Consider the following 72,089-nt stretch of genomic DNA (forward strand, 5'->3'; position numbering starts at 1 on the left):
AGACTCAAATCAACAGAATTAGAAATGAAAAAGGAGAAGTAACAACTGACTCTGCAGAAATACAAAGGATCATGAGACATTACTACAAATAACTCTATGCCAATAAAATGGACAACCTGAAAGAAATGGACACATTCTTAGAAAAGCACAACCTTCTGAGACGGAACCAGGAAGAAATAGAAAACGTAAACAGACCAATCACAAGCACTGAAATTGAAACTGTGATTAAAAATCTTCCAACAAACAAAAGCCCAGGACCAGATGGCTTCACGGGTGAATTCCATCAAAGATGTAGAGAAGAGCTAACACCTATCCTTCTCAAACTCTTCCAAAATATAGCACAGGGAGGAACACTTCCAAACTCACTCTACGAGGCCACCATCACTCTGATACCAAAAGCAGACAAAGTGGTCACAAAAAAAGAAAACTACAGGCCAATATCACTGATGAACATAGATGCAAAAATCCTCAACAAAGTACTAGCAAACAGAATCCAACAGCACATTAAAAGGATCATACACCATGATCAAGTGGGGTTTATCCCAGGAATGCAAGGATTCTTCAATACATGCAAATCAATCAATGTGATACACTGTATTAATAAATTGAAGGATAAAAACCATATGATAATCTCAATAGATGCAGAAAAAGCTTTCAACAAAATTCAACACCGATTTATGCTAAAAACCCTCCAGAAAGTAGGCAGAGAGGGAACTTACCTCAATATAATAAAGGCCATATATGACAAACCCAGAGCCAACATCATTCTTAATGGTGAAAAACTGAAACCAATTCCTCTAAGATCAGGAATAAGACAAAGCTGCCCACCACTATTATTCAACAAAGTTTTGGATGCTTTAGCCACAGGAATCAGAGACAAAAAAGAAATAAAAGGAATCCAAATCCGAAAAGAAGAAGTAAAATTGTCACTGTTTGCAGATGACATGATACTATACGTAGAGAATCTTAAAGATGCTACCAGAAAACTACTAAAGCTAATCAATGAATTTGGTAAAGTAGCAGAATACAAAATTAATCCACAGAAATCTATTGCATTCTTATACACTAATGATGAAAAATCTGAAAGAGAAATTAAGGAAAAACTCCAATTTACCATTACAACAAAAAGAATAAAATACCTAGGAAAACCTACCTAAGGAGACAAAAGAACTGTATGCAGAAAACTATAAGACACTGATGAAAGAAATAAAAAATGACATAAACAGTTGGAGACATCTACCATGGTCTTGGGTTGGAAGACTCAATATTGTGAAAATGACTATGCTACCCAAAGCAATCTACAGATTCAATGCAATCCCTATCAAATTACCAATGGCATTTTTCATGGAACTAGAACAAAAAATTTCACAATTTGTATGGAAACACAAAGAATCCCTAATAGCCAAAGCAATCTTGAGAAAGAAAAATGGAGCTGGAGGAATCAGGCTCCCTGACTTCAGAAAATACTGCAAAGCTACAGTAATCAAGACAGTACGGTACTGGCACAAAAACAGAAATACAGATCAATGGAACAGGATAGAAAGCCCAGAGATAAACCCACGCACCCATGGTTAACTAATCTATGACAAAGGAGGCAAGAATATACAATGGAGAAAAGACAGCCTCTCAATAAGTGGTGCTGGAAAATTGGACAGCCATATGTAAAAGAATGAAATTAGAACACTCCCTAACACCAAACACAAACATAAACTCAAAATGGATTAAAGACCTAAGTGTAAGGCCAGACACTATAAAACTCTTAGAGGAAAACATAGGCAGAACACTCTATGACATATATCACAGCAAGATCCTTTTTGACCCACCTCCTAGAGAAATGGAAATAAACACAAAAATAAACAAATGGGATCTAATGAAACTTAAAAGCTTTTGCCCAGCAAAGGAAACCATAAACGAGATGAAAAGACAACCCTCAGAATGGGAGAAAATATCTTCAAATGAAGCAACTGGCAAAGGATTAATCTCCAAAATATACAAGCAGCTCATGCAGCTCAATATCATAAAAACAAACAGTTGATTCAAAAAATGGGCAGAAGACCTAAATAGACATTTCTCCAAAGAAGACATACAGACTGCCAACAAACACATGAAAGGATGCTCAACATCACTAATCATTAGAGAAATGCAAATGAAAAGTACAATGAGGTATCACCTCACACCGGTCAGAATGGCCATCATCAAAAAATCTACAAACAGGGCTTCCCTGGTGGCGCAGTGGTTGAGAGTCCACCTGCCGATGTAGGGGACACGGGTTCGTGCCCCGGTCCGGGAAGATCCCACATGCCACGGAGCGGCTGGGCCCATGAGCCATGGCCACTGAGCCTGTGTGTCTGGAGCCTGTGCTCGGAAGCGGGAGAGGCCACAACAGTGAGAGGCCCGCATACCGCAAAAAAAAAAAAAAAAAAAAAAAAAAAAATCTACAAACAATAAATGCTGGAGAGGGTGTGGAGAAAAGGGAACCCACTTGCACTGTTGGTGGGAATGTAAATTGATACAGCCACTATGGAGAACAGTATGGAGGTTCCTTAAAAAGCTAAAAATAGAACTACCATACAACCCAGCAATCCCACTCACTACTGGGCATATACCCTGAGAAAACCATAATTCAAAAAGAGTCATGTACCACAATGTTCATTGCAGCTCTATTTACAAAAGCCAGGACATGGAAGCAACCTAAGTGTCCATCAACAGATGAATGGATAAAGAAGATGTGGCACATATATACAATGGAATATTACTCAGACATAAAAAGAAACTTGTAGTGAGGTAGATGGACCTAGAGTCTGTCATACAGAGTGAAGTAAGTCAGAAAGAGAACAACAAATACCGTATTTTAACACATATATATGGAATCTAAAAAAGAAAAAGAAAGGTTCTGAAGAACCTAGGGGCAGGACAGGAATAAAGACGCAGACGTAGAGAATGGACTTGAGGACATGGTGGGGGGAAGGGTAAGCTGGGACGAACTGAGAGAGTGGCATTGACATATATAAACTACCAAATGAAAAATAGATAGCTAGTGGGAAGCAGCCACATAGCACAGGGAGATCAGCTCGGTGCTTTGTGACCACCTAGAGGGGTTGGATAGGGAAGGTGGGAGGGAGACTCAAGAAGAAGGGGATATGGGGATATATGTATACGTATAGCTGATTCACTTTGTTATACAGCAGAAACTAACACAACATTGTAAAGCAATTATAGTCCAATAAAGATGTTTTTAAAAAGTAAAATAAAGACAATGGCAAAAAAAAGTTCCCCTGGGAACTACTTACATCCCTTCCCTGTCTTGTTTTTATCCGTTGTATTTGTCGCCTAATTAAATATGCAAGCATTTACTATCTTTCTATCTCTCTACTCTGTCTTGAATATAAATTCTATGAGGACATGACTTGTTTGATGTATACGTACACACACAGAGAGACATGGAGCTAGCACCTAGGACAGTAATACTTAGCAATAATGAGCATGAATAAACATCTATTGAATGAATGAATGAAAAGATATAATTTGTAAGGAAAGGCAAGATCATCCTTGTGTATCTTTCTCTCTTCATTTAATACCACATCAGGAGAATGTTCTCACATTGTTCGATATTCTTCAAAATTAAAATTTTCAGTGTTTGTGATCCGTTCCATCATACAGATGTAGGTAATTAACCATTTCCCTACTTTGGAGAATTTGGATTGCTTCACACTCACAAGTTATTCTGCAAACAGTACGCACCCATTCATTTACTATGTATTGATTGAGTGTTGAATATATGCTATGTGCTGTGCTTTGTCTTGAGGCTGCGAGAGCAGCTAGGATCCGGTCCTTAGGCAGGTGGAAGAGAAGAGTGTGGTTTACGTGTGGTGAGAACCAGGAATGTGCACTGGAAACAGCTGTTCAGGGATTTATTACACCCACAGGTCACTGAGCTCTGTTCACTCTTCTGTATTTCTTCTCTTTACTCTTTAGATGGAATCATTTCTGTTTACCTACCTTCAAGTTCATGAACCTTTATTCTGCTGACTCCAACCTGCTGGTAAGACCATCCAGGGAAGTTTTTATTTCAGATGCTGTACTTTTCAGTCCTCAGAGTTGTGTTGTTTTATATACTCTCTTGCCAATTGGATCAAACCTAGCTACTGCTGTAATGAAAACCTGAATACATTACTGATTACTTGGCCGGTAGGCATGAAAAGCAGAAGAAAAGAGTGAAATTGGTCAGACACTCCCCATCTTCCACTGAATAATAAAAAAGAGGAGGATAAGATGGAGATAAATGTAAAGACGGTACTGTGCTGCTGGGTCACGGGACTGTTTCACTCTGCAGAGCGTCCTATCTGATATGGAAGGCTGGCAGAAACCATAATGAAATCTAGCTAAAAAATGGGATTGCAATCTATGGATTAAGTGGAGGTCACTGCCTGGTAAATCACCATAGCTCGATTGATCAACAATAAGACTTTCATCAATAAGTTTCAATCCAGTGCAGGAATCTCGTCCGGGGGCTATTCTGATAATGGGCCTAAAAGGCAATGCTTCTTGTTTTAATGAAACTGACAGAATCTCTCAAAAACAACTTATGACATATTTGTATGTATTTTATAATAAACAATAGACTAAGGAAGAGAATACATTGATAAGGGCTTAGCTTGCACTTTGGATGTTCAGTACAAATATTTCTAGACTCTACAGTTGCAATGCAAAGCATGATCAGAAGACATAAAATGTACAGAAACCTGCATATGTAAAAGCAAAAAAGAGTGTTACTTCCAGTAAAGCACTGACTTAAGAATAATATTAAATCAGCTACTCTTTTTCACTCTGAGTGAGATTTTTTCTGAGATTTCCTTCTCCTATGAGATGTTCTCTGAGATTTCCATTCAAAACTAGTTTTCTAATCCAAAAAGTTCTTGCTTATTCTTATAACAATAATCAAGACCCCACGCTGAAGGCTTCAGGATTGACTTTTACCTCAAAGCCAAAACAGAATGAAGCTTCCTCCCTGTGTATCCCACAGACCCACAATAGCCCTTCAGGGCAGGCTGGTAAATTGAGGAGTAGTCATGAGGGCCAGACCTTCTCAGTTCCAGGTTAGACTATTGTCACATATTTTCTCCTTCCAGATAATTCGACACAAAACTATCTCAACATTCCTTGCCTGTGTCCATGGATCCCAAGCCTCTTAAATGGTATCTGTATCTTTATTAAGATAAAACGAAAAGAGTATGGGTGGTTTTGAAGACACGGGAAGGAACACGCTTATTCTGTTTCCAAGGGGCTAATACTAATTGGCCATCAAATCTCCCCCAAAGAATAAAAATGCCTTTGAGGATGTGAATGTGTTAGAATTCCCTCAAAAGAAAGACGGGTGAGAGCGACATTTCCCTTTTCTATTGTTTAAAGAACAGAATATGTTTCTTTTTATCCTAATATAAAAGTTAATGCAATAGCATAATAAAAAGCAGAGATGGAATTTCTTCTGTAAGGGAATTTCAAAGAGATACAATCTCCTTTTGAAAAGCTGGAATGACTTCTAAGTGAAATCTGCTCGATACATACATAGGGTGAGCTGGTTGTTGCCCACACCCGGCACAAGTTATCGTTCACCTGACAGCTACGTGATTTGTCCATATTGGAGAGTATGCTGTGGATCTGTGAGATCGCTCTTGCCAGTATGAGAACTATGAGAAAAATTCGTCTTTAAGAGTTTTCGTTTTACTACTTAAAAAAGAACATGCCAGTTCAGTCCCCCTTCTTCTACGTTCAGGGCTCCATAAATTAATTCCAGTCTTTTTTCGAGGTGAAAGAAATTTCTCTGATAAAAAGTCATTGATGTTTTCACATTTTTCATCATCTTTTTTAAAAACTGTACCACAACATTTTATAAAGCCTAATTTAATGGAATGTCATGTTCTTTGTTTTACAGTGTGGATCTGAGAACAGCCCGGCTTTTTTTGATAATGAAAAGCAGAGTTTTAAACATGGAAAAAAATAAGAAAAAAGCACTATGTTATGGAATATTAGTGTTATGGTATATTGATGCAATTATTTTTAAAAAGAAAAATAAAGTGATCAGGGTTTTTCAAACGAAGAATATATGGATTCATTTAAGGAAAAACCATTTTTATGGATGCCCAGCATTTTATATTATTTTTATTACGATGACACTTGAATAGGCATTAACATAAGCCAAAGTATTGACCCTTTATAATAGCTCTTATGCAACAAATAATGGAAAGAAATATGCATAATAAGTACAGATAAAATGAAACCATTGAGATCCTTATTTACAGCGTCAACTTAATGAACGGATGATGTTATTTTGCTGAGATTTGTCTGTCTCTTAAAGATGATGTTATCCTAGGTGACAAGGGCCTGTTCCTGTGGCTCTGCACACCCCCAGGTCCACATGCTCTGTGAAAAGCTGCTTTTCTCACAACCGTTTACTCCCTGAGCCTGGAATCCTCCGGCTCTCAGCTGGTGTGAATGCATCACTTAGTCACAGACCGCCTTTGTTCTTTCTCTCTAACTTTGAGCAATTACACGCCTACTCCTCTCCACCATGAACACAGTGCAGACTTGGTGCCGAAATCACGTGGCTTGGTTGGTTCTAAGCTGGCTGTCTAGTCGATCCAGAAAGTGAAGGCAGCATTTTAAAATTCTACTAGAGAGGGAATTCTCTGGCGGTCCCATAGTTAGCACTAGGCGCTCTCACTGCCGGGGCCCTGGGTTCGATCCCTGGTCGGGGAAACAAGATCCCGCAAGCCAAAAAAATAAAATAAAATAAATATAAAATAAAACAAAATGCTGCTAGAGAATACTTCTGCAGACCCCAGCTGGATTGTCACCGATGCCCTTGCTAGCCCCTGGCTGAGGAATAAACGGTTTAAACACGTATCGTTGTGAAATCAGTTTTTCATCTTTCTCCTTGGTTCTTCCTTCTTTGCAACAAGTTCTTCTCATTTGTGGCCTAGAAAACTGCTAGTCACCCTGCAGTACCACCCGCCTCACGAATGTCACTCTTCTGCAAAGTCTGTAACAGCATAGGTGTGTGTACACACACACACCACAGGTGAGGTCAACCTTCATAGTCTGCACGTCCACAGCCCTTTGTACCAGGCCCTGGGACAGCACTTCTCATTCCTGACCATCCCTGTTTCTATCTCCCCCAGCCCCTCAGTCTGTCCATAAACTCAAGAAGAAGGAGCCCCGTTTCTCCATCTTCATCTTACTAGAGCCAGGAGTTGACAGGCCCTCAGGAAATGCTGAATGAATGAACTGTCATGGGATGGTTAATTTTATGCATCAATTTAGCTAACGGAAGCCCAGATAGATGGTCAGACATCATTTCTGGGTGTGTCTGGGAGGGTATTTCTGGAAGAGATTAGCATTTGAATCTGTAGACTGAGTAAAGAAGATCCACCCCACCGGTGTGGGTGGTCATCATCTAATCCGCTGAGGGATCGAATAGAACAAAAAGGCAGAGGAAAGGCAAATTCTTGTTTTCTTCTTGAGTTGGTACATCCATCTTCTGCCCTAGAACATGGGAACTCCTGGTTCTCTGGCCTTCAGACTCCGGGACTTACAACAGTGGCCACTGCAATTCTCAGGCCTTTGCACTCCGACTGAGTTGCAACAACAGCTCTTCTGGTTCTCGAGCCTGCAGCTGGCAGATCACATGACTTCCCTGCCTCCATAATCACATGACGCCTATTCTCCTAATAAATCTCCTCTTATACATCTGTATATCCTACTGGTCTCTTTCTCTGGAGAACCCTAACACACATCAGAATACACACCTGCTTGTAAAACTCGAAATGCAGCCAGTAAATAATCAAAAGTCAAAGGAACCAGGGGATGCATGCTGTGTATTTGTGGTCCCTCCCCATCCCTGCATAGACCGGGAAGATGTGGTCTACAACCATGGCAGGGGATGTGGAAATATTTTCTTCTGTTTTCAACAGATGTTTCAGGGTGGTTATTGCAGTCATGCACTTTGCTGTCGGGCAGAAGCTCACACCACGCAACTCCAATAAATCACTTGTAAACTGTAGCTTGGGAGCAGGAAAGCTTGCCTTGCAGTTGTTTTGCCTCCAGGCCTGGGGTGAAGATGGGGTGTGCTGGTTCCCTGAGGGGAGCAGGCGGCACAGCTGCTCCACATCCGCTGCCTCGGGACGGCCTGCTGAGACCTCCAACCCTGGGGAGGGGGGCCTGAAAGGAAACAGGGGGCGGGCTGATTGCTCCCGGGCTCCAGGGTGGCTTCAAGTCTGAGCGCTAATGCCCAGGGAGACCTGCCTGGGAACCACAGAAGAACAAGAAGGTAACATGGCCACATTTTTAGTTTCAGAAACGTTGACTGACATTTGTTGAATGAATATATGGCATTCGTGGAGAAGACGTCTCTAAGCAGGGTGATGGTGGGGAGGCGTTCTAGGACAAGAGGCCTGCAGAACACCCAGTCCAGCCTGGTGCCCCAAGTCACCTCTAGTCCATCAGTAGACGCGATGGTTACACCTGGTCTCCTCAGCCTGCCAGGTCAACCGGCAAGTCTGGGCTGGAATCAGTCACAGGTTCATAGATACAGTATCTTTGTGTTATTGATTTAGAACTTAATATGGTTAAATAACATGGTCTATGGGATGCTAATTCTTTGAACTTTGGTGGGACAAGCTTTGTTGGGCTTAATAAATGGTCAGTTTTTGGAAATGCCCCATGTGTTTTTGAAAGAATGGGTACTCTCCAGCTGCTGGGTGCAACGTTTTACGGATGCCCATGGGACCCAGACCTTGAATTACGTTGTTTCAATCTTGTCTGCCCTTGCTGAGTGTCATCTTTCCCTTCTATCAATTACTAGGAGCGGTATGTTAAAACACGGGTTGGTTTGTGATTTGGACGATCTCTCTTAGTGATTCTGTCCATTTTCATCTTATACTTTTTGAAGCTATGTATTAGGTCACATAAGGCTAAAATTGTCATATTTCCCTGGTAAAATTCATCATTTTATCAATAGATGTTGACTCTATTTCTAGTAAAGTTTGTGTCTTAGCCTTTATTTGCTCTAAAATTAATATAGTTATAATAGCTTTCCTTGGGTATTTGCCTTTTTCTGTCCCTGTATTTCCCAACTTTCTTTAACTTAAATTCTGAAAACAATATTTTTACCTCTCTCTCTAAAAACATAAAGGACTTTTGAATGCCTTAACTCTGACCATCCCTTCCCAATTTATATGCTATTGTTTTCATTAATGTGTGAATATCCTGCTTTTCCTTCATCCATAGATTACACGCTATTATTAGTGTTTCTACCGTCGGTGTCCGGACTTACCATGGGCTTACTCTTGTTTCACAAACTGTTTCCTCATGAATCTCAGACCCTTCTTCTGGAACTCTTCTCCTTCCTAAAGCATATCCCTTAGAAGTTCCTTCCAAAGAGTCTGTCTGTTGTGAATTCTCTCCATTTTTGTTAACCTGAGGAATATTTATTTCACCCGCATTTTTGGAAGATAGACATTCTGAGCATAGAATTTTAGATTGTTAGTTGTTTTCTCAAAACATTTCAAAGATATTCTTCTACTGTCTTCCGGGTTCTCTTGCTGTTGAAATGTCAGTGCTCAGACTGTTCTCCATCATCAGGGGACCTGTTTTTTCTCTGCTTTTAAGTGTTCTCTTTGTGTTTGGTGTCCCTCAATTCACTACGTTGCTTCTAGAGTGATTTTCTTTTTATTTATTCTTCTTTGTGTTCATGAGTTTCTTAATCTGAACATTAGAGCCTTTCAACAGTTATGGAAAATTCTCTCTATTTATCTTTTCGAATATTGTCTCTTTCCCATTTTCTCCACCTCTGTCTTTTTATCTTTCATAACTTCCATCTCTTTCACATTTTACATTCTATGTAAATTATTCAGATTTACTTTCTAATTGACTTCGTCTCTCTTCAGCTATATTTAATCTGTTGTTTACCCCATCTATTGAGTTTCTGATTTTAGCTATATCTTTCATATTTTGCAGTTTTATTGGTTCTGTTTTATATCTACTTTTTCATTTCATTGATAGTTTCTTGTTATAATACTTTCAAAATCTTTTATTTCTTGAAATAGATAAAAGAAGTGTATTTTAGGGACTTCCCTGGCTGTCCAGTGGTTAAGACTCCTCACTTCCAATGCAGGGGGCACAGGTTTGACCCCTGGTCAGGGAACTAAGATCCCGCATGCCATGTGGCATGGCCAAAAAAGTAAAAATAAATAAAAATAAAAAATAAGGAAGTGTATTTTATATTCTAGCCTCTGATAAGGATGACATCATCTTTGTGGGTCACATTCTGCAATTTGTAGTTTCCTCTGACTCTCACTCTTGGTGGCTTGTTTCTTTGTGTGAATTGGCTATTTGATAGTGAATTCTATAGCCCATAGGATTTTATTTGTTGAGGCCCAAGTTTAAAGTTTATTCCGCCAAATTTGCATCCTTTAGGTGCCTGGGGAATTGACCCACTTGCGGCTTCTTTAAACTAAATTTTCAGCTCCTTTTCCCAAATACAAAGAGTGGTAGAGCGTGAATCCCAGTCCCAACCTTCTGTGAATATGGGCTTTATGTTATGAATTCTTTGAGGATTCTTTTCCTTTATTCAGATCCACCCAGAGTAAGACCATCGCTTTCAGCAGGGCAAGTTGTTTTGTTTTTCCCCCAAATTTTGCCTACTGAAGAGGCACACTTTAGGGGATCTGGATTTATTTAAGGGATCTCTGCTTTGACTCCCAGCCAGGCTCAAGCCCCCAGGTTTGTGCTCTGTCCCTGAATCAAGTGGCTTATTAAATCCAGGCTGTAAGTCACAAGGGATGGGCAGATACACCCAGGAAAGTACCATCTCCAGAGACTAGACTATTTCTCCAGATTCATGCTTGTTTCAAGCTCTGACAATTTCTTCTCCTTCTCCACTAACCCAGTCATGCATATTAAAAGCAGTTTTCTCTTTATACTCTATCCAAAGTTTTGGGCATTCCATAGTGGGGATTTCTCCAGTCGTGGTAGGGAACAGAAGAATCACTGCTTCTGCATTTCAATATTTTTTAAAAGTGTACTGCTAGGTAGAGGTTAGCACCGTAAACTATTTTTCCATTCTGAAGTTTTCTCCTTCTTTGGTTTCTGTGACAATATTCTCTTGCCTTCTTTTTCTGTCTCTTCAAGAAAGATCACTCTGTATTCAGTTCATCAAGCAAGCTAGAAACCTGGGAGCCATCCTCAACTTCTCCTCGCCCTGCATATACAGTTGGAGCTGAAATCAAACTGCACTTTCCTCCTTATCTACCTGTCCCCACACCTCCTCCATCTCACCTGTTGCTAGATGTGTTTCAACGGCTTCTGAGCCATCCTCACACCTCCAGCTTTTCATCCCCTATGGTCTTCAGGTGAAGTATTTCTGCATCCTTCCTCTTGCAGACAGTGGCTTCAATATATTGCCTGCATATCAGGCTGGTAGAGGGTGGCTCCTCCCCGTGTACAGACAGGGGAGTCCCTGATCCTTGTGGGCCAGCCTCAGGGGTGCTGGATGGCACTGAGCCACTGCTCCACAGGAGGTGATGGCCAGAATGATGGTCCTTTGTCTCACACACTAGTTCATTTCTAACAACCCTGAATTTGACAAATATACTCCCGCCTGTTCAACCATAAAATTGAGAAAAATTCATTTCACTCAGTGATGCCTTCCTCTTGTTCCTTTCTGACAAGACCCTGGCTGTACAGCCCTGCCTCGAAGCCTGAGAAGACTCCTGAAGGGGGCGTGGCCAGTTTCAGGGCTATAAGCTAGAAAGATTGGAGAGGCTGAATGGATTTCAGGAATTGACAGCACCTCCAAGTAAAATAATAACTTGCCAAGGGAAGGATTTTAAAGAGTCGTACTGTTTCATACATCACTCTTACCCTCAGTTAATGCTGATTAAGTGTTGAAGGGGTTTGTTAGGCTGTAGCCATATTGTGAAATCTGCCTGATAAACACAAGCCACCTGCAGGGGGTGCATTAGAATAGCTTGCCCTGCCACTGTCCTTTTATGTCAATTTGGACACTTAGTTAAACCTCATTTTCTTCTCTTGGATAATGTGGAATCGATGCCTCTTTCAAAGAGCAGCTGTGAGTATTAAATGAGGTGACACTGGTAAGCAATGGTGGAGGCCGTGGAGCTCTGGCATATAGTAGGTACTCAGACAAAACAACTTCCTCTCATTTCCCTCTGCCTTCCTTCTATGAACACTATCTAATAGGTGTTTCCTAAAAGCACCTATTCAATGCCTAAATATCTAATATAGAATTCCAAACTGGAGAAAACCATGTCTTAATGGCATCTCATTCATGCCGATGTCTGGATTTCCCAGTCACATGTCCCACTTTTTAATTTTCTATTCTAGCATCGGGTAGATGCAGGTCATGAAGGAAATTCTGGAAGGGAATGCATTCACTGTTCCTGGAGTAATCTGGCAAGGCCTGTAATACCATATGTGTTTGTATGTGTGTGTGTGTGCATGCACGTGATGTGTGTTCATGCCTGTGTGTGTGTATGCCTGTCTGTGCACATGTGAGTGTGTGTGCCTGTGTGTGTTGTGTGTGCATGCCCACATGTGTGTGCATGTGTGCATGTACACGTGTGAGTGTGTATGCACATGTGAGTGTGTGTGCGTGCATTCTCACTGATGTTTGTTCTCTGGTCTTTCCTCCCTCACCCCTCCCTGCTCCCTCCTGCACAGCCCCTGGCCCCATCAATCACAGAGATGGCACCTCGTAAACCTGCCGGCCTCTCCCAACTCACTGGATTGTCGTGCAGATTTACGGAGTGACTCTGGGTGACCAGCGACAGCTGCTTTGCAGGCAGCAGATGTTTACACGAGAGCCAGAGTGGCAGCCTGGCAGCAGTCTGCGCCAGCATTCGGGGCTGTGCCATTATGTGGAACAAACTCTTCGTTCCAGGAAGGCAGGGAGGCAGGATGCTTTGTGCTTCACCTCCTTGGTCCTGTGGCTCTTGTACTTTGTCTGCAGAATTATTGGTAAAAATTAACCAAAAGAGGAGAGATTGGTTCAAGATGGCAGAGTAGAAGGACGTGCGCTCACTCCCTCTTGCAAGACCACTGGAATCACAAGTTACTGCTGAACAGTCATCGACAGGAAGACACTGGAACTCACCAAAAGAGATGCCCCACATCCAAAGACAAAGGAGAAGGCACAATGAGATGGTAGGAGGGGAGCAATCAAAATAAATCAAATCCCATAACTGCTGGGTGAATGATGCACAAACTGGAAAACAATTACACCGCAGAAGTCCACCCACTGGAATGAAGGTTCTGAGCCTCCCGTCAGGTTTCCCAACCTGGGGGTCTGGAAACCGGAGGAGGAATTCTGAGAGAATCAGACTTTGAAGGCTAGAGGAACTTGACTGCAGGACTTTAACAGGACTGGAGGAAACAGAGACTCCACTCTTGGATGGCACACACAAAGTGGTATGTACCTCAGGACACAGGGGGAAGGAGAGTGACCCCATAGGAGACTGAACCAGACCTACCTGCTAGTGTTGGTGGGTCTCCTGCAGAGGCAGGGAGTGGCTCTGGCTCACCAAGGAGCAAGGACACTGGCAGAAGAAGTTCTGGGAAGTACTCCTTGGTGTGAGACTTCCTGAAGTCCACCAATAGCCCCATCAAAGAGCCAGGTAGGCTCCAGTGTTGGGTCACCTCAGGCCAAACAACCAACGGGAGGGAACTCAACCCCACCCATCAGCAGACAAGCAGATTAAAGTTTTACTGAGCTCTGCCCACCAGAGCAACACCCAGCTCTACCCACCACCAGTCCCTCCCATCAGGAAATTTGCAGAAGCCTCTTAGATAGCCTCATCCACCAGAGGGCAGACAGCAGAATCAAGAAGAACTAAAAGCCTGCAGCCTGTGGAATGAAAAGCACAATCACAGAAAGAAAGACAAAATGAAAAGGCAGAGGACTAGGTACCAGAAGAAGGAACAAGATAAAACCCCAGAAAAACAACTAAATGAAGTGGAGATAGGCAACCTTCCAGAAAAAGAATTCAGAATAATGATAGTGAAGATGATCCAGGACCTCAGAAAAAGAATGGAGGCAAAGATCAAGAAGATGTAAGAAATGTTTAACAAAGACCTAGAAGAATTAAAGAACAAACAAACAGAGATGAACAATACAATAACTGAGATGAAGACTACACTAGAAAGAATCAATAGCAGAATAACTGAGGCAGAAGAACAGGCAAGTGACCTGGAAGACAGAATGGTGGAATTCACTCCTGTGGAACAGAATAAAGAAAAAAGAATGAAAAGAAATTAAGACAGCCTAAGAGACCTCTGGGACAACATTAAATGCACCAACATTTGTATTATAGGGGTCCCAGAAGAAGAAGAGAGAGAGAAAGGACCTGAGAAAATATTAGAAGAGATTATATTTGAAAACTTCCCTAATATGGGAAAGGAAATAACCACCCAAGACCAGGAAGCACAGAGAGTTCCAGGCAGGATAAACCCAAAGGGAAACATCCTGAGACACATAATAATCAAATTGACAAAAATTAAAGACAAAGAAAAATTATTAAAAGCCACAAAGGAAAAAAGACAAATAACATACAAGGGAACTCACATAAGGTTAACAGCTGATTTCTCAGCAGAAACCCTACAAGCCAGAAGGGAGTGGTATGATATATTTAAAGTGATGAAAGGGGAGAAACTACAACCAATATTACTCTACCTGGCAAGGGTCTCATTCAGATTCAATGGAGAAATTAAAAGCTTTACAGACAAGCAAAAGCTAAGAGAATTCAGCACCACCAAACCAGCTTTACGACAAATGCTAAAGGAACTTCTCTAAGTGGGAAACATAAGAGAAGGAAAGGGCCCACAAAAACAAACCCAAAACAATTAAGAAAATGGTAATAGAAACATACATATCGATAATTATCTTAAATGTGAATGGATTAAATGCTCCAACCAAAAGATACAGGCTCACTGAATGGATACAAAAACAAGACCCATATATATGTGGTCTACAAGAGACCCACTTCAGACTTAGGGACACATACAGACTGAAAGTGAGGGGATGGAAAAAGATACTCCATGCAAATGGAAATCAAAAGAAAGCTGGAGTAGCAATTCTCGTATCAGATAAAGTAGATTTTAAGATAAAGAATGTTACAACAGACAAGGAAGGACAACACACAATGATCAAGGGATCAATCCAAGAGGAAGATATAACAATTATAAATATATATGCACCCAACATAGGAGCACCTCAATACATAAGGAAAGGGGCAGAGGGGAAGATGGCGGAAGAGTAAAACGCGGAGATCACCTTCCTCCCCACAGATACACCAGAAATACATCTACACGTGGATCAACTCCTACAGAACACCTACTGAATGCTGGCAGAAGACCTCAGACCTCCCAAAAGGCATAAGGAAAATGCTAACAGCTATAAAACAGGAAATCAACAGCAACACAGTAGTAGTGGGGGACTATAACACCTCACTTACGCCAATGGACAGATCATCCAGACAGAAAATTAAAAAGGAAACACAAGTTTTTAATACAAAATAGACCAGATAGATTTAATTGATATTTATAGGACATTCCATCCGAAAACAGCAGATTACATCTTCTTCTCAAGTGCACACGGAATATTCTCCAGGATAGATCACATCTTGGGTCACAAATCAAGCCTCGGTAAATTAAAGAAAACTGAAATCATATCAAACATTTTTTCTGACCACAATGCTATGAGATTAGAAATCAATTACAGGGGAAACAATGTAAAAAAACACTAACACTGGGAGGCTAAACAATGCATTACTAAATAACCAAGAGATCACTAAAGAAATCAAAGAGGAAATCAAAAAATACCTAGAGACAAATGACAAAGAAAACAAGACAATCCAAAACCTATGGGATGCAGCAAAAGCAGTTCTAAGAGGGAAGTTTATAACAATACAATCCTACCTCAAAAAACAAGGAAAATCTCTAATAAACAATCTAACCTTACACCTAAAGGAAGTAGAGAAAGAAGAACAAAGCCCAAAGTTAGTAGAAGGAAAGAAATTATAAAGATCAGAGCAGAAATAAATGAAATAGAAACAAAGAAAATGATAGCAAAGATCAATAAAACTAAAAGTTGGTTCTTTGAGAAGATAAACAAAATTGATAAACCTTTAGCCAGACTCATCAAGAAAAAGAGGGAGAGGACTCAAATCAATAAAATTAGAAATGAAAAAGGACAAGTTACAATGGACACTGCAGAAATACAAAGCATTCTAAAAGACTACTACAAACAACTCTATGCCAATAAAATGGACAACCTGGAGGAAATGGACAAATTCTTAGAAAGGTATGACTTTCCAAGACTGAACCAGGAAGAAATAGAAAATATGAACAGACCAATCACAAGTAATGAAATTGAAACTGTGATTAAAAATCTTCCAACAAACAAAAGTCCAGGACCAGATGGCTTCACAGGTGAATTTTATCAAACATTTAGAGAAGAGCTAACACTCATCCTTCTCAAACTCTTCCAAAAAATTACAGAGGAAAGAATACTCCCAAACTCATTCGAGGAGGCCACCATCACCCTGATACCAAAACCGGGCAAAGATACTACAAAAAAAGAATATCACTGATGAATAGAGATGCAAAAATCCTCAACAGAATACTAACAAACTGAATCCAACAACACATTAAAAGGATCATACACCATGATCAAGTGGGATTTATCCCAGGCATGCAAGGATTCTTCAATATGTGCAAATCAATCAATGTGATACACCATATTAACAAATTGAAGAATAAAAACCATATGGTCATCTCAATAGATGCAGAAAAAGCTTCTGACAAAGTTCAACACCCATTTATGATAAAAAAAAAACTCTCCAGAAAGTAGGTATAGAGGGAAACTACCCCAACATGATAAAGGCCATATATGACAAGCTCACAGCAAACATCATTCTAATGGTGAAAAACTGAAAGCATTTCCTCTAAGATCAGGAAAAAGACAAGGATGTCCACTCTCACCACTATTATTCAACATAGTTTTGGAAGTCCTAGCCATGGCAATCAGAGAAGAAAAAGAAATAAAAGGGGATTTCTATGGTGATGCAATGGTTGAGAATCCGCCTACCAATGCAGGAGACATGGGTTCGAGCCCTTGTCCAGGAAGATTCCATATGCTTCAGAGCAACAAACCCCATGCACAACAACTAGTAAACCTGCACTCTAAAGCCCGCATGCCACAACTATTGAAGCCTGCACACCTAGAGCCCATGCTCTGCAACAAGAGAAACCACCACAGTGAGAAGCCAACACCACAATGAAGAGTAGCCCCTGCTCACCACAACTAGAGAAAGCCCACGCACAGCAATGAAGAACCAATGCAGCCAAAAATAAATAAATAAATAGAAATAAAAGGAATACAAATTGGAAGAGAAGAAGTAAAACTGTCACTGTTTGCAGATGACATGATACTCTACATACATAGTCCTAAAGATGCCACCAGAAAACTACTAGAGCTAATCAATGAATTTGGTAAAGTTGCAGGATACAAAATTAATGCACAGAAATCCCTTGCATTCCTATACACTAACAATGAAAGATCAGAAAGAGAAATTAAGGACACGGTCGCATTCACCATTGCAACAACAACAAAAAAATACCTAGGAATAAACCTACCTAAGGAGGTAAAAGACCTGTACTCAGAAAACTGTAAGTCACTGATAAAAGAAATCAAAAATGACACAAACAGATGGAGAGAACTACCATGGTCTTGGATTGGAAGAATCAATATTGTGAAAATGACTCTACTACCCAAAGCAATCTACAGATTCAGTGCAATCCCTATCAAACTACCAATGGCATTTTTTACAGAACTAGAACAAAAAATCTTAAAATATGTATGGAGACACAAAAGACCCTGAATAGTCAAAGCAATCTTGAGAGAAATAAATGGAGCTGGAGGAATCAGACTCCCTGACTTCAGACTATACTACAAAGCTACAGTAATCAAGACAATATGGTACTGGCACAAAAACAGAAATACAGTTCAATGGAACAGGATAGAAAGCCCAGAGATAAATCCACACACCCATGGTTAACTAATCTATGACAAAGGAGGCAAGGATATACAATGGAGAAAAGACAGCCTCTCAATAAGTGGTGCTGGGAAAACTGGACAGCTACATGTAAAAGAATGAAATTAGAACAATCCCTAACACCATACACAAAAATAAACTCAAAATGGATTAAAGACCAAAATGTAAGGCCAGACACTATAAAACTCTTAGAGGAAAACATAGGCAGGACACTCTTTGACATAAATCATAGCAAGATCTTTTTTGACCCACCTCCTAGAGTAATGGAAATAAAAGCAAAAATAAACAAATGGGACCTAATGAAATTTAAAAGCTTTTGCACAGAAAAGGAAAGTACAAACAAGACCAAAGACAGCCCTCAGAATGGGAGAAAATATTTGCAAACGAATCAACAAAGGATTAATCTCCAAAATATATAAACAGCTCATGCAGCTTAATATTAAAAAAACAAACAACCCAATCCAAAAATGGGCAGAAGACCTAAATAGACATTTCTCCAAAGAAGACATACAGATGGCAAGAAGCACATGAAAAGCTGCTCAACATCACTAATTATTAGAGAAATGCAAATGAAAACTACAATGAGGTATCACCTCACACCGGTTAGAATGGGCATCATCAGAAAATCTACAAACAACAAATGCTGGAGAGGGTGGGGAGAAAAGAGAACCCTCTTGCACTTTTGGTGGGAATGTAAATTGATACAGCCACTATGGAGAGTGTTTTAGTTCCTTAAAAAACTAAAAATAGAATTACTATATGACCCAGCAATCCCACTACTGGGCATATACCCAGAGAAAACCATAATTCATAAAAACACATGCACCCTAATGTTCATTGCAGCACTATTTACTATAGCCAAATCATGGAAGCAACCTAAATGCCCATCAACAGACAATTGGATTAAGAAGATATGGTACATACATACAATGGAATATTATTCAGCCAAAGAAAGGAACGAAATTCGGTCATTTGTAGACACGTGGGTGGATCTAGAGACTGTCATACAGAGTGAAGTATGTCAGAAAGAGAAAAACAAATATCGTGTATTAATGCATATATGTGGAATCTAGAAAAATGGTACAGATGAACCAGTTTGCAGGGCAGAAACTGAGACACAGACGTAGAGACCAAACGTATGGACACCAAGGGGGGAAAGCAGTGGGGGGTCATGGTGGTGGGATGAATTGGGGGATTGGGATTGACATATATACACTAATATGTATAAAATGGATAACTAATAAGGACCTGCTGTATAAAAATAAAATTAAATTAAATTCAAAAAAAAAAAGAGAAAGAATTAACCGAAAGACAGTCGATGGAAGTGGTATATATTTAAGAGGTAAAAAGCACGACAGTCACGCTTGGAGAGGTCATGAACGGAAGCCAGGACGGCATCATGGGATATCACCCCCAGAACCTGGGTTACCCTCTGGGTACAACGTTACCCAGCTCCAGACCTCCTGGGGCTGCACGGTCCCTGCTCCTGCCCTTGGCCGTTCCATCCTTGGCCTCCAGGTTCCTCCTGACCCTGATGCTCCCAGGATGCTGCCCCACCAGCATTTCTGGTGTTGGGGGATCCTCAAACCACCTGTGCAGGACAGAGCCTGGATTACCATCCCTGTCTGCAGACGGAGAGACTGAGGCACAGGGAGAAGGAAATAGACCTGTAAAGGGGAAGGATCAGGATGGAATCTTGCTTTTTGGCTCGTGGCTTAGCACCCTTTGCCCCACTCTGCTGTGGCTCAGAGATACCTGCGGAAGATGAACAACTTCACACATTGATTTACCACCCGCCTTGTCCCGCAGACCCCACCAGCCAACCAAGCAGAGCAGAACCTGGTTGAGACCTCCCGTGGCCTCGCAGCATGGCCTTCGGGGAGCTCTCAGGGGACAGTGGCAGTATCAGAAGTCCCGAGGAGGGTGCCTGCCAGCTCCATGGTGTAGGTCATGCCCTGGACGCCCATCCGTTTGCCCATCGGGGCTCAGCTCCCTGCTTCTGGGGTCAGAGAGGGTCCTGACCTCCTGCACCTGCGCGGCTCCAAGCTCAGTTCCTTTGCGGCTGGTGCACAGTCTGCTGCTCGTGGAGCTGCAACAGGAAAGCCAGCAGGAGAAGGCGGAGGTCCCATGTGTGCACCAGGCCCTCACCCTGGGGTGGGGGGCGCACAAGCTGCCTCTGCCGGCGTGCAGACCCCTCCAAAGACAGGCTACTCCTGACCTGGGAGCCCAGGGTCCAGTGGGGGACACGCAGGGGACACGTGGGGGACACGTACTATATAAGCACAGTGGCTGTTGTGCGCTGTGGCGGGAGGGCAGTGCACTGTGGGGGGGGACAAGCAGGGACCTCAGCCAATTGTTGGGGGTGAGGGAGGTTCCAGAAGGAGCGACAGCCAACCTGAGATCTGAGGGCCGGGGAGAGCTGCCCACAGAAGAAGGAGCAGAGCCAGGAGAGTGTTGGCTCGGATGTGGGCACAGGAGCCAGGGCCATGTTGGGGGAAGTGAGGCTGGGAGCAGGGCCAAGCGGGGGCGGTGGGGGAGGAGGCCGCCCCCGCCAGGGGTACGGGAAGGGGTGGGGGAGCAGGGAGGGCCTATCTCGTGTTCAGAAGAATCATCGGGGCACAGTGAGGGGCATGGATTGGAGGGCAGGACAGGGCTTCAGGCCAGCAAGGACACTGCTGGGACACTGCAGGCAAGATGGGCCAGCTCAGAGGCGAGTGAGCAGTTCGAGGGAAATTTAGGAGGGGGGCTCAACAGACGTGGAGGGGGGCTTGGAGTGGGAGAGGCACAGGCTCCCACACACCTGGCCACAGCAATGGTGGAAGGGATATCCCAAAGACAGGGTCTGCAGAGTCTGAGCCCCAGGCCCTGACCCCACGGGTGCGTCTCAGCCCACTCAGCACAAGCGTGGCGGTCATGAGCATGGGCCCCGGCGACTGGCTGCAGGGTCTCCATCCTATGGCCAGCACAGGTCACCTACAATCCCTGTGACTCAGTTTGACCGTTTGTACAGTGAGGACCAGTCCCTCCCTCCTCAGGATGCTGTATCACGTGAGGACGCATAACAGCTCTGGACCAGCCCTGGGACCTGAGAAGCTCCCCTTGTCTTGGCTCATTTAGAATGTTGGAAGCAGGCGTGCTCCCCTTCCTTCCCCCTGAGAAAGATCACCGCGGAACTGGACCCTCATCCAGTGAGTCCCTCGACTGCAGCTGTAGGATCTGAACGCAGGGACCAGTGTGTTTTGGCTCCTGTCTCCCCCTCAGGGCTGGTGCACAGCCTGTTCCCAGGGCTGCCGTCTGAGAGCTCTTGCTGGGACCCCTGACCCTGCCTTAGCCAAGCTCAGCCGGGACTGCAATGAGACGAGCGTCCGAGGAGGAGGCGGTCCTTGAGCAGAGTCCTAAGGAGGCCGAGGCTCGTGGCGGAGCAGGTGTTGAGTGCAGCAGCCCCCATGGTGGTGGGGATGGCAGGCAGCGCAGGGAGAGCCCCAGGGGAGTGCCAAGCACTGGGGAAGCAGCTGAGTTCAGGTGGGCTCAGGGTCTGTGCAGGGAGGGTGGAGGGTGGGCAGTGCCCAGCGGTGGGCCTCAGAGGCCAGGCGCCAGGGAGCCACACAGCACCACTGAGTGGGGCATGGAGTGAGCACCCTGCACTCAGGGAAGCTCTGGGGGCAGGGAGGCCACGGGGCTATTTCCCTGTCACAGCGCGAGGAGGCCCACAGGGCCCACAGTGGGCGGTGGCAGAAGGGGACAGGAGATCAAGTGTGAGGAATGGGCAGAAGGAGAAAGGCCGAGGCCTTGCAGCGGACGGGGCTGTGAGTGGCGGCTCAGGGCCCAAGCGGCTCGAAGCTCAGGGCCCTGGGAGCTGGGAGCGGGCCGTAGGCTGCGGATCCATGGACACCCGGCTGGAGGGAAGGACGAGGCTGGCAACGGCCCTTGGTTCCCCTGTCAGGACCTTCTGGAAATGCACCGGCCAGCTGCACACGGGGTTGTGCTGGTCTCTGAAATCCTTTGACATCCCCAGAAAAAGCACTTTGTAATCACAAGGTGGTTTTGTCAGTGTTTTCAGTTTTGAGTTCACCAGTCTATGAACTTCTTCTAGAAGTCCAGGACAAGTGGATGCCCACCAAAGTCGTGGGTGCCCACCAAAGTCCTCTCGAACAAGCAGCACCGATGGCTTTCCTCACACTCACGTCGAAGGGGGGCTCTTATCAGTACGTGCAGGACTCTCCTGCCTGCTCCTTGTTTTATCCCTTGATGTCCACTGTTGCCCTATGGCCCCCAACCCGCCAGCGGCCACCTGCACATTGCATTAGCCGGTGTCACTCTCCTCCGGCCTATTAATCAGTCTTAAATACAGGACTTAACACCACACCAAGCCATTTATCTGTGAGGCCCCGGCTTCGGGCTCCCCCGTTTCCCCCTTGGCCGTTGAGGAAATCGTTAACACGTACCAGCACGCGGCCCAGCTCAGTCTTCTGCTTTGCACGTTAGTCAGAGAGCCCGGGCCCAGTGTCTGCTCCCCCAACGCCCACCTTCCCACTGCAGACATGGAGGGACCCACTCACACACCTGAGGCTTCGAAGGCGCGTCTTTCTTGGTCATCAGCAACTGTCTGGCAGCGCGGCCCGGTGCCCTCCTCCATCCCCACTCACGTCCGTGCCTTGGAAGACACCTCTGAGGCCCATCCAAAGAGCTGGCAGCTGCGTCTGCACGAGCAATTAACCCACTGACCGGTGCGCACCCACTGAACGTCCCCAGAGGGGTCTCCATTTGGTCCTGTCCCCAATTTCAGATGACAATCGGAAGCCCCAGGGGAATAAGGGCAAGTGTCACAGCTCTCAGCCGGTCTCCCGACCCCACATGCAGACATCGCCACAGCAGCCTCCCTGGGCGTGGGCTGTGGCTTGTCCCCTCCTGGGCAGTAGGTGGGGCTTCTCAGCTCTCCCGTAGGGTTCAGCCCCAGGCTCCATTTGATTCTACTCCAGCTGCATCTCCCCAGTAAGAACTGCGCAGCTCAGCACCCCTCGGATCACGAGAGATCGTGCCAGCTTGCCCTTTAAGTCGCTGTGTTTCCGGGTGGCTTGGGTCACAGGAATAGATACCCGGGGCTGTGCCAGCAACTGTAGCCACGTCGCGAGGATCCTGGGAGCCTCGTGTAGATGAGGCCAGGCTGAGCCGGACCTCGCTCTGGCCTGGCTCTGCCACCGGCCAGCTGCGTGACCCTGAATGAGTCACTTTTCCCAAGTCCCAGTGTCCTCATCTGTCCAGTGGGAATTTCCACTCCTTCTGTATTGTTTCTGCCTGACTATGGTCATTTGTTTATATCAGCTGATAGAACCCAGGTTAGTGACGTAATTCTGAGTTTGGCTAATTTTGCTGTGTCCTGTGGCCTCATCTGTATTCTCAGCCCAGTTGTGATTATGGGTTTCTGGAATTCCTCCTTTCTGGGCTCCTGGTACCAGCATCTGGTACAAAAGGTGCTCAGATCTTGTGATGGTCAAAGATTCCCTTCCTTTTGCTTCCAGTTCCTCCAGAAGGATGCTCTTCTGGTTGGGCAGAACTCTCATTTCAGTCCCCTTCGCTGGAGAGGCAGCAGCAAGAGAGAGAGAGAGAGACATCCATGGAAGAGGGTCCAGAGACAGAGGTCTCTTCCTGGCTCTGTCCTCAGTGCTCAGAGGAACTTGATCTATAAAGTGAGGGGCTGCAGGGAGTCTGAGGACCTGAGATGCTCCACACACCCATTAGTTCATCCACTCAGCAAATATTTATCAAACACTGACTGCCTTTGTGCCAAGTCCTCTGCTGGAAGCTGAGGATTCAGTGGTGGGAAAGAAAGACGCCATCCCCGCCCACCTGGAGCCTTACAGTCTAGAGGGAGACCAGCATTAAATAACTTCTTACACGTGTAATCAGTCTACAAAGGGGTGGGGGAAGGAACTAAGGGAGCAATAAGAGATTGTCCTGACCCAGTAGGAAGGGTGCTGACCCAAGAACACAAGGTGATCTATAGAACGGGCAAGTCTGGGCGCATTCTACCGAATAGGGTAGGAAAGGCAATCCAGGGAAAAGAAGCGGCATACGCAAAGGTCCTGAGGTCTGGAGTGACTGGAGAATGAGAGAAAGAGAGACGCAGGTGAGGTGGACAGGAAGAGTCACCCCACTTAGGATCTGGTGTGGCCAAGCAGCCGATTTGGGATTTTATTCCGAGACCAACTTGAAGCCCTGGAGGTTATTCCCAGACGAGGTTAGATAAACACATTATCCTAGACAAGGTGTGGACTGGATTAAGAGGAGGTAAGAGTCTAGAGCAGTTCAGAGGCCTTGGCAAAGGTCCAGGAGAGAGGATCAGTGTGCAAGTAAAAGAAAGAGATGGAGGGACTTCCCTAGTGGCACAGTGGTTAAGAATATGCCTGCCAATGCAGGGGACAGGGGTTCGATCCCTGGTCCAGGAAGATCCCACATGCCGTGGAGCAACTAAGCCCAAGCACCACAACTACTGAGCCCGGCTGCCACAACTACTGAAGCCCGTGCACCTAGAACCCGTGCTCTGCAACAAGAGAAGCCACTGCAATGAGAAGCATGTACACTGCAAAGAACAGTAGCCCCCACTCACTGCAACTAAAAAGAAAGCCCACGTGCAGCAATGAAGACCCAACGCAGCCAAAAATAAATAAATAAATAATTTGTATTTTTTAAAAAAGAAAGAGATGGAGCAGTGAGACCAGAGCTTTCAGCTCCGCCATCCACCTGCTCACCATATAGTTTTGAGCAGATCTCACTCGTTATGGTCCCTTTCTTGGTAGCACGGCAATAACCACCATACCACTGAGCTCACTGGGGCGCTGGCTTAAGGCAGACAGAGTGAGGATGCTGTCAAGGTTCGCCCTGACGAGGATAGACCGTGAGGGACCAGAGAGAGGGATGAAGGGGGCAGTGGCAGGGAAGGTGCCCAGGCTTCGGCTGGGTTAGCTAGGCGGCGGTACCAACAGTCTCCGAGATGCAGACTAGAGGGGTTGGGACTTGAGCTCAGTTACAGGCGTGTCGAGTCCACACCACTTGTGAGGTCCCCAGGCGGGGATGAAGTTTCGACCAGCCCGGGCAGGAACCCCTGATGATGGATGGAGAGGGTGGTCACTGCTATGCTACCAGCATCCCCTGCACAGGAACCTGCACTTTCCACGAACGCAACACCTGCTAAGCCCCTGGAAGATTCATCCGCTGCTGAAAGCAGGACACACGTTCACAGAAGACAGTAACACTGGTGTGCTCACACACGGGAAGTCTCAGCGGAATCCTGCTTCCCCGGGAGACTTGAGAACCGTGGACCTCTCTGCCGACTAACGCACAGCAGGGATGCGGGGGTCTTTTCTCAGTGCAGGGAAGATGGCATCTCTGTAGAAGATCAACTCTGTTTTTGTTTCATTTATTCTATGTGTTAATGGGTAGAATATGGTGTATGAGATAAAAGAAAAAAGAAGTAGACCTCCATGTCCCTTCCTGTGAAAAAGAAAATAGGTCTTTCCTTTTTCATCCATCAGATGAGGTGCTGTAACCAGAGTCCGTGGGGCTCACAGAGATGACCTGGTTACATGAGAGCTCAGAGCTCTGCCCGACCTTCCTCCTCCAGGTCCACCTGTAGGAGGTGGTGCCACCCGGCCCGCTTTCCACCTGCTTCAGGAGGACACCTGCCCTGTCGTCCATTTCAATGAAGCTTTTCCAAATGGAGTGCTGAGCTGCAAACAGGGAGACCCGGGCCCCACCCCAAGTTCCCCTGGAACCCACTGCTTGGCCTTGGACCCACCCAGTCTCTGCATCTCAGCTCCACGGAGTAGGGGGGTGGGGGTGGGGGTCGATGGCTGTGGATTCAACGGAAAGTGAAGGGAGGTCCAGGAGGAGGGTTGGAAGGTGGGGCCTTATGTAATCTTGGATGTCACACAGAGTTATGAACTTTTATTTATTTGTCTCTAATTCTTTCGTATTTTTTAAATAACCTTTTAATTAAAGAATAACATAGATACAAAAAGGCAGACACATTATAGGAGTGCCCTTTACTGGATCACAGAGCAAACACAGCCATGTTACTGGCACACAGAACAAAAAGCAGACAGACACAGCAGGGACCCAGGAGCCCCGCTGCGCCTCTCGCAGCCCCCCACCCAGGGTGGCAACATAATCCTGACCTCTGACCCCACAGCTGGATTTTCATATATATGTGTATACGTGTATATTTAATATTTGTATTTAACGTACTATAAAATTCACCCTTTGGAGCATACAAGTCCATGTGTTTTGACACGTGCAGAGAGTCAGGTACCCCTGTGAGTCAAGGTAGAACAGTTCCATCACTCCAAAAATGTCCTCCCCTACCCCTAACTGCCGCTAACCACTAAATTGTTCTCTGCCCTCTAGCTTTGCCATTTCTAGAAGGTGGAATGAAGAGAATCACACAGTATGTAGCCTTCTGGGTCTGGCTTCTTTCCCCCAGCATAATGCGTTTGAGATGCACCCATGTTGTCACATGAGTCAATATTTCATTCCTTTTTATAGCTGAGCGGTTTCCGTTGTTTGGATGGATCATAGCTCGTTCATCCGCTCACCAGCTGAAGGATGTTTCGGTTGTATCTAGTTCTTGGCTGTCATGATTAAAGCTGCTATGTCCATTCACATACAGGGTTTTGTGTGCTCATCGATTTACCTGTCTCTTGGGTGAATATCTTGGAGTGAGACAGCAGGATCACAGGGCAAGTGTATATCTCACTTCGCGAGAAGTTGCCACCGTTTTCCGAAGTGGCCGTGCCTTTTGCATTCCCACCAGCGGCGTACGAGTGTTCGGTTGCTTCACATCCCTGCCCACACTTTATATGGTTGGTCTTTTTAATTTTTGCCATTCCAGTGCAGGGACCCAGGCAGAGCTTATAGTGGGGCCGGACTGTCCACACGCACGTGCTCAAGGCCCTCAGGGTGCAAGACAGACCTTGGCAGGCAGGGCCAGAGGCAGATCTGGCCTGCCAGGTCATGAAGAAGGCGTATTTGTCAGGAGGAGATGCAGGTGAGGGGACGGGACATATTCTATGTAGTAGTTAATTCACTTGATTTAATGAACTGTGGTTTGAGGGCTTCTGTTGAACACTTGCCCTAGTTCCCCAAAACAATGGGGACAGGCCTGATTTTTATTTCAGGGAGAGGTTAATGCAGACGTGGTTGGTTTAGGGAAGACAGAAATCTAGGAAAGAGGGAGAGAACGTTCCAAGGCTGCTTTGGCTTCGTTCCGCTTATTCTGAAATGTTTAGAAACTTCCCGTCCCACTCCCCACCCCCACCCCGGGGGGATCCATCATCCCAAGTCACTTCCTGTTGGTGACCCTTTCTTCTCCAGCCCATCCAGGGGCTCTTGGGGGACACACAGAGCAGACTCTCACCCCTGCTTTCTAGAAAGCCCATCCTTGCCCCAGGGACTTTAAACACACTCTTGGAACCAGAGTGAATAAAAATTTAGCGTTCACAAACGTGAAATTTGGCTGCAAGACTCTGTGCTCCAATCCCATCGTTCTGGGTCTCATCACCATGAGGAGATTAAAGCAAGAATACACGAGCCTTCCCCAGCTCCAAGCTCCTTAGCTTGAACTTGACTGGGATTGGCTGATAAGACCATACATGTAATGTCCCCCACAATACACACTGCCCAGCATGACCTGGTATGTTCTAGAAGTTCCTGTAGGCAGTGCAGCTCACCTCATATATTCAAAAGAAGACAGTCCTGCAGAAAGGAAGAAATGGCAGGTGTCGCTTACTTAGATTTTGAACAATGATTCCTTTCACAGTTCTCGAGCTGTCCTCCAAATCACCCCTGCCGTCACTGAGAAACCGACACTTCCAGTAAATCTCCAACAAAAACGGCCGGGACTACAAAACAAGAGGTCTGATTTTCAGTTACCTCTGACTGCCAAGTGACACTTGAGCAGGTCTTATCTGCAGCGGGTGAGGCCAGGAGTGGGTCCTGCTCTCAGGCCGGGGCTCCCCTTCCTGAGAGGGCCCCCTGGATGAAAGGGGCTGGGGAGATGCCACTTGACGAGCACGGGGTGTTCTGCAGTCACACACAGCATTTCAGTTGTGCTTCCGATTTTTCAACTCCAATGATAAGGCAAAGTAACACAGGTCAGGAGGACGGCCTGCTCTTCCAAATGCCGCCATATGGGGTAACTCCAGAGAGCTGCCCACACACCTGCTGTTTCCTCTTATTCCACGCTGCTCCAGTCATCTTCTTTATGAAAAGAATGAAAAAATATACAGGAAGAAAGAACACCTTGAGAAGTTCGGAGAAATAGAGACCTGAAAGGTCTTGTCTTTAAGCCTAAAGCAATCAGAAGAAAAGAAATTATAACAGCTAGAGCAGAAAGCAGTAAAATTAAAAACAGAAAAATCAATAGAGAAAAATCAACAGAACCAGAAATCTGATTCTTTAAAAAGACCAATAAATTTGATAACCCTCTAGCCAGGCTAACCGAGAAAACAGAGACACAACTTAGTAATATTAGAAATGAAAGAAGGATCATCTCTCTGATCTCATGCACATTAAAAGGATAATAAAGGAATATTATGGACAACTCTGTGCTCACAAACTTGATACCTGGAATGAAGGGGATCACTTACCTGAAAGACACAAACTACCCAAACTGACAAGATATAGATAATCTGATAAGACCTATAACTATTTTTTAAAAGAATCAATCAATAATAATCTTCCAAAAAACACCACCAGACCCAGATGGTTTCACTGGTGAATTCTAACAAATATGTAAGGAAAAAATATTGTCAATTCTCTACAAAATCTTCCAGAAAATAGAAGCAGAGGGAACACTTCCTAATTCAGCCTATGAGGTCAATATTACCCTCATCCAAAAGCAGATAAAGAATTACAAGAGAAGAAAACAACTACAGAGCAATATCTCTTGTGCATAGATACAAAAATCCTTAACCAAATATTGGCAAATCAAACCCCACAATGTGTAAAAAGAATTACACACCACAGCCAAGTGGGATTTACTCCTTGTATACAAACTGGTTCCATATTTCAAAAGTCAACTCATGTCATATACCACGTCAATAGGCAAAAGAAGAATGATCATAACGTCACATCAATTAATTAAGAAAAAGAACTTTAGGCAAAATCAACATCCATTTGTGTAAAAGCTCTTAGTAGACTAGAAATATAAGGGAATGTCCTCAACTTGATAAAGAACATCTACAAAAACCCAACATCGAATACAACACTTAATGATGAGAAAGTGGGGGCTTTACCCCAGGACTGGGAACAAGGCAAGGGTGTCCCCTCTCACCACTCCTAGGCAACATTGTATTCAAGTCCTAGATAGTGCAGTAAGACAATAAATAGAAATAAAAAGTATACAGATTGAGAAGGAAGAAATAAAATTTTATCCACAGATGACATGATTACCTATGTCAAGTATCCCAAAATATCAACAAAAACAACCTTCCGGAAGTGATTATACGGAGGTCACAGGATACAAGGTTAATATATAAAAGTCAATTGTTTTCCTATACACCAGCAGTGAACAAGTGGAATTTGAAATTAATGTAATGTAAATTACCACATACATTTTTGTATAAAAATGAAATACTTAAGTATCAATGTAACAAAACATGTATAAGATCTATATGGGGGAAACTACAAAACTCTGATAAAAAAAATCAAAGAAGATCCAAATAAATGGAGAGATACTCCATGTTCATGAATTGGAAGACTCAATATTGTTAAAACATCAATTCTTATCAACTTGATCTATAGATTCAATGCAATCGCAATCAAATTCCCAGCAAGTTATTTTGTGGATATTAGCAAACTGATTCTAAAGTTTATACAAAAGACCCAGAATAGCCAACACAGTACTGAAGAAGAGGAACAGAGTTGGAGGACTGACATTACCTGTCCTCAAGATTTACTATAAAGCTACAGTAAACAAGACAGTGTGGTGCTGTTAAAAGAATATACAAATAGATCAGTGGAATAGAATAGAGAGCCCAGAAATAGACCCACACAAATATAGTCAACTGATCCTTGACAAAGAAGTAAAGGCAATTCAACAGAGAAAGCATATTCTTTTCAACAAATAGTTCTGGAACAACTGGATACCTATATGACCAAAATATGTATAGATACAGATATGTATACATATGCATGCATATATGTATATATATACATATATACACACACACAAACATATATATATGCAGAGAGAGAAAAAGACAGACCTAACACATTTTACAAAAGTTAACTCAAAATGGATCAAAGAGGTATATGTAAAGTGCAAAGCTACAAAATCTTTAGAATGTTACATAGGAGAATAACCTAGGTGATCTAGGGTTTGGTGATGAGTTTTTTATATATACCACCAAAATCACAATTCATAATCGAAAAATTGATGTTAGGCTTTATTAAAATTTAAAGGCTTCTGCTTTGCCAAACATACTGTTAATAGAATGAAAAGGTAAACAACAGACTGGGAGGAAAATATTTGCAAAACACATATCTGATGAAGGACTTGTATCCATAATATACAAGAATGCTTAAAACTCAAAAATAAGAAAACAAAAAACTCAATTTGAAAGAAGACAAAAATACCTGAACAGACCCCTCATGAAATAAGATGTACAAATGGAAAATCAGCATATAAATAGATGTTCACATCATCTGTCATTAGGGAATTTTAAATTAAAATGGTGATGAGGTACTATGACGCACCTGTTAGAATGGCTAAAATCCAAAAATCTGACAATTCCAAATGCTGATCAGAATACAGAGCAACAGGAACTTACTTTCCTTATTGGTGAGAATGAAAAATGGTACAGCCACCTTGGAAGACAGTTTAGTAGTTTCTCACAAAGCTAAACATAGACTTACCATATGATCCAACAATTGTGCTCCTTGGTATTTACACAATTGAATTGAAAACTTATGTCCACACAAAAACTAAATACAAATGTTTATAGAAACTTTATTTATAATTGCCAAAAACTGGAATCAGCCAGGCTGTTCCTCAACAAGTAAATGTATAAACAAACTACCATATGACCCAGCAATCCCACTACTGGGCATATACCCTGAGAAAACCATAATTCAAAAAGAGTCATGTGCCACAATGTTCACTGCAGCACTATTTACAATAGCCAGGACATGGAAGCAACCTAAGTGTCTCTCGACAGGTGAATGGATAAAGAAGATGTGGCACATATATGCAATGGAATATTACTCAGCCATAAAAAGAAATGAAATTGAGTTATTTGTAGTGAGGTAGATGGACCTAGAATCTGTCATACAGGGTGAAGTAAGTCAGAAAGAGAAAAACAAATACCATATGCTAACACATATATATGGAATCTAAAAAAAAAAAATAGTTCTGAGGACTCTAGGGGCAGAAGAGGAATAAAGATGCAGATGCAGAGAATGGGCTTGAGGACACAGAGAGGAGGAAGGGTAAGCTGGGACAAAGTGACAGAGTGGCATGGACATATATACACTACCAAATGTAAAACAGATAGCTGTTGGGAAGCAGCCACATAGCACAGGGAGATCAGCTCAGTGCTTTGTGACCACCCAGAGGGGTGGGAGAGGGAGGGTGGGAGGGAGACGCAAGAGGGAGGGGATATGGGAATATATGTATATGTATAGCTGATTCACTTTGTTATACAGCAGCAACTGACACACCTATGTAAAGCAATTATACCTTTTTTTTAACATCTTTATTTGAGTATAATTGCTTTACAATGGTGTGTTAGTTGCTGCTTTATAACAAAGTGAATCAGTTATACATATACATGTATCTCTTCCCTCTTGCGTCTCCCTACCTTAATAAAGATATTTAAAAAAAAAAAAACTGGTACATCCGTACAATGGGATATTATTCAGCAATGAAAAGAATGAGCTATCAAGACATGGAAAGACAGGGAGGAACTTTAAATGGATATTACTAGATCAAAGAAGCCAGTCTGGAAAGCCTGCATACTGTATGATTCCAACTACATAACATTCCAGAAAAGGAAAAACCACGTGACAGTATAAAGCTCAGTGGTGGCCAGGAGTTTGGAACGAGGCAGGAAAGGATGAGCAGGTGAAAGGCAGGGGACTTTTAGGGCAGTTCAGCTGTCCTGCATGATACTGTAATGTCAGATACGTGACATTACGCATTTGTCAAAATCTATAAAACTTTACAACACAGAGTGAACTGCATTGTATGCTAATTTTAAAAAAATTGTTTAGGAACTGGAGGAATCCCAGGAAAAAATGCAGACTTTGATAAGAGAATAGAAATATATTACAAATATATGAAACAACCTCACTGAAGGGGTGGTGGGAACGGGCTGACTTAAGGTTGGAAGTAAATGGAGTCTGTAAGACTAAACCAAAAGGAACTGTGTATAAGTACCGTATCCCCATGAGGATGTGGTTAACAGTTCTGATACTCTTTACTCAATCTGCTGGAACTGAAAGACGGAGGAAAGAGACGGTGGATGGTGGGAGCCACGTTCTCACTGTTGGCGGTGAAACTTACAGTCTGCAAGGAGAGGAGGGTAGAATGACCCGTGAGGTACTGGATCACAGTTAGAGAATCAGTAGAACTCATGTTTAACCTAATCTACATACAGATGTATGTATGTACACAGAGAAATATTTGTACACATGTATATATACCTGGGTTTGTAGATACACATATATTTCCTTGCTCTGTCGATTAAGAGGGCCTAAAAGACAAGACTCCTTCAGGCAAAAAACAAACCCAGCACCCAGACCTTGGTTTCTAATACCATTCTTCAATGAAAGGGAACAGGACACCTTAGAGAAACGGCTGATTCTAGGACTGGGGCAAGAAATATACAAGATAAGCCTGGAGAAGAAAGTAAGAAAGAGAAAGAGAGGAAAAAAGAAAGAAAGCAGGAAAGAAGGGGGGGGGCATCCAAAGGAGTTGAAAATTTAGGTCCACACAAAAACCTGCACACAGATATTTATAAAATCTTATTCATGATTGCCCAAACTTGGAAACAACCAAGACGTCCTTCAGTAGGTGGATGGATAAATAAACTGTGGTACATCTAGACAGTGGAATATTATTCAGAACTAAAAAGAAATGAACCTTCAAGCCATGAAAAGACATAAAGAAACTTTAAATGCATGTTACTAAGTGAAAGAAGCCAATCTGAAAAAGGCTTCTTTTCATATATGCTGTATGATTCCAACTCTATGACATTCTGGAAAAGGACAAACTGCAGAGACAGTAAAAAGATCAGGGGTTGTTAGGAGCTGTGGGGATGAAGGGATGACTAGGCAGAACACAGAGGATTCTTAGGGCAATGAAATTACTTGGTATGATAGCACAATGCTAGATGCATGTCCTTATACATGTGTCCAAACCTATACAATGTACGACACAGAAAGTGAACAGGAGAGCAAACCGTAAACCCTGGGTGGGTGATGGTGACGTGTCAGTGTAGGTTCATCAGTTATAACAAATGTACCCTCTGGCGGGAGATGTTGCTAACAGGGAGGGTCTGCCTGCCTGTGAGGGGAAAGCATGGGGTACGTGGGAAATCTCTGTGCTTTCCTCTCACCATTGCTGTGAACTTAAAACAGTTCTAAAAAAATAAAAGTTTTAAAACTATCCTAAAAATAAAATTTTAAAAGTTAATAAACTAAAAATTAAAATTTGAAAAGGAAGGAAGGAAGGGAGGGAGGGAGGGAGGGAGGGTACATTGATGCGGATATGTACGTCAAAGGGGCATATGAGTCAAATGAAATAGCCCCAGTGGCCAAAGCAGGAACAATTTGAACAACAAAAAAAGTACTATTGAATTAAAACGCAAAGTATAAAATAAATATCCATGAGTCCACATTGATATGATTGATAAAATTAATTAAAAGCTAAGAAGAGATACATGTACAGCATGGCAACTATAGTTAATAATACTGTATTGTACATTGGAAAGTTGCTGAGAGTAAATCTTAAAAGTTCTCATCACAAGAAAAAAAAATTCTGTAACTACGTATGATGTTAACTAGACAGATGTTAACTAGACTTACTGTGGGGATTATTTCCCAATATATACAAATATCGAATCACTGCGTTGTACACCTGAAACAAACATGATGCTGTATGTCAATTATACTCAATAAGAGTAAAGAAATGGGTAAGAAGAGACAAATCACCAGTGCAGAAGAATTCCAAATAAAGCTTGCAGATACCCCACCCTAAAGGAGGGGGAGCATAACTCCTCCCTGATACTGAAGGGGTCAGTGTGGGAAGGAGAGAAAAGGGGGAAACTTCACGGCGGAAAAACCGGATAGACGCTGCTTCAGCCAGGAGGTCAAGGTCAACACCAGGGGTCATAACTCATGTTGGTAATAGGTAGCCTTGAGGAAAATAGCCCTTTACCTCCTCCAAACCATAACTTAAGTCTAATCATGAGAAAAACGTCAGATGGATTTCTCTGGAGGGGCACTTGCAATACACCTGTCCAGTTCTCCTCAAGATTTTGTCAGGATCGTCAAAGACGAGAAAGGTCGGAAGCTGTCCCAGCCAAGAGCAGCCTAAGGAGGCATGATGAATAAATGAAGTGTGATCTGAGAACAGAAGAAGAGTGCTGGGTGAAAACTAAGGAAATCTGAATAGGGGATATGGACTTCTGTTAATAATGATGTACCACAATTGTACAAAACGTAGCAATGTACTGGTGTTAATCACTAATAAGCTCGGGAAACTGTGGAGGTGGGGTATAGAGAACTCTGTGTACTATGAGTTCAACTTTTCTATAAACCCAAAACTGTTCTAAAAAGTAATGTTGGGGCTTCCCTGGTGGCGCAGTGGTTAGGAATCTGCCTGCCAACGCGGGGGACAAGGGTTCGAGCCCTGGTCCGGGAGGATCCCACATGCCGCAGAGCAGCTGGGCCCATGCTCCGCAGCTGCTGAGCCTGCGTGTCCGGAGCCTGTGCTCCGCAATGAGGGAGGCCACCGCCATGGGAGGCCCACGCACCGCGGCAAAGAGTGACCCCCGCTCGCCTTGACTAGAGAGAGCCCACACGCAGCAACGAAGACCCAATGCAGCCAAAAATAAATAAATAAATACATTTATAAAAATAATAATAATAATAATGTCTATCAGGGTTTTAAGTTTAAGAAAGAGAAAAAACAGACAAACTCTACCAGGAAGTTGTAGATTGCTGAGGAAACGCTGGGCTGTTCTCGGGCTCAGAATGAGCATCGGGTTGACTTGATTCAGGCCCACACATTTACCGCAAACTTACCTCAACTGGGAGCTGCTTTAATGCCCCAGCTACGAGGAAAAGTCTAGATACCTCCCTCCGTTTCTCCAAAAGCACAGTGAGCTTGGTCTACGACATTCATGCTAAGAGTTCTGCTGATCTCCTTTCTTCGACCTTCTCAAACTTAGGGCCGTGTCACTATTGTCAATGGGTCAACCCAGTTCATACCTTGTTCTTGCCTTGCACATAGACCTAAACCCTAATTACTGGTCAGGTGGCCTCAGACAGTGCTTCCTAAGGTCCCTGTTGGTACACCGAGCTCCTGCAGGTCTGTTGTCTCCTTGCTGTTCTATCAAAGAGTCATTTATCAGTTTCTCTGTAAACTCTAAAAGCGTTAAAGCATGACATACTGTAAAGTACACAGACATTTTTGTCAATGTTCATAAAAATATAGAGGGGTAATTTATATTCAATAAAGTGCATAGATCTTAAGTTCATTCATTCATCTCAATGAATTTTTGCAAATGAATAGACTCCTGGAACTATCACCAAGTTCAAGACATACAGCACTACAGGCATTCTGAGTGTGTGCATGTGTGCGTGTGTGTAACTTACCAGATGGAGATGAAATACATGTTTCTAATCCCTGCTGTTCTGAGCTGCAAGCACATCTCTGCTCTTTCCAGCTGAGCTTCACCGTTTCCAGGACTCCTGTGCTTTGCCTCACTGGAGTCTATTTCAAACGTTTCCTGGCCGCATTTTATTCAGAGAGCTACAATGACCTTCTTGAACTGGCATCCTTCAGATAAGAGGCTGAATCTCAGTTTTCTGCTCGTGACTGACCCATGGCTCATCTTTAAAACCATTCTGTGCTTCTTGCAGAGAGAGCTGGAGCTCTGGGAGTTTGAGGTGAATTCACGGAGGAGATGGCAGAAGCCGGGAGGAGCGGGCTCCCGGGGACCCTCCCGCCCTAGGCTGAGCGCTGGTAATAGCTGTGCTGGAACTTGGCTGCCCACACCAGGGTCTTGTGTCCCAGGGGAAGGAGTGGTTCTTCAGCGGCATCACCATTCCCCCAGGGGGCTTGTCAGTCACAGACCCTTGGCCCCAGCCCCAGGGTTTCTGAATCAGAAGGTCTGGGGTGGGGGGCAAGGTTTTTCCTCTTTATCAGGTCCCCAGGTGATGCTGCCCTTGCTGCCTTTGGGGACCACACTCTGAACCGCCGTGTTCCGGGCCGGGCTGGCTCCTGCCTGATCAGGACTTTGAGCTGAGAGCTGCAGCACCAAGGGGACCAGGTGCGCTCGACTCCCAGCTCTCAGGACCGTCCAGTGTTTCTTCATCTGAGTTCTTCACGGAGGAAGGAAGGAACTCTGTCCAAGACTTGCGAGCTGGGCTCTGGGTGTCCTTTCCCTGACCCGTGGCTCTGGAAGACGTCCTGGTCAGCAGGGCCTGGGGCTCCTTTACAGAGATGCTCTTGGTATCACAGCTAAGCCACAGGCCTTGGGGGCAGAAAGACGAGGACAGGAGTCCCAGGTTGGCCACTCACTAGCTGTCAAATGGGGCATTTCCTGCAGGGCTTGTGCAGGTTTAAACGACTTAGTGGAGACAGGGTGGAGCTTGGGGTCAGGCACTTTAAACCCACGCGGGCCGGTGAATGTTTCTTGGATGGTGACGTTGGGGGGCAGGCAAGTCCTTGTTTGAGCTGAGCGGGGTTCAGACCCATCTGGGCACCCCTGACAAATGGGTGGGGACTGAGGGCCTCGTGGGGGTCACAGTAAGTTTGACCCAATAACTAAGCCTCAGAGTAAACAAGGGGAGGGTCCCTCGGCACCCTGGGTTCACCCCGTTACTGAAACCCTCATCACACCGAACTTCAAAGGCTCTTCGATTCATCCTGGGTTTCTCAACCTCAGCTGGATTGCCACTTGGGGTCAGATAATTCTGGTTGTGGGGCTGGAGTGTGTGTTGTAGGTAGGACTCTAGCAGCATCCCTGGCCTCCACCTACTGGAGACCAGTACCAACCCCTCCGCTTCAGGTCAGGACAGCCCAAAATGTCTCCAGACGCCATCCAGTGTCCCCTGGAGGCAGAATAGCCCCCAGGTGAGAACTGCAGTTAGTCTGTGAGCTCCTGGCTGAGAGGGACCATTCCTTCTGTCTCTGTGTCTCCAGGGCCCAGCACACAGTAGGTGCTCACTAAAGGGAAACACCCCACCTGCCCGCATCGGGCGCTGTGTGCAGCATCTCACCCTCATTAGGCCACTGGATCTTCACAACCGCCTGTGAGGAAGACGCGTGTGAGACAGGAGGAAACCAAGACACAGCAGGTGAAGCCACTTGCCCAGGATTCCTGGCCAGTTCGCAACAGAGTCTGCACTTAAACTCCATACTCCGCTCCCACCTGACTGGCTCAGCTGAGGCCGGCACCACTTCCTGTCCCACAGGAAGTAAACTCTGCTTTTTAAGGCATGACCTTGGCACTAAACCACGCTTCCCGTGGAAGGTCAGGCAGCTCTTGTTATACCAGGAGCTTTGAGATATCCAGCCCTTCTCGGGAAGGATAGAAAGACCGACTTGAACGTTAGGGAAAAATGATTGCTGATGACCATACAAAAATCGAATACCGAAGGAAGACATTGCCAAAGGGAAAGCCAAGATGGGACAGGACTTGGGCTCTGGAATAATGGATACAGGAGTCACAGTAAGTTTAAAAAATAAAAAAGTGAGCTTGCTTTTCCCCTTTCATCAAAGCACTGATGATCAGAAGATAAATCATGTTTGGAGAAGAATCAAAGCGATTGGATTAAGCTTTCCTGCAGTGCTTCTGACTAATCTTGGATCTGGGGAATTTAACTGAAAACTTACCTCCGCAGAACACTTGAACTCTCCAGCTTTCAGAGAGACACCCTTGTCAATTCTGCAGAATCCCAGCGAGACAGTTCCTTCTACAGAAATGCACCATACCTGAGATACAGATACAAATGCTCTGTTCTCCCAGCATTTGTGCTGGGTTCATGGATTATACTTCAAGTAATGGTCCATGATGAGATCATCCCGTTGCCTAACAAGCTGAAATCAAAATAGACCCCGTTCCAAGCAAGCATTCCTTTCTCCTCAATGAGAGGGAAGAGGCGTGACGTTACATGACCTCTCGGTTCTAGAAATTTCCCCGGCTGATGGTGCAGTGAAATGATCTGCCCATCGCTGAGATTTCAGTGAGCTCAAAAGTTTTCCTGGGTTCCCTCCTGGGAGCGATTTCATTCTTCATCTGCCCGCAGTGCTCCAGAAATACCCTGCACTTGTGAGCAAATCCTTAACAAGATTTCCAACTAGACCCTTGGTGGTGGAATTTGCCAAAAAAGGGACGCGAAAAATAGATGAGCTGTTCTCCTAACTGGGTGTCCCCAGACCCGGGAATCGGGGTGAGGGTCCCAGGCCCACTGGTTCCCGTGACATGGTGACTCTCCAGCTGGAAGGCGGCCCTCGCTGACCACATGCTCCGAGGGACGCACCTGGTGCTGAGCTCCGAGTCACTCCATGGTCCCTCCCGCCTGCTCGGGGGACCTAGGCCATCCCCAGGGGGCAGCCTTCCCTCCACGGTCTTGAGCCTCGTGAGGATGGAGAGGTCAGGACGGTGGGTGTGCAGAGAGGTGGAGAGAAGGTAAGACCAGAAAACATTCAGAAACTATGACGACTGTGTCGGGAGCCCGAGTCCCACGGAGCCGGGCAGGAGCTCTGGTGCTCGTCTTTCCCAGCTGTGACGTCGTGGCAGGTCACTGAAGTTATGCAACCTCCAGGTTTCTGACCTAAGAATCAGAGGACAGGCTGCTCTTTGTAAATTAAACATCAACTGTACTCACACCCCCAGGAAGGAGCACATTAGGACGTGGTGAGAGCTGAATCGTGTGACTGTGTGTGAGTATATTATCCGACTCATGACTGTCACGCGTTGTCTCTCTCCTGCTAGGATTTACACTCCACAAGGGCAAACCATCCTCGCTGGTGTGTCTTTTGTGCCGACTGTCACGCAGACGCCTAGGCGCTCAGGAAACGTTGGTTAAGAGAAGGAAGAGTGTGGCACACACTCCCCTGCCCCCAGCATCACCCACGGCGCCCCTTCCCACCCCTCGCACGGCCGCGTTTCCCACCACCTGCATATGGCATATCTTCCCCCAAAGTGTGGGGAGGACACAGAGGTTCTGCTCGAAGGACCAGCAACCTGGGTCAGTATCGACCCCATCACTAACCGCTCACGTGGTTTTGGGCGGGTCCCTTCCCTGCTCAGGGCCTCCTTTGCACAAAGATGGGGTTGCCTCAGGCCAGTGGCTTTTGGTCTGGCTCCACAAACACTTGAGGTGGTTTTCCCACCAAGACCTCTGGCGTCCTCATCCCTGGGCCCTGACCCGCACCTCACCTGAGTCATTCTACTTGTGCATTTCCGTGTGCGCAGCTTCTGAGAAAGATGTTGCTGGAACTAAACAAAGTTTCATCCCAAGTCCCTTCTCCGTTCTAACTATGATGCATGGGCATGACACAGACACGGCTGGGAGAGAGACGTGATGTCCTCGTGGACACCACACTGCCACTTGCAGGACATCTGAAATTCCGCAGTGGACAGCTCTGTGTTTCGCGAGGGGCTCTCATGGCATCTGCAAGACAGGCAGGCCCGAGTCACCTTGGGCAGTGGGCCCTCCCAGGAGGATGAATCTCCCCAACAGGACACAGACATCCCCACCACCTACCACTGAGGCAGCGCCTGCGGCTCCGTCTCCAACGTCCCACGGTTTCCATCATCAACTTGCATCATCCCAAGCTTTGGCCTCGATCACTGTCCCCAGAAAACCTTCCCTGAAAGATGGGCGCCACGCCCTGCTCCGAACGTTTCTGCTTCCGCACAGAACTTCCCGTCCAGCTGTCCAGCTGTCCCTGAGCAGCAGTGCTGCGGCTTCATCATAGTTTGAGGTACTGCACTGCGTAGATCCCACCAGTGAGGAGACGGCTCTAGGTAGTTTATTACTCACACAAGAGGCACAAGCAAGATCATCTTGGTATCAGATTCCTGCATCCCTAGTCTCAGATGATGACACTGAACTGGAGGAACCAGGTGACAGCCATGAGCAGAGGAAGTCTGTCACAGGAGAAACGATTCTAAAATACACGTGTCCTGACAGCTGCAGCTGTGCCCTAAGGGGGGCCAGGGGCGAGTCCCGGGTCTCACCGGAACAAGGAAGTGGATGAGACACTATGACAGCCTCTCACGAGACAGGGAACCTCCTGCGAGACCGGGAGTGGGGGAGACATGGCGTCAAGGCGAGCTACCCCAGGACCCCCCAGTTTGCCATGTTTCTGGAAGGATCAGCAGGTGTTCTGCGTGGGACGTGCAAGGGCCCTGTGGTACGGTCCCTCCCCCACACTACCTCCTTCCCCTTCTCTAAGGAAAGGGTATGTCCTCTTGTCGAAGCATAAACTCACTCTCAGCTCTTTGGATTTTACTGCAACTCTCCTCGGAAACCCGTTTCATCCATGATCCCTTCTCTTTTCTGAATCTTCATCCTACCCGGCCTGCTGGGTGTTTAGACACAGTATAAAAACACACTGCACACACTTAACTTAAAAAGAAAATAAAATACTAAAAAACATACTTCTGAATCTCCCCTAAATCGTCACTCTCTCTGCCTCTCTTTTCTCTTTCCCTCTCTCTGGACGCATCCATCTACACGCCAGCCTTCGGCTGTTACCTCTGTGTTGAATATGCCTCGATCTGATGCCCAGCCCATCCTCCGGAGCTGCTTCCACAGAGCTGGGTGTTGGCTGAGTATCTCCACCTGACTGTCAGAAGAGCATCTCACATTTAACATGGTTATGAAACAACTGCTCATCCCCCCTAAAACCTGCTGCTCTCCCCCATGTGCACCTCCAAGAGCCCACTTACAGAACCCAGAAATGTGGCAGACAGCCTAGACTTCCCTTTCTCATATCCCTAACTTCCAATATCCATTTGGAGACCAAGTCTTGTTTATTTTTAAACGTTTCTTTCCTTTTTAAAGAAAAATACTTCCTTTTATTATCACCAGTTTTTGCATCTAGATACATAGCCTCAATAGCAGTTAGCTTTTGAAAGCTTAGTGATAAATATTAACTATATTTTCTCATTTTAATTTATCCCACTCTGCCAAGAAAAATTAACATTCGCTATGTGTAATCTGGGCCCACTTCCATGATGAGTGTGTATGGCTATACAAACGGCTTAGTTTCTCCTGCTGATTATTCAGAACCAAGACCCCAGAAACATGGGACTGGGAAAGAATTATTTTATAAAGTGTACTACACAAAATGATGACTCATTTTAAGCTGAATTCTAAAGTAAGGATGAGAGGAAATGAGGGATGTTTTCTTCTAGAAACAATTGATAAAGAGTTCTAATTCATGATTTTTGTTTACAAAATGGTTGTAGGAAGAGGTAGAATCTCAGCCTGACATTCAGAATATTGTGAAGGGAGTTCCACTTCCGGGTGTGATGTCGTGTCTGGAAAGAGACTTTCCATTCAGGTAAAAGCTGGACACATAGATAAAAACTAAAACACCTTTTTTGAGACATTGGACTCAGGAATGTAAACTCTGAAAGAAAGGGAAGACATGTGAGCAGTGAACCTTATAATTACTCTAAGATGACAGCTGAAGGCACTTTCTGGACCATAGTACAGGAACAGCCTGGCAGCCCTGCAGCATCGAGGAGAAAGAGATCAACGTTCCAGAAGGCTGAGTGAGCAGAATCTGCACCGCAGAGAACCAGAGAGAAAGGAGCTACACAGAGAAAGAGCTACACACCTCAGAGGTGTCTGCTTGCTCTACGTTAAGCTTCTTACGTGTAGAGTAAAGCTACCTGTGGTAGGCAAAGATATTCCGGGGAGTTATAAGCAGAGCAATGCCCAGAACTCACACAGGGCTGGGAACATTTGAGTTCTGACCAACCACAGTGGATAGAAGTGTTGAATATCTTTGGAGTAAAGGCTAATTGAGATCTTCCCCAGCAAAGCTTATAAACAAGCCTGGAAATGACTACATGGATCCACAAACGGCTCAAGTGACTGGCAAAACAATCTTCATTCTTTAAAGGGAGAGACCACAATCTGGTACTCAACAATGTATTATGACAATGCCCAGTAACTGGTCAAAAATTACTAGACACGTTAAGAAGCAGAGATATGTGATCCACAGCCAGGAGAGAAAATCACTCAATAGAAATAGACAGAGAAATGACAGAGATTATGGAATTAGAAGACAAGTAGCTATCACAAATATTCCCAACCTGCTCAAGGATTTAAAGGAAAACATGAGAAGAGAGATGGAAGAAATTTTTTTAAAAATCCAAATGGAATTTATAGCTATGAAAAATACAACATTTAAAAGGAAAACTTGACTCCGTAAGATTATCAATAGATTAAACATTGCAGAAATTTGGTTCATAAACTTGAAGACGTAGCCATAGAAATTATCCAACTGAAACATCAGGGGAAATAAGATTCAGAGCTAATGAACAGAGCCTCAGAAACTCGAGTGTAATACCAATCCGTCTAGCATATGACTATTAGAAGTTTCCTTCTAATAGAAAGAGGAGGAAAAATAATATTCAAACAAATAATGGTCAAAATTTTTCCAGTTCATTATAAATTATGAACATAATTTCTAAAGTATAAATCTATAGATAAAAATAAACCAGCAGCAAACTCCTATAAGGAAAAAACAAACGCCTAATGACATATATGCATCATTATAGTATTATGCAGAGTATTATCACTGCCCTTCCAATCCTCTGTGCTCCACCTGTTCATCCCTTCCTTCCCCCAGCCCCAGGCAACTACTGATATTTTTACTGTGTCCATAGTTTAGCCTTTTTCAGAATGTCATCTAGCTGGAACACAGTATGTAGCCTTTTCAGACTGGCTTCTTTCACTTAGTAATTAGCATTTAAGGTTCCTCTGTGTCTTTTCATGGCTTCATAGCTCACTCCTTTTTATGTGTTGAATAGTATTCCATTGTCTGTATGTACCACATTTTATTTATCCATTCACCTACTGAAGGATATCTTGGTTGCTTTCAATTTGGGGCAATTATGAATAAAGCTGCTATAAACATCCGTGTGCAGCTTTTTGTGTGGACATACGTTTTCAACTGCTTCAGATAAATACCAGGGAGAGAAATTTCTGGATCCTGTGGTAAGAGTATGTTTAGTTTTGTAAGAAAATGCCAACCTGTCTTCTACAGTGGCTGCACTGCTTTGTGTTCCCACCAGCAGTGAATGGAGTTCCTGTTGCTCCACTTCCTGAGCAGCATTAGATGTTGTCAGTGTTCCAGATTTGGGCCATTCTAATAGGGGTGTAGGGATATCTCGTTGTTGTTTTAATTTTCCTTTCCCAGATGATACATGAAGTGGAACATCTTTTCATATACGTATTTACTATCTGCATGCCTTCTTTGGTGAGATGTCTGTTAAGGCTTTTGTCTTGGTTTTTAACCAGGTTGTTTATTTTCTTTTTGAGTTTTAAGAGTTCCTTGTGTATTTTGGATAACATCCCTTTATCAGATATCTCTTTGGCAAATATTTTCTTTCAATCTGTGGTTTGTCTTCTCATTCTCTTGACATTGTCTTTTAGAAAGTAGGAGTTTTAATTTTCACAAAATCCAGCTTAGCAAGTATTTCTTTCATGGATCATGCTTTTGCGTTGTGTCTAAAAACTCACTGCCATTCCCAAGGTCATCTAGGTTTTGTCTTTGTTTACCTTTTATCTTTTTGGAGTTTATAGTTTTGAGGTTTATATTTAAATGCAAGGTCTGTGATGCACTCTGAGGTAATTTGGGGCAAGGGTGTAAGGTCTGTGTCTAGATTCTTTTTTTTTTTTTTTAACATGTGGCTGTTTGGTTGTTCCAGTATCATTTGTTGAAAACACTATCTTGTCCCATCCTATTGCCTTTATTCCTTTGTCAAAGATCAGTTGACTATATCTATGGGGTTATATTTCTGGCCTCTTTATGATGTTCCAGAAATATATTTGTCTGTTCTTTTGCCAATCCCATGGCATCTTGATTACTGTAACTTTGCAGTAAGTCTTGAAATCAGGTACAGTCAGTACTCTGACTTTGTTCTTCTCTGTCAATGTTGTGTTGGCTATTCTGGGTCTCTTGCACTCCCTATAAACTTTAGAATCCATTTGTCAATGTCCACTAAATAATTTGCTGGGATTTTGATTGGGATTGCATTGAATCTATTGATCAAGCTGGGGAGAACTGATTCTTTTTTTTAAAATTACTTTATTTATTTATTATTATTTTTGGATGCGTTGGGTCTTCGTTGCTGTGTACAGGCTTTCTCTAGTTGCGGCGAGCAGAGGCTACTCTTCGTTGTGGTGCACGGGCTTCTCTTTGCGGTAGCTTCTCTTGTTGGGAGCACGGGCTCTAGGCGCAAGGGCTTCAGTAGTTGTGGCATGCGGGCTCATTAGTTGTGGCTCTCAGGCTCTAGAGCACAGGCTCAGTAATTGTGGCACACGGGCATGTGGGATCTTCCCAGACCAGGGCTCGAACCAGTGTCTCCTGCATTGGCACGCAGATTCTTAACCACTGCACCACCAGGGAAGTCCAACTGATTCTTGATAATATTGAATCTTTCTGTCCATGAATGTGGAATATCTCTCCATTTATTCAGTTCTTTGAATTCCTTTATCAGACTTTTGTAGTTTCCCTTCTATAGATCTCACACATATTTTGTTAAGTTTATACCTAAGTATTGCACTTGGAGGGTGGGGAGTGCTAATGTAAGTGACATTGTGTTTTTACTTTCAAATTCCACTTGTTCACCACTGGTCTATAGGAAACAATTAGCTTAACTTTTGTATATTAATTTGCATCCTGCAACCTTGCTATAGTCACTTAGTTCCAACAGTTTTGGTAAATTCTTTTGAATTTTCCACATTGACTATCATATCATCTGTGAACAAAGACAGTTTTATTTTTTCCTTTCCAATCTGTATACGTTTCATTTCCTTGTGAGTGAATGTGTGTGTGTGTGTGTGTGTGTGTGTGTGTGTGCGTGCGCTATTGCATTTGTTCGGACTTCCAGTACAATTTTTTTTTCTATTTTTATTTTTATTTTTATTTATTTATTTTGGAACATCTTTATTGGCGTATAATTGCTTTACAATGGTGTGTTAGTTTCTGCTTGGAAAACTTCCTGTTCCTCACCATGAAGTATGTTAGATGTAGGCTTTGTGTAGATATTCTTTATCAAGTTGAGGAAGTTCTCCTCTCTTCCTAGTTCACTGAGAGTTTTTATCATGAATATGTGTTGGATTTTGTCAAATGTTTTTTCTGCATCTATTGATAATGATCATGTGACTTTAGGCTGTTGATGTGATGAGTTACATTAATCAAATTTTGGGTGTTTGTTATTCAATCTTGTAATCAAATTTGCTTCTTTTTTTCCTGTTCATCTCTAATTCTTAATGATCAATATCTACCTGCAGTTCTATATTAGCACTTTACATTTGGGGGCTTTTAATCTTGATTTATCTCCTGGTAGTCTAGAGTAGGTTTAGGGGTGAGCTTTAGGGGTGTATTGTCTGTGCTTCTGCCTTCTTGCACTTTTTTAACAGTTGCTTTCATGCACAAAGGTTGCAATGCCCAGCCCTGAGCAGTTCCGATATTTGAGAGGCATTTATCTGCTCTCACAGACTGAGATGGGGGCAGGGTGTCATCAGGGTAGCTAAAGGCACTGCCGAACCTGGTGCGTTCTGTAGGTATTTTGTGGGTTGGTTGATCCAGATGTAGGACGTGCTATCCTGCACCTCCTTGCTGGCCTTATGTCCTCTCCTTTTGAGCTTCATGCCTGCAGGAGGAGACCCCTGCCCTCTGAGGTCGGGGAGACACCACCTGCCAGCTCTCTTCTCTTCGTGAGACATGTTGTATGGTAGGAGGTGTTGTCTCCTTCACTGAAGTGGGAGGAGGGGATAAACGTGGACAATAGGGTGGTGACTCACCTACTCTTCCGCTCACCCTGCTTGGAGCCCACAGGTGGGCTAGGGCAGTGGGGCTGAATCAGTCACGCACCCCGCCTTCTCCACTGGAATGTAACCCTCCACTGCAGAGGGCAGGGAATGCACCACCTAGGGCTGAGATTCTCGACCCTCCCCTCCTCTGTGATGGGCTTTATCAGCAGCTATTTCTGGACACGTCTAGCATTCATTGGTTTTCTCCTACTTTATTTTCTGGTCCTATTTATGGGATGGGGTGGGGAGGCACACACTCACCGGTAACTTGGAAGCATTCCTGTTTGCTTTCTACTTAGAAACATTTGCAAGGTGGCCACAGAAGCCGGCTGTCACGGACTTTGCAGAACTTATTCTCTCCCCAGACTCGCCTCGAGCTGAAATAGTCTCGTCTGGCTCATCCCTCTCACACTTTTGTTGAGGAGACCAAACCTGAATTGCCAAGGAATCTTGCCCAAGGCGCCCTAAATTTTCAGACCAAAACTCAAACCACCTTTTCATGTTTCTTTTTCCTTTACGATACAACCTGCTCTGAACAATGTGAATTCTTTCTGCCACTTAGGCATGGTATGGCATCTGAGAAAAGAACCTTCCTTCCTGAAGGGATTATGATTCCAAATGGTCGGAAATATGCAGCAAATTGGCATCTTCTGCACATAATGGTCACCTCCAGTATGCAGGCCAGGCTCATCCGGATGTGTGAGGATGCGGCCCGCTGACCTCCTTTGCACAGCATCTGTCTGCCCCCTGTGGGCCTCCAGCCAAAGCCCTCCACCTCTGCTTTTTCTCAGACACACACATGGACCCCTGGAGGATGGAGGCGGGCAGCCCAGGCAAACATCAGACTAAAGATGCTTAATTTCTTTGTGCCAAAAAGAAAGGGAAAAAATTGCTCACTTAGAAAATTCAATCTATCTTACACATTAGATGTTTGATACTTTTAGCTCTTCTCTAGTTTTACTAAATTTTTAGCATGATTGAGCCAAACCCACACAGCTCAGCAATTTAAAATTGGAGCTATAAAAATGAGAGCCTTGGTTTTTCCACTTTTCCAGGAACTGGAGAGTTTCAAAGCCTCAGACAATAAGCCATATACTGTAAAAAAAAAAAAAAAAAAAAAAAAAAAAAAAAAATGTAGCTACGTGTACAAAGCAATTTGTAAATTAGATAGTGTTTGGGAGTAGCAACTTTTCAGAAAATTTTGAGGCTAGTGGGAAAAAATTTTGTGTGTATGTGTTGGCGGTATGGATTTGGGAAGTTTTTCAAAATGAAAATAAATGTAACACTTAGAGGTCAAGAATGTCTTCATTGGTCTGAGAACACTAAAAGTTATACAATTGAATTTGCTTTTAAATGGTCATATCAGATATGTTTAGAAAATATAAACTCCTCCTCCAAAATATTTCTGGCCAATTTTAAAAAATAGTTTTGGGATAAAACTAAGTTTTAAGGGACCCCCTCCTAAAATATTCTTGACCTTCATGAGTCTAGCTGCATTTATCCCTAAGCATAGCTGCAAAGAATTATATTCTTCCCCAGCTCTAAAGGATAGCTGGCTTTCAGAGAAAGACAAATAGCATATGATATCACTTATACATGGAATCTAAAATAAATGATACAAATGAACTTATTTGCAAAACAGAAATGGACTCACAGACATAGGAAACAAACTTATGGTTACCAAAGGGGAAACGGGGGGAGGTATAAATTAGGAATTTGGGATTAATAGATACTACTATGTATAAAATAGATAAATAACAAGGACCTACTGTATAGCACAGGGAACTATATTCAGTATCTTGTAATAACCTATAAAAGAAAAGAATCTAAAGAATAATATATATATATATGTATGTATAACTGAATCACTTTGCTGTACACCTGAAACATTGTACATCAACTATACTCAATAAAAAAATAAAATTAAAAAAACAGAATAGCTGGCTTTCTGCATGTGCTGTGTCTTCTCCTGGGAATCCTGTCCCCTCGGCATGTCACCTACCCCACCGTTCCCATCCAGTGGCAGCCCCACCCCTTCAGGGGCCGGGTGAGGAGCCAGCCTGTGCGCTGACTACCCAAAGTTAGTCTCATGCTGCACTGAAATCACAGCTCAGATGTCATCCTCCCCACTGAGCCTGGCCACCGGGAACACAGCGGTACACCTGCTCTGTCCATCTCCTTCCCCCAGGCGCAGCCAGGTTTGGACAGGGAGGTGGTTAAGGCTACGCTGAGTCCACGGAGGCGGAGAAACCAAGGAAGAGGAGGGGCAGAGGGAGAGGGAGAGGGAGGAAACTCCAACGGAAAAGGACCTGAGAAAGAGAAGAGGTTTGCATTCCCGAGGGAAGCGCTGCTCCTCTATCTCAGGAAAAGTGTCCTTTCGCAGCATCTTGCACTGAGAGCTCTCTGATCTCCTGACGCTCTTCTTCCGCCCAGGGCTGCCACATCCGTGCTGCTTCTCGCCCCAGACGTCTTGCACTGCCCGTTTCTCACCTGCTTCCTCTCCCCACCATTCTCATGGAGATGAGCACAATGCAGGCGATCACGTCTACGACCCACTGCGGCATTATTCACACAAGCCAAGACAAGAAACAAACTAATGGTCCATCGAGGGATAAATGGGTAAAGATGTGGTATGCCTATCCAGTGGAATACTATTCAGCCATTAAAAATGAAGGAAATCTCCTGCCATTTGCAACAGGTATGACCTTGAGGGTCTTATGCTAAGTGACATAAGTCAGACAAAGACAGATACCACACGATCTCTCTTATAAGTGGAATCTAAAAAAAACCAAACTCATAGAAACAGAGAAGAGATTGGTGGCTACCAGAGGTGGGGAAGGTGGTCAAAAGGTACAAACTTCCAGTTATAAGATGAATAAGTCCTGGAGGTGTAAGGACAGCATGGTGACCATGGTTAATAGTACTGTTCTATGTATTTGAAGGTTACTTAGAGAGTAGATCTTAGAAGTCTTCATCACGAGAAAAAGATTATAATTATGTGAGGTCATGGATGTTAGCTAAACTTATTGTGGTGATCATTTCACAATATTAACATATATTGAATCATTATGTTATACATCTTTTTTTTTTTAAAGAAGATGTTGGGGGTACGAGTTTATTAATCAATTTATTTATTTTTGCTGTGTTGGGTCTTCATTTCTGTGTGAGGGCTTTCTCTAGTTCTGGCAAGCGGGGACCACTCTTCATCACGGTGTGCGGGCCTCTCACTATCGCGGACTCTCTTTTTTGCGGAGCACAGGCTCCAGGCGCGCAGGCTCAGTAGTTGTGGGTCACGGGCCTAGTTGCTCCGCGGCATGTGGGATCCTCCCAGACCAGGGCTCGAACCCATGTCCCCTGCATTAGCAGGCAGATTCTCAACCACTGCGTCACCAGGGAAGCCCTATGTTATACATCTTAACCTAATACAATGCTATATGTCAATTATATCAATAAAATTAGGGGGGAAAAAAGGGCTTGAAAACTTAAGTGGAAAAAAAGAGAGTTAATGAAACTAGTACTTAGTCACAAGTGCTTCCCAATAATACAATGACTTCTGAATCAGTAAAAAAAAAAAAAAAAAAAAAAAACCCCACACACATACATATATCTTGGAGGCTTCTATAAGCCAGACAATGAACTAAGTTTATTATTATGTATTACCTTATTTAACTCCTTAAACAACTCTATTGTGTAGATACTATTACAGATGAAGCTCAGGGAGGCTAGTTACCTGTGTAAATCATCCCATTAACACTGGGCCCACCACCTCCATGCTATTCTGTATGACCCTGTCCCTCTAGCTAGGTTGCAAGAACCACACAGTATTCCAGTTTTATAGCCTCTAGAGGACCCAGCACTGGCATGAACATACAATAGGTGTCCAATAACTTGTTACAGAGGTCACTGGTGACCCCGGTGGACAGAAGGCAGAGTAGGTGGGCATGCTATCGGTGGTTATTTGGGCATCCTACAGGCAAACCGCCTCCTTGAAAATTAAATTGATGATAAATTTAAAACTCAAGATTATCAGTTTAATTTTGCACATTAGATTATGCAGATTAAGTCCTATCATAATAGAAATGTGTTATAAGTAAGTTATTTGGAAGCCCAAGAGAATGACTAATATCGCTAGAGAAATAGTCAATATAAAAAAATTCCAGTACAGCCAAAGGACCTGCCTGCTCCCACAGGAGAGGTTTGGCCTCTTCTTGCTTGTTCAGACATACCAAATCATGTGCTCAACATGCAAGCTAAAATCCATCTATAATTAGATCTGCCTAGAAATGAATAAAAGGCATTCCAAAAAAAGTTCTTCAACAATATAACAGTAAAATGGCCATATGTTTAACTTGGCTTCAAGTCGCAAAATATCACAATGTTATATGCTATTAATGTTGTAAATTTATATGGGCTTTTCAACTGATCCAAAAGCTGAAGAGAAGAAAGTAAGTTAAATAAAAAGGAGGTGAAAGCTCAAGATACATGGAAAGAAATACACAAAATATTTACTTTTAAAAACAATGCAGGTGACTCCACTGTCCATGTTGTAGCTTTCCTGTTTACAAATATTGGACTGATTTTCACAAAGTCGTTGGGTTTCTGATATATTTTAGGGCAAGTACAGACATCTGGTTAACAGAGCATCCAAGTACACATTCCTTCAATGTTTTTAGTCTCTCAGTCATTTGTTTTCTTCCTGCAAAACTAATTGATGGAGAGCCCCATGGAGTGGAGAACAGAAAGCTCCCCCACACATCCACAACTTCATTTCTTTAATGAAATGCATAGAGCAATGGTCAGGGATTCTCATCCACCGTCCTTTGATTGATTCCTCTACATCTATCTGTTATTTTAAATACCTAATTGTCTATAATAATAAAATAAATACATGTTTACTAAGGAAAATTTGGAAAATGCCTAGTACTATGAAAATATCCAAAAGTTCCACTTCCAGGAATGATAGGATAGGTAATTCCTGCCAACACTTCAGCTGAGAAAAACTAGAAAAGCTGGACCAAAACAAAAAAAAAACTTTTGGAAGACATCGGACTGCTAACAAAGCAAAGAAACATTATAAGGCAAAGATCCAGGAAAATAAAAAAAAAAAAACCTCAGAGAGCCCAGCTTTTCCCCAAGAGCCATGTCTCCATTCCAGAAAAAAAAAAAAAAATGGTGAGAAGCTGAGCAGCACTTTAGATTCACAGGAATAAGAGGAAAATTAAAGTCTGCCAAAGAGAGAGTTCTTGGGATATCTGAAGATTATAGAGCATGAGTGAACCAGAAATAGATCATTCTTGCAAGGACAGCACCCAGCTTCCTGTCAAATCCTGATCAGATTAAGGTCATCTGGGATTACCAATGCCTGTAGCCATCTTGTAGAAACAAATGTCAATTCCCTCTGTAGAAATATAATATCATCCCATAGCTCAATTATCTCTACAATTCTTCATACACCATATCTGGCATTCAGTGAAAAAATAATCAGCCTTATGAGAAGACAAGGGAAAAAAATCAAAACCAAGGAAAACAACAGACAAAAGAAATGAACCCAAAGGGGATTCAGATAATGGAGTAATCAGACATACACTTTAAAATAATTATCACTAGTATTTATATTTAAGTGAATAAAAGACAAGATGGAAATTTTTCACAAAGAACTTGAAATTTTCAAATGTGGAGATTATAGAAGTGATAAAATACAATCAACACAAGAACACAGTGGATGAATATAATGGATTAGACACAGCTGAAGAGAGAATTAGAGAATTTAAGAGCAGAAGAAAATATCCTAACTGAAATACAGAAAGGCAAAAGGAGGAAGAGAGAGAGAAGCATATAGCACTTGGTAACAGATTTAAGATGTAACTGGTTCCTAGGGAGAAAAGAGAAAATGTGCCAGAACTTCAGTAAGTACAGGATGTACTGAATTGCACAAGATTTCTGTAAAGTTTGGAAACACAGACAAATGTAGACAACGTTTTCAGGAACATATTCAGCCTGCAAAAACAAAAGTATATTAGCTCCATTTCCAGACGTGAGGATACCCTGTAGACTTAAGACCATCAAAAAAAAAAAAACCCACAAAAAAAAACAGTGGAGATGTGAGTGACAACTTGTATGTAAAACCTACATGCTTTGACAAGGGAGGAAATTTAGGAGGATAAAGAGAAAAATAGAGTAAGCTCATGAGTTGATTTATAGGTAATAAATAGCAATGGATGAGGGTCAAAAGATATAATTAAGACTGACAAACCAAATAGTAGAAGCCTAAACAAATAAAGGAGGGGAGGACTAAGGACATTATATGAAGGGATATAATGTATAAATACAAACATTATAAATATTTAAATATAAAGCTACCCACAAAATTATACAAAAAGTACAAACCTTCCCAAATGCCAAATAAATAACAAAATACAAAAAGGAAAAATAAAACAGACGGTATAGTAAAAGAACTCAATTAAATATATTTAATGTGGTACATATACATTAAGTAATGTGACAGAGTTGGAGAGTTCAGAGTTTGGTCATAGCAATAAGTTAAAAGGACATAACACACTAATTGGAAGGAAAACATGTTAAGACTAACTCAAAAGGCCAAGTCCAATTCAATGCTGTATGTAAGAGACAGGCCTAAAATGAAGTGATTTAGAAAAGTTAAAAATGAAAGAGAACAGGCAAACAGACAGAAAGCAGGTGTTGTGCTCTTGACAGATGACAAGGTAGGATTTGGGGAAAAAAGCACTACATGAGACAAGAATGACAGTGTATAGTGCTGAAAGCTATAATTCAGGATGAAAATTAAATTTTAATATCTATGTTCCGAATGATGCAACAGTGCTGATAAACAGTCACTGTAGCAGAGGCAGGAGAAAGGGGTAGAAACAGCCCAGTAGTCAGTGGCGTTAACCTGCTGTTCTCATAAAAAGATGGGTCCGGGGAGCAGCAGCAACAGATCAATGAGGAGGTAGAAAACCTGAACAGGGGCTTCCCTGGCGGCGCAGTGGTTGAGAGTCCGCCTGCCGATGCAGGGGACACGGGTTCGTGCCCTGGTCCAGGAAGATCCCACATGCCGCGGAGTGGCTGGGCCCGTGAGCCGTGGCCGCTGAGCCTGCGCGTCCGGAGCCTGTGCTCCGCAACGGGAGAGGCCACAACAGTGAGAGGCCCTCGTACCGCAAAAACAAACAAACAAACAAAAAACCTGAACAGAAGACCCAATAAGAACACTTAAAATCCTGATCTCAATGCCAGAGGAAGCATGTGCACACAAAACATTCTTGAAAATTAACTGTATTTCAGGCCACAAAGGGAAACTCAGGAAATCCCAGAAAGTAGAGTTAATACAAACAATATTTTCTGTTCATAATGAAACAAGACTCAAAATTAATAACAAAAAGTCCCTTCTATCAGACAATTAGAAAAACCTGTCAGTTAAAAACTCTAGGGTGAAAAGGTAAAAGCAAATCTAAATTATAGAATTTCTTTTAAAAAAGATGATAATGGAAAAGCTACAGACAAATCAATAGGATAAAGTTAAAGCAACGATCAGAAGAAAGTTCGCAATGTAATGCCTAAATTGCTAAAAAATGAAACAATGAAAAGAAATAGATTAAATATTCTACCCAGTAAACCAGAAAAAGAATGTAATCCAAAAGTAAGCAGAAAGAAGGAAATAATAAAGATAAAAGCTGAAATTAATTAGTTGGAAAAATAAAAAACAGTGGAACTAATAACTAAATTGAAATGCCAGTTATTTCAGAAAAAGAAAAACCACAAGTGAAACTAGTCATGAAAAGGGGGGGAAACGCAAACACACAAAATAAGAAATGACAAGGGTGGAATAACCATTGAAATAAAAGAATTTTTTAAAACATGAAACTACTTTGCAAAACTCCATACAGATACATTTGAAAGTATCAATGTATTGATAACTTCCTAGGAAATGTATGATTTATCAAAATTAACCCCTATAGAGATAGAAAGTTTAAATCAATCATTCCATAGAATGTTATCAAAGAACGAAACCCCAAAGAACACCAGGCCTACCCAGATGGTTTCTCAGGGAATTCTACCAAACTTTCAAAGGCTGGATAATTCCCACTCTACTTAGATTGTTTCAGACACAGGAAAAGAAAAATAACATTAAAATGATTTTTATGAAATACAGTGTTGATACTCACCAATGAAGTAAGTATGACCAGCCCCCAAATCGGGCAATCTGCTTAATGGACAAAGGCTGAACGTGCCCCTAGAGTCAGCCCCCAGCACCATGACAACCTGGCAGGGCGTTGAAGGTGGTATGCAATATAATGAGACCAAAAAAGAAGCTTAAGAAATAGAAAAGGAGTAATAAAACCATCTCTATTTATAGACCATGAGAATCTAACCTGGAAAACTCCAGGGCATCGATGATAAAACAAACACAAATAACAAAAGAAGATTCATCGATGTATCAGGCAAGAGTAATACACTTCTTGCCCTCAGAAAATATAATGTGAGAAAAGATTGCAATAATAATAAAAAAGATAAAATAACAGAAAAGATTAAAAACTAAAAACGCAAGAGATCACAATAAAAATTAAAAAGATAAAATACTGAGGAAAATGTAACAAAAATGTTCCAAATCTATATGAGGGAAACTTAAAAATTCTCCTTAAAGACACAAAGTAGACTGGGAGCAAATGGAAAGATCAATTGTTCTTGAGATAAACCCTAAGGACAAAAAGAACTGCCAAACCCTTCAGGTCTTTTCAGTCATTTTACTGTTGCTGTCAGTATTGGTATGGCTATCAAAGAATCTAGATATGTATTATGAAATGAAACAAAGCCTTGGTATTGGTGGGCACTAGGATTTTCATCATGAAGAATTAAAAGGTCAGGTGGAAGATCAATAAGATTAATAAGAATCTTAGGATTTGAATTTAAGTTGGAACTATTGGGACTGAGCAGTATGTATTTTAGCCTAGCTCCCTCCTAGTCACCAGACTAAGGATGTCAGAACTTGCCCCACCAGGAATGAGCTGGACCTCCTGCAAGAAAAAAGGGACCACATCCCGAAGGAGGTGCAGAACTCGGCCACTATGAACCAGCGAGGTCAGCAGAGGACTTACAGGACCAGGTCCTGAGGGTGCTGGACTCAGGGTGTGGAACGTGGATTGGCCAAGTTTGCTCATGTGGAGTGTTTTCCTTGAGCCAGTAGTTAGCATCCTGCTAGGTCCCAGGAGACGGTGCTAACATGAGGTTACGCTGGCTCTTGGGAGCTCGGAGAAAGTGATGACCTACACTAAATGAAGTAGAAATCTAGAACACAGCAGCAGAGGATGGAAGAAGGGATGAAAAGACAGAGAAACAGGCATGCCAGAGGGGGTCTGCTACATGAAGCCAGAAATCCACTAGGTGACCATGTTCTGTAGGAAGGTCCATAGGACATCACATTTGGCAAAGCAATTCAGGATGCAGTGATGAAAGGGTGTCAGCTTCATTGAGAAGCTCAGGGTAGCCTGGGGTGGATGGCAGGAGATGGCATCACAGAATGGAACTCAGAGAGCAAAGAGGAAAACAGGCGTGGAAAATGATAGAGGCGAGGCACAGGCACCTGACCATCAAAGCCAAGCAGGGAAGAGGAATACCCAAATGTTGACCTTGATACCTGGGACCTGAAGCACCTTCACCGGGGGTAAAGTGGGGGCTCATGGGGCCATGTAATAATAAAGGTAGTCCTGACCTCAGTACGGATCGTGGGGGTCACTAGGTCCACTGTCACTGTCCTCATCCTCAGTTGTATAATTGCAATGGACAGACTTGGTAATGGCCGGAAACCCACACAGGCTCGTTGGCCAGAGGATAATAGCTATCATAGTGTAGGCGAAGTAGGTCGAGACCTCTGAAATGTTCCCCCCTCCCTAGCCAAGACAGTCAGTCAAAAATAATATCACATCCCAGGGGCATGGATAGAAATTAGCCTCACTGTCAAATACCTAAAAGATCTAGACTGGTGGCTCTCATCCTATCCCCACTGGATTCGTAGATCTGGGCCCTATATACAAGCCAGCATGCCCCAGAGGATGGCAATGAACTACCACAAACCCAAGCAAGTATCAGCAACAACTGCAGCCTCTGGGTCAGAAGTGGGATCTCTGCTAGAGCAGCTGGAGGTAGCTAGAACACAGTCTTTGACCTGGTGAGTGCATCCTTTCCCACCTCTCTCAGAAAGGAGGACCTGAGACAGTGTGCGTTCATGTGGATGGACAGCAGCATTGAAGCTTTTGCCCCTGGCTGGGTTAACTCTCCCATCCTCCATCATAACACAGCCCCAGGTGGCAGGATCATCTGGTCATTCTGCAGAACATCACAATGGTCTACTATCGCCCACAGACCTCCATCACCATCACTTTTTGGGGCTTAAAGAATGTTGGATCTATTGACACGGATCCTGCATCACCTCACCTCAGACTCAGGAATCCATTTCACAGCACAGGAGGTGTGAAAACAGGTGTGTGGTCAAGGGATGTACTGGTCCTATCACATGTGGCACCACCCAGGAGCTGCCAGCCTGAGCGAGTGATGCAAGGGCCCATCGGAGGTTCAGCTGAGAGATTGGCTTGGCAACCTCCAGAACCCAGTGTTCACCCTAAATCACAACCATTACATGGAAGGGTGGAAGAGAGGGAGGAAAGGAAGGAGAGAGATTGGACAGGAGTGTAAATTCCTGAATGCAGGCTGGGGCGCAGGGTTGTTCAATACCTCATTCGTCCAACCTTCCTGTAGACCTGAGAAAATTTTCAGAGTAAGACATTGAGAATCAAAAGCAATGAGAAAGCACCAAAATGATTAGATTGGCATTTTGGAGAGAAAGGTCTGGCTGCCAGTAGAGAGGGGGTCCGTCAGGGACCAGCGTGGTGGGTGATGGTTGTGATGACGGAGGAGAAGATGCATTCTGTACATATCTAGACCCAGAGGTTTGTACATATCTAGACCCACTAGGGCTTGTTGGTCCTTGCTGGGCTGGAGACCAGGGTCAGGGCACAGCAGGGGCGTGATGCCTGGCACCACCGCTTCCTACCAGGTCCCCTGAAGATCCAGGCCACCTCAGCCTGAGTCCCAGCCATCGTGATTGCACTAAAGGTCCCACAGTATCTGGCCTCAGAACTGGTTGCTACCAATGCCTGTGACCACGGCCCTGCCCCTTCCTGGTTTGCTGAATTTTCCCCGTGGCCAGCTGAGGGCTCAGATGCTCCAGTCTGAGTCCTCTGGGTTTGTCCCGTGTGACTGTTTAGGGGGAGGGTGTCAGCTTCCCGTGGGCACATGGAAGGCTAAAAAACAGACCAGATCATGGAGATCTTGAAGGTTGGGCTACCCATGTGGCCTCTGTCCTGACAGCAGTGGGAAGTTTCCAGAATGTTTCAACAGAATGGAAGTTGCCAGGTGTTTCCTTGAAAGGTTATTTTGGAAGGAGGACCGTAGAGGCTGCCGGGCCCCCAGCGATGGGTGATGGGATGAGGTGGGCTGTGCAGGGTGACCAGAGAATGGGTGACAAACGGGGGTGCCACCCACGATGCAGGATGTGAAGGGCTCTGGGGGCAGTGAAGGGGGCAGGTGGGGGTAGAGAGGCAGGACTCACCCTCCAAGATGGAGAGGAGTTTTGTCAGAGAAGATGATGAGCTGGGGGTGAGCAGCCAGCCAGGAGGAGCCCTGGGGACCCTCAGGGAGAGTCACCAGCAGGTCGCTGGTCACCGAGTCTGGATCCCAGAGAAATGGTCGGGGCTAGAGGACCATCTCCCCGGGGCTGCTGCCTTCGATGGGGGAGCAGCCTCTGTCCGGACAGTCAATCCCCTCCACCCCTCCAACCAGCTTAGTCTTCCCTGGGCTGAGCTGCAGCTGGGGGCACATCTGTCTCCCCAGCTGCTTCTTTCCTGGGAGCTTTGCTCTTTTTTTCTCCCCTGAGCTGTTTTTCATGCAGACCCAGTGGAAGATTTTTTTTTTTTTTTTTTGCTGAATTATTATGAATTTCTTTTCTTTTTATAGGAACAGGATCCAACGGAAACCAGACTTTGGAAAAATTGTATAGGAGGTCTGCTCCAGCTCCCTCTCACCCTCCCCAGAAGCTGATTCTCCCAGTCCTTCCTGGCTGTGCACGGTCAGTCGCCGGGTTTCCCTCACCCCCAGCCCCACAGCCAAGCGTAGCCGCACTTCACATGCGATGAACCGTCGGTGGGTGCACATCACTCAGCTAATCACCACGAGCTGCTCTCATGGCTTTTTGTGAAATCCTCCATCTTCCAAGAGTCCCTCTCCCTCCAGGGTCCGTGAGCCCGTGATGATTCATGTCATTCTGGAAAAGGAGCAGGAAATGGACTTAGGGCACATAATTGCCAGGCGTGAGAGTCACCTGTTGCCCATGTGTTGGTACAGCCAGCAGGGCTCCAGGACACTAATGCTCTGGACCCAGAAGCACATCCGGGTGAGTAAAGCAGGGACCACGTGGTGAAAACGGCAGAGTGATGATAGGACTTCAATCCTGTCACTTTTCCCTGCGTCGTCCCCCACCCAGCTGCCCCAGCGTGGCTCACTTAAGATGCAGACCCAGCTTAAGGTACAGTATGAAGAGTTGAAGATGCCTGTAAAGCTTTAAAAAGTTTTCTCCTCTAGGACACATGTGCTGAAAACCCCCCGGGAGCCATGTTCACAGTTCAAGGGAAACGGCGGTGAGCCTGGGGACCGTCTGGGAAGGGACGTGGCGCACTTCCTCCTGCAGGGCCGGAGCAGCGGGACAGCCACAGGAGGGATGCTGCGTGGACCACAGGCTGGGGCGGCTCGGCAGGGGGCGTGGCCAGGGCGGGGCGTTCAACCTGACGGAGGAGAACATGTGACCCCCCAGGGGGCTCTCTCCAGCGGGTTTCCCTTAGGTCTTGGCCAGATGTACCCTGAGGCTGAATTCCTGTCAGAGCTTCATTGAGAAACATCCCTTGAGAGACAGTGGGGGGAGCAGGCCGGGGAGAAGGGAAGCCCTGAGGCTGCAGTTTCCGCAGGTGCAGCCCAGCCCAGTCCCAGCAGAGATCACCCTCCTTACAGCTTCCGTGTCAGGCTTGTCCTGCGAGGCAAGGGAGCTGGGACTTCGGCCCCTGCATGTACAGCCACGGCAGTGTGGGGCATGTCAACCTCAGGCACTTTGGTCCCCAAAGTTCAAGGGCTTCTCCAAGAAGGAGAAGCAGGTGCCAGCAGGTGGAGGCAATGGCTACAGAGGATCTGAGGGCATCTGTGCAGAGCACGCTGTGTCTGCTTCATGAGTCTACATGCATACAGACAAGCGTGTTCCACTTGTCTACATGCATACATGAACATACCATGTGTCCCTACATGTCCACATACATATGCCACGTGTCTACACATGCATGCTGCCTGCACCTACATGTGCAGTGCATGGTGGGTGTGTCTGCATGTACATATGCATGTTGCATGTCTACATGTGCACCTGCTACATGTGTTTGCACATACATATATGTGTTTCATTGTCTTCATGAACACATATATGGTTTATGTGTCTGTGTATACATGCATGTTACATTGGTGCCTGCACACTGCATGTACTGTGTTGCATATGTCTCTGTGTACACATACAAGTTATTTGCATGTGCACATACATGCTACATGTGCCTGACATGTGGCAGAGCTGCACTCTGAGGGGAGGGAGACTGGGAGAGCAGGGCAGGCAGGTCCCCTGCCAGTTCTCCCAGCCTCACTGTTGGGGCAAGGCTAGCCCCCTTCTTGGGTTGTGTCCACCATCCTGAGACGGCTCCTCACTGCTGGGTTTCCTGACGCGCAGACCTCTGCCTGGGCCCTGGGTACCTTTGGCGTTACACCTGTTTCCAAGAGGGATGGATGAGAAGCTGAGCCCTGCTCTCATCACAGCGATGACACAGCCATGAGGCCTCCCCACCCTGCTGCCAGGCTCAGGCCTGAGGGTGAGCCAGGTGACCCTGCCTCGACCACAGGGCCCCCAAGACAAAGGCCTGCTAGATTTGAAGTGCTGGGCAGAGGGGGACACTCAGCCTGCCCCCACAATCCAGGTCTGAGAGGCACATGTCAGGTCCATGCAGCTCACCCAGCACACACCACATGTAACTGCATAAAGATCTTCTCTTTGGACGTGACCATGACGGTACAGATTCGTGGGAACATTGTATCCCCAGAAGGGTAGCCGTCGGCAGAAATACAAAGCTGCTGTTTGACCCTCGAGGACGAAAGTAAGCAATGCATGCACCCTATAAAGAGAGAGGAAAACAAGGGAACAGCAAAGAAGAAAAAGATCAAAACATGGAAAATGGAGAGCACGACGACAGACATGGAACCAGCTGTGATAAGAAGTACAATTGAAAATGTCTTAATCAACAGGCAGAGCCTCTCATATCGGGTGAAAAGTAACATCCACCTGTCACAGGCACAAAATAGTCCTGAAATGCTGAGAGCAAGAGGAGGGGCAGCAGGCCCGACTGCTCCTTGGTCCAAACGCCGAAGGCAGCGGGGCAAGACGTGTGGATCTCCAGCAGGGCGTACGAGGCAGACTTTGGACGTGGACGCGGTGCTTTTCTCCAGAAGACAGTCGAGACTGGGGGCGCCGTGAGCCCTGGGACAGTGATCCCCCCTTCTTGGGTGGACCACACCCTGAGAAGCCCACTTGCCAGTTTTCAAGGAGGAGACCCACCCAAGGACCAGGAGGACGTCCTCAGGATGCTGACATGAACCTCAGAGTCAAGCCGAGGCCCTGTGGAGGGTTTCCTGGGACGGCAGCTGTGTAAGGTTTCTAATTCACCCACACATTTGCAGCCCCCACCCCATGGGCTTTGGATGGTTGACTGAATGCTGATGTGCAGGGAGACCAGCTGAAACACAGCATTACTGAAACCCCGCAACACCAGTGTTCACGGAGCCCTGGACCGGGCAGCAGGGCCACTTGGGAGAGAGAGCTGGAAGCCGTGGGGTCCGTTGGCTCCTGGGGGGCCCACGTGGAGGTGGGGGTCGCTGGCCGAGCCAGAGCCTTAGGGAAAGCATAAACGTGGCTTTGAACTTTATGTAACTGACGTCCCCGAGGGATTCTCAGCCTCAGATGGCGGGCAGGGCACGATGACAGGGATGGAGCTGGTCGGATCTGGACAGCCCAGGTGGAGGAGGCCATGTTGGGAGGAGAAACCCAGGCTCGGGGGACAGCAGAGGAGTCCGTTCAGCTGGAACAGAAGTTACACACATCGGCCAGGAAAGAAAACAGAGGGACCCTCCAGCCAGGACCACCATGGGGTGGCAGGCGGTGGTGGAGCCCAGGGGATTATGAAAATGCTGAGAGAACTTTTGGAGTCAGAGGCAGAAAGAAAGAAGCTGTAAAAAGCAAGACTAATTGCGAGAAGTGATTATAAAGATACGTCCCCGTACTTGTAATATGCACACATTCACACTGCCTAACGCTTCACACTGTGCTCCGTGCCCACCTGTAACTCTGTGAGCTCTTCCTGGTCTTGATAAAGTACTACAGCCCTGCAAGGAGTCCCCAGTGGGGGAGGCCGGGGGAGGGGTCCGTGGAACCTCTCTGTGCTATTTTGGCAACTCCTCGTAAGTCTATAATTAGTCCAAAATAAAATTTTTGAAAAAATTTACTAATTTAGGGGCTTCCCTGGTGGCACAGTGGTTGAGAGTCCGCCTGCCGATGCAGGGGACACGGGTTTATGCCCCGGTGTGGGAAGATCCCACATGCCGCGGAGCGGCTGGGCCCGTGAGCCGTGGCTGCTGAGCCTGCGTGTCCGGAGCCTGTGCTCCGCAACGGGAGAGGCCACAGCAGTGAGAGGCCCGCGTACTGCAAAAAAAAAAAAAAAAATTACTAATTTAGCAAAACATCTCATTTCACAATGCAAATGTGATTGTTAGGGCTCTATTAGTCATTTACACCCCAGTATGAATTGATTTAAAGATGATTTCCTCTAAGCATCTGTGTGTCATTTGACCAGGATCAGACAGATGTGGAGGTCTAGTCTCTCGGTGAAGCAGGTACCTTGGGGGCTGAGAAGTGAGGGTCATTCTCCTCCTCCGCCACTTCCACGCAGCCCGTGACCCTGGGTGGAAACCTCGTAGTGAGTCGCACGCATCTCCCCAGGCCATCTGGAGCAGCTGCCCAAAAACACTCTTCCACCAGCTTGGACTACAGGCGGCAAGATGTTACTCAAGCTGAACGACTGCTGCCCAGTCCACCCAGTCCTTGGCGAACGCGGGAAGGTTTCTAGTCTGGATTTCTTTGCCCAGAGGTGGGGCAGCTGTGGGGCCTCGGCCTCGTGACATTTCAGGGCCTGATGAGACAGACAGTTCTCTGCGAAAAGAGGCTTGTTTTTAGATTTATTTCAAATGCATCTAATAGAAGAGTTAAGCAATTTTTATTTTCCAGCTTTAGAATAATCCTTAAAGTTCGAACTGTATTTGTCTGCGTGAAGAATATATATTTTTGTGATCCACTGAACATCTAAGAAAAAAAGCCAGGGCTTCCCTGGTGGTGCAGTGGTTAAGAATCTGCCTGCCAATGCAGGGGACACGGGGTTCGAGCCCTGGCCCGGGAAGATCCCACAGGCCGCGGAGCAAGTAAGCCCATGCGCCACAACTACTGAGCCTGTGCTCCAGAGCCCTCAAGCTGCAACTACTGAGCCCAAGTGCCACAACTACTGAAGCCCGTGGGCCTGGAGCCCGTGCTCCACAAGAGAAGCCACCGCAATGAGAAGCCCGCACACCACAACGAAGAGTAACCCCTGCTTGCCACAACTAGAGAAAGCCCGCGCGCACCAACGAAGACCCAATGCAGCCAAAAATAAGTAAATACATACATAAATTTTTTTAAAAGGAAAGAAAAGAAGCCAACAGACAAAGTTCCAAATGTTTACCCTCCAAAAGGACAGACGCTCTACCGTGTGCTTCCGGGGGCCACTCACTTTCTAGCGGAGTGACCGTCGAAGGAGACGCGATGTAACAGGCTTGCTCTGCTGTGGTTACACACACGGCAACTTAGTAGAAATCAGTTTGTTTAAAGTCAGATCCAGTAAAGCAAGCACTTCGGCTAATGTGGACGTTCAGCTGGTTCGGCATGTGGAGGAGTCTGCGGGGCAGCTCCCGAGGGGCTGGTGACCCACGGACTCATCGCAAAATTGAGCTGAGCCCAGTCCTCTCCAGGTGCTTTTCAGGTGCCAACAGACCACAGAGAACACGTAGCGTGTGTCCAAGAGGAGGACTATCCTTCCTCCTAGAATTCCGTTTCTGAGCTGCAGGCCAACATTTTAATGTAAATACCTTGGACGGTAGGATTTATGAGCTCTGTAAAGTAGGAAGGTCCGACCTCATCTGAGACATTGACAAGGGCTTTAAAAGCATCCTCCAGCCTGTCAAGGCAGACCCGCCAGAAGCCACTCCTGTGGTCAGCCTCCAAGGCGTCCCTGTCTTGGGGATTTCTCTCCGCAGCTACTGCTCTGACCCTAACACACTCGGGCCCCCTTGGGTGAGGACTTGACTGCCACGCCTGGAGGCTCCTTTGGGGGTGTGAGGCACTAAGTATTAGGGGTGTGACGGCGTGGGTTTGAGCAAGCACCTGGCCTTAAGCATCAGGACGTTAGTATTTCTTAACCAGGATGTCTCGTAAAATGAAAAGCAGCCATCCTGACAATGTCAGTGGGACGTGGAGGGGACAGAAAGTGTGTGGAGGATGGAAACGTGGGGCTGAGACCCCTTCCCTGCTCCAGAAGCAAACACCACTTAACCAACCAGGGGAAGGAGGCTCTTCTAATAGAAAGAGAAGCCGGTGGCTTAGACACTGAAAAATTCACAATGTGGACAGACCTGTGAGAACTGGGGAGAAGTCAGGAGAGAGTTAAGGTGTAAAATAAGTGGCCAAAAACCTCTTGACACATACAAATTAAAGAGGCACATGAGGGCCCAAGGGCCCCAAGACAGGGAGCAGAGGACTTTGGATGGAGCTCATGCCAAGTGCTGTGTGCAGTGTGCTGTGTGTGGGTGCAGTGTGCTGTGTGCTATGTTCAGTGGGCAGTGTGCTGTGTGCAGAGCAGGGAGGGCTCAGCTCTTTGGCTGGGGGCAAGTGGCTTGGGGACAGGGTGGGCGGTGCTATGGCCAGGCCAACAGGGGGATCCCTCACCCCAGTTCTCTCTGCACAGACATATAACAGACTAACATACAGAGGCATCAAAAAGATGCCTCCTCTGTCCTCAGGAAAGTGTGAGAGGAACCCCCTCTGACCACAATGAGAGCAGGGGAGCCTCGGCCCCTGGGCTCGCCCTCCAAAGAAATACACGCAGTTAGCTTCGCTACAAAGCGCTCCCAGATGACACGCTGGAAACACAGCAAATAAAAGCAGTGAGGACTGGAACTGCCTTGAAAGCTGACATTGGTACCTCTGACTCTGCCCCCACCTCTGTCTCCCTCTCTGCCCCCCTTTTGCTCTCTCTCCTGTCTCCATCTCTGTCTCTGTCTCTCTGTTCCTCAGACACATCTGTCGAAGGTCATAATGGCTACATGGAAACCGAACCATGGGCCTGTTCTCCAGAGCAGGGGGCAGAGCACAGGAGGTGAGGTCTTTGGATGTTGAGCTTTGAGCCATTAATGGGATCAAACGCAGACTCCCCGGGGCTTTGAAGCCACAGCTGTAAGACCCCAGGTGTCCTGAGGGTCCTCCTTACATACTTTTCAATGTCCTCCCCCGATGGCCCCTGAAGTCTGGCTGTCACCCCTGCCAGAGGTGGGGTAGGTGGAGGGGCGGGCGTGAGGGGCCCAAACAAGATCGCCGCCCCTGGCCGCTCCTGGGCCCAGCGGCCGGCCGCCTCTTCCTAACAAGCCCACGGTGGGGGCCGGCACCCACAATATCACCTTCGCCCCGCCCTGTCCACGGCACCCTGGGTGACATGGCGCATCCGGTTCTTCTGCGCTATTTATCACGCGTGCTTGTTTCTGTGGGAATGGCCAGCGGCACAGAGGAGCGACAGGCACGAGCAGGAAAGGCATAAACAGGAGAAACGTGCCGAGCATCTCCAGACCGACAGCCGGGGCCTCACTGTGCGTCCCCCACCTGCCCCTCCTCCCACTGAATCCTTTCCCCATTGCGACGCGTCTCCCTCTTGGAAGCACAAGCCCCTTGACTGCGTGTGAGGGCACCGCGTGGTGGAACCACAGAGGTTTTTTCTTTGTGGGGAAGCCCATCCCAGAAACCACCATGTCCCTCTGTCCCTCTGTCCCCAGCAGGCCTGTTCCTCCCCCCTCGGGGTCCTCTCTCTGCTCCTGAGTCCCCACCACTGTGCTTCTCCCAGGGATGCGTTTGTCCACAAGCAAACTCGGAACCTTGTCCGAGAGGGAAGGCGGGAGGGCTGGGCCTGGAGGGGATCACAGCCAGCCCCACACTGGAGGTTGTGTTTCTGAACTGGAAGGTGAGAAACGGGACAGGTTCCGTGACCTTGGGTGGGATCCTCGACCTCTCTGTACCTCCGCTCGCTCGTCTGTAAAACAGGGAAACAGGACGGCCGTCACGGGCTTGGCAGCAGGAGCGAGTCCTGATCGACAGGCCCCGCCTCCTGAATACCCATGAGCTCGGCTGTGTATTCCTTCAGATGCAGGAATTCGTTTATAATTTTTGAAAAAAGTTTTAATCCACCTTATAGGCGACATGAGGCCTGTATTGGCGTCTTGCTGCTGCTGTAACAAATACCACAAACTTAACAGCTAAACAATCGAAGTCTATTCTCTTACAGTCCTGAAGTCAGAAATCCTTGCAGAGTTTTATGGGGATGAATCAGGTGTGTGTGTGGTGGGGGCGGGATTGGCCAGGACTGAGGCTGCTGCATCCCGGGGCTCGCAGCCCCGTCCCACGTCCTTCTCTCCCCGTTTCCACCATCACGTGGCTTTCACTCCCGCCCCCGTCCTGGATGGCGAGCCTGTGCTGATACGGGGCCGACACTGAGAGTCCAGGATGATCTCCCATCTCCTCCAGACCCTTCGCCTGGTCACACTGGCAAAGCCCCCTTCTCCACATAAGGTAACATTGTCAGGTTCCAGGGACAAGGATGGGGACATCTTTGCAGGGTTGTTATTCAGCCTACAAAGGGGACTTCTTCTGGGACAGAAATTCATCCTGCAGTGACCTTGTACTGACCTGGCTGCATGCCACAGTCTGACCCGGGCGTTGGGTTTCAGAAGGGATGGAGCGGCTCAGAGTCCCCGCCCCCAACAAGGGAGAGTCATCCATCCCTGAAGGAGGCAGCCACGTGACGGACACAGACGGCAAGACCCAGAACAGCCCCCGCACGGTCCCACCAATGCTGACAGATTCTGTCTCTCAGTGTAGCACAACCCCCAGGACAGCCCAGTTCCTTAGACCTGCCAAGGTGGCCGCCTAGGGCTGGGAGTGGCCCTTGGTCCCCGTGAGTGTGCCCTTCAGTGCTTCTCTGCCCTCCCCCCTCATTCCTAGGCTGTGCTCGCCCCAGTGCCCACCTGTGATGTGCTTCCCCTCGCTCCAGGCCTGGAGAGCTGCACGCGCCTCACAAGTGCTTATAAGAACGTAACATCGGAAATGTTAACAGAAGAGCTGCACAAAAGAGCCCGTCAGCAATGGGCCATCCGCATGGCCCCCCCCACCCCAGACAGGTGTGCCTTCTGCTAGACAGAAGCCACCAAAGCCTCGGGGTGAGCAAAAGGGAGACCGAATTCTCTCAATACTATCTTTATGATTTTTCGGTAAATCTACAACTGCTCTTAAAAAATAATTATTTTTTAAACCTCCGTCTTGTCCAACCACCCCCTCTTCTGTCTGGACGTGTAGACTTTAAATGGCGCTGAGGCACCCCTGGGCTGTTGGCGCTGGATTCCTGGGTCAAAGGAGCATAACTAATTCCAGAACCCCAAATTCCCCTAATTTCTCCATCTGCAGAATCATCCTGGAAGCGCCAGGACATTTCAACTTGGGCCCAACCACTTCCGTGTGGGAGCCAAATACCTGATACCCGTGGGACGTGCAGGACAGCATGTCTCTCCGAGGCCTGACACAGCCCCGCCTTGCCCACTCTCTAGCTTGTCTGGGTCAGGACACATGAGTTTTAGGACCATAATATCCTTAGTTGACCCAGAGCTAAGATGCTAGGGCTGAGATGCTAGGGCTGCTAGGGCTGAGGCTGTGGGCAGCCTCAGTCCATGGTGCGGTCATCGAACTTACCAAAACCTCTGGAACAAAAGCCATGAGCGCACTGATGCCCAGCTTACGGTGTACAGTCAACTGCAACTACCTGTAGAAACGATGCTGGGTGCAAAGTGAGTGGAAGAAGGAGGGGGGCCTTTGGGGAGGGTGTCATCCAACCAGGCGTTCAGGAAGGGACATCTCTTACGTACCACGTCCAGACCACTCTGCCCCACCTCTCCCGCCAGCCACTGCTGCCGTGACCAGGTCCCCACAGGCGCTGGCCAGCTTCACACCGGTGCACCCAGCCTGGAGCCTATATCCAGAGTGAGGGGCGGGGAGCTGACGCCAGTGGCCACCCTTGTCCCAGGGGGGATGAGCACTTCCCCAGGGGTGTCAGTGTGGTCAACACCCGCCCCACAGAAATGAAGTGTCTCTGTATTGACTCTCCCTCCTCCTTTCTGTCCTCACCTCTGCCCTCCCGGGCTTGCCAACACCCTCAGGAATCTAGGGAGCCCTCTGCCCAGCCTCTGCTCTCTGTGGGGTGACCCAGGATAGGAGTCTGGCAAGGAAAGCTAGGGTCACGATGATGGAGGCAACAGCACAGCCCAAGGAGAGGAGGTGGGGCTGGGGGTCCTCGGCCTGCGCCCACGAGCCAGCGGAAGGCAGACAGGCTGGTGCGCCCACCATGATGGCCAGCGGGCAGGACTGGTGCCCGCAGGAGGCCTGGGGCAGCTGCACTGTGGGGGCAGAGTTGGCAGATCTGACTTGAGAACACGTGGAAGGAAAAGCCGGAGGCGTGAGAGTGGGGCTGGTGAAGACACAGAAGAAAGAGACATCTGGGCGGCCAGGGCTGCCGCTCCCTCAGCCTGGTGGGCGCCCAGCCCCTCCTGGCTATGTCCTGCTCACACGCAGGGGTTGTGGAGGAGCCGGGAGGGCCCAGAGGCCCATCTCGACTCGACAGGGCTGTTCACAGCTCAGCCTGCCCCCAAGGGACATCACACCATCGTCCCATCACACCAGGAGCCAGAGCTGCCGCTCCCACCACCTCTCCCCACTCCTTCCCGTCTCTCCCCACTTCTTCCTTCTTTCTGTCCATTAAAGAGCTAAGAGGCTTCCTCAGACCCCCAACAGAGCAGAAGAAAGAATTTCTGCGGGTATTGGAGGTTTGCTCCATTTTCAAGGCCCCAAGATGGACGTGATGCCTGATGACTGCGTCACTGGTGTTAGAAGAACCCCTGTAGGGAATTGTGATGTTTCCCAGGATGGGCTCCAAGAGTTTCCCATTTCCTGCTGATGCAGGGGCTCCCGAGAAAAGGCCAGCGACTGGGATATTGAGGGCCTAGTGCTGACATATTTGACTATATTTACACACGGTCCCTATGCTTCCATGCCAGGCACCTGAAGTAATCATAAAAGCCTCACAGTCACGAAATGGTGACGGCATCATTGTTCCCACTTTACAGATGCGGAGACTGAGGCCAAGAGATGAAGCAACTTACCCAGTTGTGACTGAAGCTGCCTGGCTACTCCGCCCACTTTGCCATCCGGCCTCCTCGGGGCCCCTCGGGCAGCCCTGGCCCCGCCCATCACCACTTCCTGTCTTCTCACAATCAGTGAGATACCTGACTGCTTTCTCCACGTCCAGTTCTTTGACAAACAGTGCATTTGAATCATTTTCCCCCTCGGATTAATTCATTTTTACTTCTGCTGTAAATGGCTGATTCTTCTATGACGATGTTTGTCCTTTCCCACACTGATTTCTCTGAGCTCTCGGGGCCGGTGTCCCATCTGTGACACAATCCCAGCCCACCGCATTCAGTAGGTGACCCTGTGAAGGCTGATGACAGCTCTGGGCTCTAGGTGAGGCCATGTGGTCGTAACGCGCACGGAGCAAGCCTCTGCCTCTGGATGCCCACGGTGACGTCACTGTTTCATTTGCCTTCCGCCTCCCATATGTCAGTTTCACATGTTTAGAAAGAGTAATAAAACTTTTCCATTCTCTTTCCTAACTTCAGTTTTATGCTTAGAAAAGCCTTTTCACCCCCAGAGTGCAAAAGTATGCGCCCATATTTCCCTCCAATTCCGTTACCATTTCATTTGCACTATGCTTATCTCTTCGAACCATCTGGAATTCATTTTATCGTGAGGTAAGAATCCACCTTCAATTTTTTTTTCAAAAATTGTAGCCACCTATGCCAGTAACACTTATTGCAGAGTTCATCTTGACTACATGGACTTAATTCCCCCTTTTCATGTAAGAAATGCTAAAATGCCTTGAGTCGTTTCTGGATTGTCTATTGACTGCCGTTATTCGATTTCTGTCCACACGAGTACTGGGCTACTTTAGTCATTATCTTAAGGTAGTTTGCTATTTGGTTCTCTGGGTCATTTCACATGGTTATTTTTCAGAGTATTCTTGGTTATTCTTGCACATTTTTTCCAAGTGACCTTAATATCATTTTGTTCCCCAATAGACTTTGGGGATTTTAACAAGAATTTCATCCCCAAGGCATCAAGGCACCTTCCCGGGAGAACGGGCACATTTAAACGCGAAATCTTCCCATGTGGGAACACAGGTGTCACTCTGAAGAGACTCTCACCAGCATTGTCACATTTCTCATGATTTCTAGAGCTCTATTCTTGATCGTTCTGTTACTCTTGAAAATGAAAAGCGATTTTCCATTGAGCCACATTTCATTAACTCGAAGATGCCATTGATTTGAAGATGTCACCTTTTCAGGAAAAGAAAGTAGAAAATATTTACTATATACAATGGACATGAAAACATCGCCATTTCTGGAAAATTATTCAGTGAATAAGTGAGACTATCTATATTCCTCAATCTGGTATATATAGATGGAGAGAGAAACATGCTTGGTGTTGCTAATCAATACACAGAACATGTAGACAGACCATGAACTCCTGGACTTTCATTGTGTCACCAGCTACCTCTGAACTCACGCTTGTTATTGCTTTTCAATAAATCAGATCGTCTTCAAATGATGGCGGAAAAAAGGTCTCTGATGGTAGCTTGTTTTCACTTGTCTTGTGAATGGTGACTTTGTCATCAGTCTCATTCATGGGTCGCTGGCTACCAGTCTTTTCCCACTGAGCCTTTCCAGCGAGTAGATGTCAGGATGGCAGTGGCGTACCTGCACCAACACCTGCACATGTGCACCAGCACCTGCACGTCCCCACCAACACCTGCACATCTGCACCAGCACCTGCACGTCCCCACCAACACCTACACGTCTGACGTATCTTCCCGTTGCCTCCCACAGGTCAGCAGTTTACCGTCCATTTGGAGCTGAGGGAAGGCCTCGGGCCATCCCTCTCTGTCCTATTGCTTTTTTTTTTTTTAACATCTTTATTGGAGTATAATTGCCTTACAGTGGTGTGTTAGTTTCTGCTTTATAACATGTGAATCAGCTATACATACACATATATCCCCATATCCCCTCCCACTTGCGTCTCCCTCCCTCCCACCCTCCCTATCCCACCCCTCTAGGTGGTCACAAAGCACTGAGCTGATCTCCCTGGGCTATGTGGCTGCTTCCCACTAGCTATCTATTTTACATTTGGTAGTGTATATATGTCCATGCCACTCTCTCACTTCGTCCCAGCTTACACTTCCCTGCCCCCCATGTCCTCGAGTCCATTCTCTACATCTGCATCTTTATTCCTGTCCTGCCCCTAGGTTCTTCAGAACCATTAATTTTTTTTTATATTCCATATATATATGTGTTAACATCGGTATTTGTTTTTCTCTTTCTGAGTTACTTCACTCTGTATGACAGTCTCTAGGTCCATCCACCTCACTACAAATAACTCAATTTTGTTTCTTTTGTGGCTGAGTAATATTCCATTGTATATATGTGCCACATCTTCTTTATCTATTCATCTGTCAATGGACACTTAGGTTGCTTCCATGTCCTGTCTATTGTAAATAGAGCTGAATTAACATTGTGGTACATGACTCTCCTTTTTTTTTTGCTGTACGCGGGCCTCTCACTGTTGTGGCCTCTCCTGTTGCAGAGCACAGGCTCCAGACGTGCAAGCTCAGCGGCCATGGCTCACAGGCCCAGCTGCTCCACGGCATGTGGGATCTTCCCAGACCAGGGCACAAACCCGTGTCCCCTGCATCAGGAGGCGGACTCTCAACCACTGCGCCACCAGAGAAGCCCACATGACTCTTTTTGAAGTATGGTTTTCTCAAGGTATATTCCCAGTAGTGGGATTGCTTGGTCATATGGTAGTTCTATTTTTAGTTTTCTAAGGAACCTCCATACTGTTCTCCATAGTGGCTGTATCAATTTACATTCCCACCAACAGTGCAAGAGGGTTCCCTTTTCTCCACACCCTCTCCAGCATTTATTGTTTGTAGATTTTTTGATGATAGCCATTCTGACTGGTGTGAGGTGATACCTCACTGTACTTTTGATTTGCATTTCTCTAATGATTAATGACATTGA

The sequence above is a fragment of the Tursiops truncatus genome, chromosome 7, assembly GCF_011762595.2.
Source record: "Tursiops truncatus isolate mTurTru1 chromosome 7, mTurTru1.mat.Y, whole genome shotgun sequence".
Lineage (NCBI taxonomy): Eukaryota > Metazoa > Chordata > Mammalia > Artiodactyla > Delphinidae > Tursiops > Tursiops truncatus.